Source organism: Chenopodium quinoa, unplaced genomic scaffold (genome assembly GCF_001683475.1).
Source record: "Chenopodium quinoa cultivar QQ74 unplaced genomic scaffold, ASM168347v1, whole genome shotgun sequence".
NCBI lineage: Eukaryota > Viridiplantae > Streptophyta > Magnoliopsida > Caryophyllales > Amaranthaceae > Chenopodium > Chenopodium quinoa.
Genome location: NW_018744603.1, coordinates 1,870,283 through 1,942,371, shown reverse-complemented (window position 1 = coordinate 1,942,371; position 72,089 = coordinate 1,870,283). Strand labels below are relative to the sequence as shown.

The 72,089-nt window shown below is 36.2% G+C and overlaps 4 protein-coding genes and 1 pseudogene across 8 annotated transcripts in view; 2 read left to right on the top strand and 3 right to left on the bottom strand.

Annotated features, from left to right (window-relative positions):
- LOC110699949 overlaps positions 1-1,155 on the top strand; it is a 7,559-nt gene extending 6,404 nt beyond the window's left edge. For all 5 annotated transcript variants that reach the window (XM_021877439.1, XM_021877438.1, XM_021877440.1 and 2 more), the window contains exon 6: positions 1-1,155. This exon is cut by the window's left edge. The gene's annotated coding sequence lies outside the window, so the exon portion shown is untranslated.
- A 35-nt stretch (positions 1,156-1,190) lies between these two features.
- Positions 1,191-3,791, bottom strand: LOC110699948 (annotated as a pseudogene).
- A 3,098-nt stretch (positions 3,792-6,889) lies between these two features.
- On the bottom strand, positions 6,890-11,208 carry LOC110699947 (auxin response factor 17-like). Its single transcript, XM_021877437.1, has 3 exons — positions 9,748-11,208; positions 8,152-8,828; positions 6,890-7,355 (listed from the first exon to the last, which is right to left on the bottom strand). The coding sequence occupies exons 1-2, from the start codon at positions 10,774-10,776 to the stop codon at positions 8,214-8,216; spliced, it is 1,644 nt and encodes a 547-aa protein (XP_021733129.1). The 5' UTR covers positions 10,777-11,208; the 3' UTR covers positions 6,890-7,355; positions 8,152-8,213.
- A 20,521-nt stretch (positions 11,209-31,729) lies between these two features.
- Positions 31,730-63,862, bottom strand: LOC110699993 (triadin-like). The gene is made up of 14 exons (XM_021877480.1): positions 63,654-63,862; positions 34,327-34,452; positions 33,985-34,059; positions 33,810-33,878; positions 33,664-33,720; positions 33,502-33,564; positions 33,309-33,401; positions 33,147-33,223; positions 32,986-33,069; positions 32,769-32,876; positions 32,539-32,658; positions 32,163-32,354; positions 32,011-32,076; positions 31,730-31,887 (listed from the first exon to the last, which is right to left on the bottom strand). The coding sequence occupies exons 1-14, from the start codon at positions 63,860-63,862 to the stop codon at positions 31,730-31,732; spliced, it is 1,497 nt and encodes a 498-aa protein (XP_021733172.1).
- Positions 63,863-65,227: 1,365 nt separating this feature from the next.
- Positions 65,228-66,798, top strand: LOC110699992 (tropomyosin alpha-1 chain-like). Its single transcript, XM_021877479.1, has 4 exons — positions 65,228-65,326; positions 65,419-65,655; positions 65,751-66,550; positions 66,609-66,798. The coding sequence occupies exons 1-4, from the start codon at positions 65,228-65,230 to the stop codon at positions 66,796-66,798; spliced, it is 1,326 nt and encodes a 441-aa protein (XP_021733171.1).
- Positions 66,799-72,089: the final 5,291 nt, after the last annotated feature.

The window sequence follows — 72,089 nt, the reverse complement described above, 5'->3', positions numbered from 1 at the left end:
GATACAAATTTATGCACCTGCTCTTTTTAGAGTCATTACCATGTTGGTTCCTTTTTCCTAAATTGCAATAGAGAAAAAAAAGCTTAAATTTAATTTATTGAATTACTGGCAAATGTTGATGGGTAATTCTGAAACTGTGAATTGACATCCAATGGTTTTGGACAAGTGATCAAATCAGGGTCCTACTCGAGTCTATCTGAAGATGTATTTGAATTCTTGCAGCTGTGAGCTTTGATTTTGTAGCCTTGATTAATCATGCCCATGTTGGTCATACTAGCTGCCCTAAATTTGTATTTTTCTGTCCCTCATTGTTATAATGCATTTTTGGGAGATTTATATTTTTTTAATCTTGATGTATTTGACTCGTTTATGTTATTTTGAAATTTTGATTGATAATTCATATTTAACTTTTGACCCCAAAGATTGGACCAAGTACGGATATATAATATGAAGTACTTTAAAAGCCTTTTTTTTATTTTTTATTTTTTTGGTTCTTTGTATAGGGATGTGGGTATAGAGATAAAGGAGGACTACATTACTTGTGTCTAGAATGTTAAGATCATATAGGTTCTTCATTTTCCTTTCAGTTATTCATAATGGGCTAGCAGCATCAATAGTTTCAGTTATAATTGTTTTCCAAGATGCTCTTTGTTGCTTGTGATGAAACTGAGATCATCCTAATGCGAAGGAACTTTTTTTATAGCGAGTTGTTACAAATTTCATCGTTAGATCATCATTTTGTTTTTTTTTTCCCCTCCCTTCCCCTTTTGTTCCTGTCCATGGGTCCATTCTCTTTGTCATTTATCATTAGCCTTGTTTAGATTAAGCTTTGTTTAACTTAAAGTAAAATATGTGCTTCTTGTCTTGCACAGAACAAAAATAAGGCTGGTTTGCTGCAATTTCAAATATTTTTTCATTGTATATTCAGTGCTGCACTTGGAAAGAAAAGGGACCAACAAAATTTTGCTCCCCCTCTTAAAGGTTTCAAATTTCAAGTTGTGATGTTTTTGTTTAGTGTCAAGTTTTAGCTTGTGACTTCTGCTTAAATGAGGTATCCTTAGCTCTCTTTTCGTATAAGAGTGTTGTTGTGCTGACCTCTCGGTGAGTTGGTGCTTTATTATAAAACCCTTTATTACTTTCCCCCCCCCCCCCCCCCCCCCCCCCCCCCAAAAAAAAAAAAAAAAAAATCAATAAAAGAAATCTGACAGGAATATGATGGCAAACATTAGGATCACCTGGAATCTGTTTGATTTTATTTTTAGAATTTCTTTTGCATATGTCATGCTTTGGCTGATTTTTGTCCATTGAAGTACCAATGTCTATCTTTTGATCATGTGCTTTGTTTGAAAATGTTCTAATTAATACAGTGTTTTTCTATCCATGTTGATGTGGCTTCTTTAGATTCTTTTCGAACTTCTCTCACCATATGTGAATGAGACAGAGACTTATCAGTTTATGTATCATTTTACAATAAGATCAAATAGCTGTTCTAATTGGAAATTTAGAAGCTTGTACTAGATACAGGCGACATCATGGTGTTCCATCCTCTGGGTTTACTTCGACTGACCTTGGTATGGGTGCGGAGTTTATCTAACAAATTCAATGGATCATTCAGAAGCCCAAAATGGGCGTCTGGATCACTAATTTGTGATAGCTTTACATATGAAAATCCTAAAGAAGGTAGGAGTTCATCTAGCCAATTGAAAAGTAGACTTTGAAAACATGGTTTATTGTTTGTTCATGAAATCTGCCAGTAACACAGTAGTAGTAAGAGTACTGTAGGAAGCTATGGTCTTTAGCACGTCGATTGCATCACAATTGGACAGATAGTAGAGAATTCCTTCAAGGATCCACACAGTTTTCTTCTCCGGCTCAAATCCAGAATTTTGAAGCTTTTTCAGCCAATCATGCCCTGTGATGTCAGCTTCCACTCTGGTTAGCATCTTAGCTTTCATTTCCATTTCTTGCTGGTCTTCTTTGGGTACCATTGCTTCCTGTAGAAGAGATGCCTTCACTTGCAGGATTTGGGGAAAATCTACTTCAAAGACGTGGCTATTCGTCAAGCAATCTAGCATTCTAGCCGATATATGCTCTTGTGTCCATACCTGCTAATAATTATTTAGAATCAATGAATTTTGACGTTGAAAGAATTCAAAGAAATCATAAAACTTTTTTATAGTATAATAGAACATTATATTGGATTCTTGCAGGTAGGATGTAGCTTCGTTGTGGGGAAATCGTACTACTGCATTGAAGGACCAATCTTCCTATGATTTGTATTTATCAGCTCCCAAACAACGAAGCCTTAAGTGATGTTTTCTTTGACAGGTTAATTGTGATAGGTATAGTATTGGAGGATATATTAATTATTTGACTCGTCAAATAATGCTCATTTGGTTCAAAGAGGGTTAAGTGTTTATAAAATGCTATCATTTGGCTTGTAATATCCTTATCATTGGGTCTTTACGTCTTTGTCTTCTATGAATTTCGAGAATAACTTTATCTGAGTTTTAGATAAGTTGATTGCCAATGGAGTAACTATTTCATTTGTATGATCTACCGTTCTACATGATCAAACGAATTTAGGTGGGCAGCAGCTATGGCTTAGATCTGTTGGGTTGGACCATCTTTGGAATTCGCCTATGCTCTTATTCCCCTCTTTCACCCACCACCCCTCCCCCGGTCCCCCTTTTAAGAAAAGGGAAGCTTGAAAGCAACAGAAGATATGGCTTTGATAGCATGCATCACATTTTCCATTACAATGGCGGAATTAATGCATGTAACCCTAGGCCAAACTATAGTTTTAAAATTTTGATTGTCTAGAATCTTTTTGAATTTTACAACTGTTAAGCCTGCTTATATTTATGACTTGGTGATCCATTAATTGGACTACATTTTCTTCCCAATGGAGTTTGCAAATGTGTCATATATCATTATTTTATGCAAAATAGTTTTATAGCAACTAACTGCAGGACATAGTAAATTGTTTCTGGTATTTTATTATCTACAATGAATATTTCCATGTATAAAGTTTGCACAAATGTGAATAAATCATACAAGTGATTGACCTGCACCAAGGAGAACAACCTGCAACACATCATTGTTGAAAAAACTAACTGCAGCTTCAAGTTTTGAATCAAACCAGAGGGTTCGAACTGCAAGGATCACGCCAGAGACTTCACGGGCTTGGTTGAGGCAGTCTTTCCGTATCTTCTCATAAAAGCTTGTAAGCTGACTCTCTCTTGCAAGAAGTTCTGCTAGCATGTCATTTGTCACATGCTTCCACTGTTCCACAAGGCCCTTCCAGCTGCAGTTTGGCATGCTATACGTTGTAGGGGATTCCAGTTACTCTCAATGGCTGCATGAAGTTTCTGAACACTATCGACGGAGAGCAAGCTCGGAAGCTTGAGCTCTGACCAGAATGGCGGGGCTTCGGGAAATCCATCGTTTTCAGTGGCCATGGTTCTAAACCACAGATGTTTTTTTTAAGATAACAGGAGAAATGTACTTACTGAAAACCATTTGTATTTTTATTCTTAAGGTTAGAGGTGGATGGGTGTACTTTGCTCATAGTAGGTGGGGATAAGATCAAAAGGGAACCACACACTAGTTTGAAATCTTATAAATCAATTTGGTTCATGTATATGGAACATTTTCAGCAGAGTCCACGAGTCCTTCAATTAATCACTTCTCCTAATAAAAACAGTCTTTTGCTTGAACAAGACATGTAATTTGGCGACAGTGCCTCGCAATTGTATTGCTCACAGATTGTGAAAGATGTTACACACGTTATTTCAGTAGATATCATTATTATTGCTACTTATTGCTTTAGCATTATAATACATGCAATAAGTCTGTGTTATGATTTTCATGATATACTATTTTTAACTTCTGCTTGGTATATTAACTAATCAGGTACATTATTATAAAACACATAACTATACTTTTATAGTATACATGTATTCCAGGAAAATCTGGAAGATTTATAGCCAATACGGGATATGCTTCACGCAAAGTCATTCTTAGTCAAGGTTGGACCTACAGGAGAACTTTCAAGGAACAATTTGCTGATATGGACCTTGATAGGTGTTGAAGTGAAAGATGGATCAACACAGATTAATATGCAGGTTCATCATCTGGAAATTCTACTCAGCAAGAGATACGCAGTTCATCTGATAAGATGAAGGGAATTCAGCAAGAAGAATCTGTTTAGACATAATCCCAGGGTAAACAACCTTATGCTCATAATGTCTGATCCAAGAGCAGGTTTCAGCCAAGATCCTAAAATACTATATGATGCGATGATTGCTGAACATGCTAGCTTATGAAGAAATAGATAAATAGTACAATCTAAGTCAATCAGAGAGATCCTGAACAAGCTGTTCAAAGCAATAACTTTGACTCTCACACACAAACCAATGCTAATAACAAAGAACAAGCCACTCAGTTTATAGCTAGAACCAGAACCAGCACCAACACCTGAACAACATGCTGCTAGAAATAAGTTTCGAACATCCCTATTCCAAGACACTGATGTTGAGAAAGATTCTGACAAGACAAATTCATCCACCAGCTTCTCTGATTAACCATAAATCCTATCACCTTGAACCATGTAAATATGATACACATTTTGCTGCTGAATATATTTTGTTGTTAAATTGTGCACTGCCTGATTGTTTTCCAATAATTCATATCTTGGTATAAGTTGGTATCACAGATATTATATCACCTAAAGGAAATCAGTCTTTTTTTTTTTCTTTTTTTTGCTGAATTTTATTGATTATTTTTGTATTTATTTGATGTAGAGTTCGATTAAGTTTGTACCTTTTTAAAAATATATTTAATTGAGAATACCCATATGATTTATAGGATTAGAGTCCATGCTTTATAAATCTATCATAACAATAGGAAACATCTTTCTTGGAAACATCTTATAACTAGCTTCTTGGCATTTATCTTTCCCTAACTCTATCCCTAGGTACATAAAAAACGAGCTAATGCTCTATTTAGTGTTTCTATAATTCTTATAAACAACTTACTAATATACCTCCTAATAGTAGTATGGTTCTTGTGAAGTGGTTCTAAGATTATACGCTAAGATCTACTAGATGCATTCTTAGGGTCGAGAGGGAGAGAGATAGAGTGGAGAAGGGGTTATTAGCCACTTCGACCATAATAGCTCACAAATATCAAATAAAATGTGCAACTATACAAATCCTAAACATCAAACTAAAACAACACTAGGTATCACTTAAACTTGCACACCAATACAACTATATAAGTGCTTACAATTGTTATTCAACCATTATTACATATTATGCTCAACAAAGATAACCGCGATTAGACCTTTTCGAATTTTGAGATTGATTAGGCCAAATTGGGGGTAGGGGGGGGGGGGGGTCCTCTCACAACTAGTTTAACTAAATACTCCCTTTGTTTTTTTATAAGCAAGAGATGAGATTGTATGGAGTTTTTATAAAATAAGATGTTAAGTAAGAGATTTCCAAAAATGAAACTCTAGCTTAAAAAACAAAAAACGGACGAAAATAGTAACTCTAGCTTATAAAAAACGGATGTAACAATTTATTTGCCTAATTTGAAACTGTAACCAAAAGACCAAAACCAATTATCAGACATTATTATAAACTAAGCATGAATTCAAAACATATTATACTCTACTATGATCATATACAAGTAGATCACAATATTTTTGAAGGAAAAGGAGCAATTTATTGATCAAGTATTATTATCAAGTTCGGCCAATGTTAAAAGACCTTGAGGAAATGAACCCATACAAACTCGTTCGTTACAATCATTAGTATCCCCACCTTGCTACGTTGTGAGCTACTACATTCCCTGCCCTTTATACATGAGAAAAACTACAAACATTAAAAGGCTTAGCTAACAAGCGCACATCATCATAAATAACCCAGCCTACTCGCAATCTGGCAGCCAAACCGAGCAGCAGCTACCTCTGCTGTTTAACATCCCACCACATAGGAATTTTACGGACTGCAGCCCATAGCACACGACCCTCACTGTCCCCACTGCAACAATACCACCAGCAGAAGAAGAATTGACATGGGCATCAAAATTAATTTTTACAATACTAGCGGGGGGCAGACCACGCAGCAGCACTAGGAGACATCATAGAGCACTTAGAAGAGAGAACCTTAGCTGCATATAGCTTATAGTTGTGTATTAGCTTTGCGAAGCTTGCAGCCATAACACTAATGGTCAGTGTAATTCCTTCAAAAATGCTCTTATTCCTGCAGAACCATATTGACCACACTATTGCCAGCAGCATACAGAGCTCTTCTTTGCTGATCATGTCCACCATCCACAACAACCTATCAGCAAACAAAGCATGAATTGGAGAATCGAAAATAAGTGTAGCATGGTCATATGAATCCCAGACCTGCCTGATTGCAGCACAATAAAAAAAGAATATGTGTTATCGACTCCACCTCAATCCCACATGCTGTGTACTAGTTACAAGCAGCAATATAGCGTCTATGCAGTTCCTGTTTCACACCGAGACTCCCCTTGCAAGCCCTCTACATAAAGTCGCTCAACTTCAGAGGGCCACCCAATCCCCACATCAACTTCCACAGCTTTCGCTCAGTAGCATTTTGATTCGGATTACTCACATAATCCACACCCATTTTACCAAGCCAGTGAGCGGACTTGATGCTAAAAACCCTGACCTGAATATTATTAACTCTAGAAAAGAGTCATTATTTATATTCATAAACATATGATAATTTGACATAATTGAACCATCTGATTTATTTACCACCTTCCCCTCTGGTAACTACTTTCCGTTTATAACCTGAGATTCATGTAGATAAAAGCTCCACTCGTTACCATTCTTAACAATCACGACAACAAGATTGTTTTGAATTGATACTATCAAACATATGTAAGTAAAAGATCATGCTGATACCGAAGCCATGAAAAGCATCAATTGGAAGCCTACGACAACAATCACTAAATAAAAAGGTAAGTAAACACGGCAGCTACCAACTGTTGAGACATACAAAGGAAAGAAAATCCACAGAAAAAAAGTAAGGCAACTTGGGAAGCATGGTTTATCAAGAAAATCCACAAAAACACTGATGGTTTTTCTCCATTCTAATTGTGGAATAAATTTACATATTTGTCCAAACATAAAAGCACACCATTGCAAAGCAAATTATTCAAACGTAATCTGATAAAATCTCGAAGCTAAACTTTACATTTTCAATATAAACCAGACGAAAGGAAAAAAAAAACCACCATCAGCAACCTACTTATGTCCAATACTAAATTAGAAGCTGCATGGTGTGCGTGCCTCTGTTCAACGAACCACATACCTGAAATTGAGGGAGAAAAGGAGACAATGTCACTTCCTGGAGATTTTGCAATGGTCTTTAATGTAAAACTAGTGCATAATTTCTCCATAGAAAGATAATAATTGGATTCCACTTTGCTTTGCTACATGAGAAACATTTAACTACAAGCGAATTCCCACACATCATACCCTTTTAAAAAAGAAATGGGAAATGTCACAAAAGTGTAAAAATTATTAAGCTATTGATGAGCGGTGAGCCAATATCTTATACTCCGTATCGTACTCTGCAGTGAAGTAGTATCTAATATTGTCTAATCACTTACACTTATAATCCTATATCTGAGTATTTGTGCATGTGTGATAGGGACAGTCTGTGCTACTCCAACTCATAATTCTCTCTCTTTATGATATAATATACCAGTAATAAAATTATGAATTTGTCAAACCGAAAAAGAATTTACATCAAAGACCAGTAATCAGCCTCCAAGTATATCTCATACGTGATATTATAAGCTCGTGAAACATGGACATGTGTGGAGAAAGAAGGGCAGAGGAGTTGTATGTATGTGTTTGAGGGTGCACTACACAAAATTACGGAAGAATCTAAAAGCAAACTGCATGGTTTGATTCCTTTCCCGACAAGATTATCTCCCAGGGATTATAGTATGGAAAGTCCTAAGGAGAAATAATTACTAACAAAATCTCCCTTCATCAACAGAAGATATGACAAAAGGCATATATTCAAGAAACTTATGTGCATTTCAGAAGGCAACTAGCATATGTAAAAACTTCTAACCATACATTATACAGACACATACCTGTACAGCCTCCCCTATCACCAACACATTGCAAATCACCATTCACAAAGCAGATGGTTTCATCACAGGGGAAAAGTTCCCCTGAATTCAGCATGAGTACAGCTTATGTCATCCGTATTTGCAGGAGGTTGTTCTATATGAATGATCTTTCCAAACAGCTGAAATGAAGTGACACCTTTTCCAGTACTCATTGCACCAAAGAACTGCACACTGTTGAGGCTGTCAAGTGAACGTGTCTCAGAGGATGAACTGGCAATATTCAGGTCAGTGGATACACCTTCCACTTTCTGTGTCGGTGACATATTACTGTCCAAATTATCATCAGTGTGCCCCTGGTGAGAATCGTCATTCATGATCATAGGTGAATTAGATGGATAAATACTAGGAAATTGCCTGGCTCCCTGCATGCCTGCGGGAAAAATGTTGTAATTCATATGGGAAGGAATCAACTGGTCCATCACCAGTGAACCAAATCCGAGTTGAGGAGTAAAGTAGATATCTCCCTTCCCATCAGCTAGTAGAGCAGAGTTCTGCACACCCTTGAGCCTTTTGGCAGGGGTATCAAATGCAGCACGAATAGTAGGTGGTAGTGGTGGTGGTGTTGGAGCAATACACTCCACTTGCCATGGACTAAGCATCCTTACTTCTTCCAACTTTTCTGGCTCATCCCAAGTAACCTAGAAAGAATATTACAGCATCACAGAGTATTTTTTATTTTTTCACATCCCAAATAACTTGATAATTTGATTGAAGGCCACATACATTGCATCTACTGGTAAGCTACAAATAACTTTCTTGAATTAAATGCTTTTACCAGATAAACATGGATAAAGGCATGATCACAAGGCATGCAAGGATCGCCCCCAAGCAGAAACATCAATATCTTGCATGAGCTCGTTGCACATAAAACAAGCAACTTTAACAACAATATTAAGAGTGTCATAATAGTTCATACAATGATGTCTTGGTTGAATGCACTGATGCCTAGTGAATGCAAGACTTCTCTAATAGTCCGAATTTTTTTGTTCATTAAAAAAAAAGCATTAAAAAAACTTTGAGAGCATCCATTTAGCATTATCACAACACAAATTAACTGTTAGATCAAGAGCTAATCATACACTTGCTTCATAACACTATATAATTTATAGGAATTTGAAGTCATTTTTTAATAACCTTTGAGACACCACCCCCCCCCCCCCCCCCCCGCGTCCTCTTCCAAACCACATTTCTCTTTATCATTAGAAATTGGATTAGGAGAAGACACATAAAGAAGAAAAAGGAAAATCCTTGAATTAATATTGATGCTATATCTCAACCTTTCCGCTCACAAACATCTATAGAATTCCTATTTCCAATCCTAGAATCAAGTAATCAACTGTATTTCATGTGGACTAATTATTTGATAGTAAAACATACTAACAAATAACATATACGAAGTACATTATTCCCAATCCTACAATCAACTACATTTCATGTGGACTAATTATTTGACTACCAACATATAAGCATAAACATTTAATTATTTGATAGTATTACATAGCAACATATATAAACATAAAAAGATAGATAAATAAGGTAATTAAGCAATGGCAATACCTGAAGCATCCGCCACACAGAACCAGGCCAAGGCCCGTCATTAGGACTAGGAACCACGGAAGTAACCGTCCCAATAAACCACGTCACGCTCGGCCCTCCATCTCCGGCATTCTGTGGAAATCTAACCCGGGTTCCAGAAGTCCAATTCACTCTACAAGCCTGCTCTACCTTGTGAGCTTCCACCACAAACTCAGGCAACCCAGCCCTGGGATAATAAACGACCTCTAATGGCAAACCTTTGATCGCCTTCTCCGTCTCCTCCACCACCACCTCAGCTGCGACCCTCCCCCTCTGACTCCTCGAAAACACGCCCGGTCTTGGGGGTTTGGGCACATACCCCTTAGGCAGTCTCGACAGCGGCGTAAAATGCCTTCGAATGCCAACAGACAGGTCCCCTGTAACCTTATTCCTGGCAAAAATAACAGAATCATTACGAGTAAGATACTTGCTATTCACAAACGTGGTCCAACCAGAAGTGAACAAGTGTCTCCTAGGCGTCCCCCTGTAAATATGCCTAAACTCCCACTTAACTCCATGAACATCACTGATTTCGAGTGTTTGCACCGGCGGATCATCCTCGAAATTCAAAGTTGGAAAAATCGATACAGCACAATTCTTCGGAACAGAGAACCCACCACCATTGTTGGCATCCGAAGTGGTTATACACTTGACGAACGAATCAACCACATTATCATCATCATTATCTCGATCACGATTACCATTATAATTACCCATGACATGAATGTCTGTCAATGGCATAAGCCGATACTTGACGAAAACTTCGTCAGTAACAGGATCACCCCAATAAGTAACATCAACAACACGACAAGCCACATAAGGTCTGGAGGTCACCATTGATGAGAATGAAGCAGGAGTTGAAGCTTGTTCTAAGAAGCCTTGAGGAAAGAAGTATACATCAGAATGCTTCTGTGCGACATCAACCACCATTCCTGCAAAAGCTTTGAATCTATGGTAGTCCAACTCCGTCTCCTTCTCCTGTTGCTTCCGCGGCACTTTCTGCTTCGCCATTCAATTTCACAGAAACCAACAATGGCACCCAATAACAAATCAATTGAAATTTCTTTGTTTCAGAGTTTATTTCAATTTTTGTAATTGGGTTTTTTTTAGGGAAGACTGTATTTATAATCTCTCAGTGTAAAAATAAAAATAAAAATAAAAAAAATCTGATTGTGACAGTAGTCTGTTAGAGTGTTAGGACTATTAGGAGTGTTTTAAGGAACGGATGAATATGGACAGAGAAAATCTACCCCATGTCAGGATAATTACAGAGGTTAAAAATAATTTAACCACGACAATTACAGCGCGTGTTCTGTAATACAAGTTATTCATTCTTTATTTGCTTAAAAAAATAAATAAATAAATAAAAAATAAAAAATTGGTCTTTATCACTTTAACAAATGGTGCGGTTTCCCAAAACCTAATGTTAAGTCTTAACAAAACAACACAGAAAATGATATACACGCTCTAATCAAACTGCATTTAGCTTTAAACTAATTGTTATGTTTTGTTAAACATGATGAAATGCTTTTTCTAAACCCTAGGTATTGGGAAGGCCCTTCCTAGAAGGTAAATCCCTATCTAGAGTGTTTGTTTTGTACATTTGTACTTTATATTATTCTTTGTTCAATAAATTATTATTATTATTTTAAAAAAAAACACTTCTAATGAGGTTGCAACAAAATATTTATAGTTCTTAAGATCCTATTTAATTTATGTGTAAGAATCTCTTCAATTCATCATAAGTTCCTTATGTCCATCATATCATAAGTAAAAAATGCAGTTTGATTAGAGCGTGTATACCATTTTCTGTGTTGTTTTGTTAAGACTTAAGACATTAGGTTTTGGGAAACCGCACCATTTGTTAAAGTGATAAAGACCATTTTTTTTTTTTGGAAGCAAATAAAGACTGAATAACTTGTATTCTTATGACAATTTTGTGCACCGGTTTAAATTGAAAATTGAACAGTTACAAAAAAAATCAAGGAAATAAAAAGATATGATCTCTTTTTTTTTTTTTGATAAACAAGATATGATTGATTTTAATTTAATGTAAATTATTTTGTAAAAAAAAATGTAAATTATGAAAATTTTATTTTACTAGGGTGGCTAATGCGCATGATGTGCGCGTAATAACTAATTATGTCCGAAAGTTTTTTTCGATTTGACATTCTTTTATACTCCCTCGGTTTCTAAATAGTTGCTCCCCTCTCCTTTTTCGGCCGTTTTTAAATACTTGCTCCATTTCCATATTTAGGAAGCTTTTATAATATTTAATTTATTTCTCTCACCCAATTGATCCAACATAAATTATATTTTATTAATTTCATATTCTCTATCCTCCCATTCTCTCCATTACTTTTACTTTATACAATTTTTTATTCTTCCACTTACCCCACTACCTCCATATTTTATTACTTTCTCCAATTTCTCCTAAAACTCCGCGCATGGAGAAATGAAGCAAGTATTTAAAAACGGAGGGAGTAGTTACTTTAGTTGTTAGCATTGTTAGGGTCTGTTCACATTTACTGAACTGAGCTGAATTGAATTGAACTGATTGGAGCTGAACTGAACTGAAGAATTGATTGGAGCTGAACTTAACTAAATTGATTAGAGCTGAATTGAATTGAACTGAAATTAAGTAAATATGAACAGACCCTTAATTAGGGAAAATAGGTAAACAAGCTAAGTACTTTTAGAGGTAATGTCCACAAGATATTCTTAAGAGTTAAAATGGATAATTAATATTAATGAGGAAAAATATATAAATAAACATTGTAGGGATATAATTGTCTCAACACTCTTCATAAAATAAAGTGTGGTCATACTTTTTAAAAAGAGTAAATACGTAAATAAACATTTTTACGAGTATAATAGTCTCACCACTATTCATAAGGGTTTGCTCATACTTTTTAAAAGGTAGGGATTCATCTTATTACTAGTTTTGTGCTCCATACGATACCCGTTGGTTGTTTATTAGAATTTAACATAAAACTTTCTATCTAAAATATACATGTTATTTGAAATTATTTACTCATGGATTAATAATCACTTGACCATCATACTTGTAAAGTAAAGATAAGGGTGGTTTTAGGAAAGAGTTTGGGCTATATGGTAGTTCTTGATCAAAGTGAAGCAAGTAGCATGGTCAGAGTAATTAGAAGAAATCAGTTTTGAATTGCACCTGTTTTCATATTGTTGGATGAAATTTGTAGGATAAATTGAAATTTTATGTCTTTAATTTAGGTAAGATGGGAGAAGTGTTTCGGATATTGTAGGGAATATTTTAAGCATCCGACACTTGAGCCCCACTGTGATCATACACTTAAGTATGGTGGCGTCAAAAGGGAAGGAAGCTAGAATAAAACAGTCGCCAACAAGTTTTAGGAACTTGTAAATCGTTCACATGGTGAAGGTTACACCCCTTCACGATCCATGAGATCGCTAAGTTCATAGTGGTCTGGAACCATGACTGGATATTCGGGGATGAGTGTACAAATCCAACCTAAAAGAGATTGAACCTGCCCTAAAAAAAGGTCTCTACTTTATTCTTCTTATATTCATGTGCGCTTTCTGACTAACATACAATCAATAGGTTAAGCCTAAACCTGTTTAATCTATGTTGGTTGAATATAAATTCACAAATAAATCTATTATTGGCGATCACTTGAATTATAATCATATTAACCTAAACAAGATTATTAATTATCTTATTAAGCGTGATTACAAGTACAAATTTCCTTTAATACTGCAAAAGAGGGCGTGATCAAGCAATAACAATAATAATAATATCAAGCAACATAATAACAACACATCATCATCATCAAAATATTCTCAATCTCATGAAAGCATAATAATATCATTAGCAAGATCCTAGGCATGATACCAACAAGATTAATAACAAATCCTAACATGTCACTAACCAAATCAAATCTTCATCCCTATCATGATATTAATATGATATTAGAAATAGGAAGCATCCTCAACATGATACTAGAAAGTAATAAATAACATCCTAACATGATGCTAGGAATTAAAATAATCTAAGCATGTTTTCTATATCTAAAGAATAATTAAATTACTTACTTCGATGTCTCGTATCTCTTTCTGATAACAAAATACACTCGTTAGTACCTTCAAGGAAAATATTAAATCAAACAATTAAATTAAATAATTAAAATAAGGATTTGGGACCAAACCCTCAGAAATTATCAACCTTAGCTTTCACGTCTAGGGCGAAGGCAACTTCGAACTTGGCTAGGTGTATCTAGAACTTGTGAATGCGGAATTTTGTAAAGAGGGAGAAGAATAAGCTATTGCTTGAGAGAATTAATGATGATTGTTAATGATTGAAAACGGGGAATTACGACCCTATTTATAAAGAAAATAGTCCGGAAATGATAGAATAGAATTAGAATTTGAATCGGAATAAAATTGGCTCCTGTTGCGAACGACAGACGCGAAACGGCAAAGATCACGCATGGCGACAGGTTTTTCGTTTGGGGCTGGCTAAAAGATAAAACGCGCTTTTGTACGGAATCCTTTTCTTAATATGATTAAGTAATTAAACTCCGTGTTTATCAATTTTAAATCGGATTTTATCATAATAAAACTCTAGTTTTATTTCAAATCAAATAATTCATTATTTTCTAAAAAGATAATTATCAATCCTAACGCTATTAGAACTTAAAATAATATTATATGTAGACTCCTAATTATTGATTTTTTTGTGTATTGTGAACTTCTGTAGGTTGCATTGGCCCCTCATGGTGATTTGTTTTTCCAATAACACAATCTTTCACCTTGATTTAGCTCGATCAACAAAGAAGTTGCTCGTGTACGAAGGCTATACTACAAAAGTAAATATAGCTACTGTAACACCCCCAAATCTCCCTCTACGTAAATGAATTTTTTTCTATGGAGGCGGATGCACCATGTTTGGTGCATCCGGTTTTCTTTTTAAAAAGGGCGAAATAAACATTTAGTTGTTTAGTAAAGAAAATATAGTTGTTTTATAAAGAACATATAGCTATTTTATAAAGAACATCTAGTTTTATATGTTTTTTTGTAAATCTAAAGAACATTTGTAATATTAATAAAGAACATGATAATATTAAAGAATATTATTCATATAGTAAATGTACATTTGGTATAAATGACCATGTATGCATATAAAAAAGTACATTTTATTGTATTATAATGTACACTATATTATATTCTAATGAAGATATATGTTATAATGTTGGTTACATGTTTAATGTACATTGTATTATTTGCATCATGTAAGTATATGAAAAAAGAACATTTTACTGTATTTTAATGTACATTGCATTATTTGAATCTACAACTTTTTTTAAAATTGTCTATTTGCTTGTTTTTTTCTTAAAAAATGGATTAATCGGAAGATCTTCTTCAAGAACTTCATTTTATTTCTCATTGCAACAACAAAATAACATCAAAATCGCAATTAATTCCCAATAAAATCAAATATTACAATTTTCAATCAAATTTATAAAAAAAAACACTCAAACTCAAAATAAACAAGTATGAATGTCAAATAAACAAGTATGAATGTCGAATTTGGTCTTACCTTTCGTTTTTATTTGTCATCTTGAACAATTTTGGACTCAAAATTTCAAATTTCTTGAAATTTTGCTTGAGGTTTGAGGAATTTAAATGGGTTTGAAGTTTTGTTTGGAGAGAGAAAGTGAACTTTTGGTAAAAAAAAATATTGAAATGATTTGTAATTAATGTATGGTAAAAAAATAATTATAGTACTATTTATCTATTTCATTATACAAAAAAAAAAAATAATTATATTATTATACAAAAATAATATACAAAATTGTTGCACAAAAATCTGAGGTACATAGATTAAAAAAAAAAAATCTGATGTACATTATAAATGAACACTATGTTCTTTTATGTATATGTCCATGTACATTATAATTGAACACTATGTTCTTTTATATTCCCATGTACATTAGTATATACCTGCATGTTCATTCCGCCTTTTTGTACTTTGGAGCGGATGCACTATGCGGATCGTGCATCCGCCTCCACGAACCAAGCTTTACTACGTAAATTCTATATTTATATATATACAAATACCGTAGAGATAGACTTGGGCGTACTACCGCCACGTGAAAACGTAAGGCTTAAATACTCAAGTTGCAGCGGAAAATAACTAACTTTTATTAATAAAATGAATAACCATAATAACTGTTTTAATTTACTTCAATTAAAAAAAAAAAAAAACTTGCCCAGTCATAAAATTAACTTTAACTCCTAACTATGTGATCCCATCCAAACTCTAGCATGCGCACGAACAACTCCATACCTGAAATCAAGACTGCTTACCAGTAATGGTAAACAGGGCGAACCAAAACAAAAAGGAAAAACAGATTAGCACAAACACTAAGTACGTATAAGTGCAAGGCATGCAAATACTTTTATTAGGCAAACATGCTTTTGAAATAACCATTTAACTTGTTACAAGTCACTTTCAAAATTAGACTTTCTAAAATTAAACCTTCTAAGAGTAGTAATGTTCATCAATAAAAGCTTTTCAAACCAATAGATTTCCAATTTATAAACTTCTAATTTTAAAATATAATTCCAAACCAATTTTCCTCATCTAAGTATGAACACCCCCAAGCAAATCATACTATACTCGAGGAAAGACCAAATAATACAAAGCTCATGGTCTTACTTAACCAGTCCCGGGTAGAGGGACAATTAAAATATCAAATACTCAGGCTCATAATGAGCTGCAAATTAATTAAATCAAATGATTTATCAATTAACAACTTTTATTAAATCAATCAACACTTTTAGAGATCAAAACTTTAAATCATAAAATCATATATTTTAACTCATCATGAAAATCATTAACTTAAATATTCATACGTAACATTTATTCAAACAATCATTAAAACAAACAATTTTCAAAATACGCATTCAAAATTGTATCAAGGACCTTGATCACAAGAATAATTAAGGTACGACCACTAAACTTGACCACGATCGAGCAGGGACTCCTCCTACACAATTAAAATAACCTTAATTAATATAAGGTTAACAAAACTAATACAAAATTATAAAAACCATTCTATTGTGCATGAATTACCTAAATATTAACCTTTATTAAACAAATTATTTTAGTATCAAAATAATGCTATTAGTATCAAAGTGGTAACGTTAGTGTAAAAAAAAATAATTCTTTAGCTTCTTAAAGGAATAAAATTAGTATGATAATATAAGTAATAATAATCAAAGTATAGTAATCAAGACCTGTGGCAAAAAGGAGGGTGAAGGAAAGAACGTGACACTACACCTCCTTGGTAGCAAGTCATGGCAAAGGGTTGGCAGCAGAGTGGCGACAGTTGGTTGGTCGTTGGTGGCAGAAGAGGTAATGTATGGTCGGCAGAAATGGTGGTGCGGTTGCGGTGTTTAATTAATTGAGCAAACAAGAAAGGAATAGAGGAGGGCGTAAGATTGAGAGTAGAAAGAGTAAAGAGTTTTTTTTTTTTTTTTTTGGTGTATGATATGATTACTAGGAAACATGATAAGTTTTGGTGTTTGTTAAAGTACTTGAACCAAATAAAGACTAGATTAGTAGTTGGGAATAAAAGATAAGTAATTTTTTTTTAAAAAAAAGATCATTTGATTGGAGGATTGGAAGATAGGAATAAGATGATGAAGAGGGTTTAATGGCTAAGTAAAGAAAAAGATAGAAACTAAATCACATAGTAATTAATTTTTTTTTTCCCAATTTCTTTGACCAGCTACGGATTTTTATAAAAACTGATTTTTTTTTTTTAAATACAAAATTCATAAATGTAGGGAATATTTCAAGCATTACCCAAAACTTGAACCCCACTGTGATCATACACTAAAGTACGGTGGCGTCCAAAGGGAAGGAATCTAGAGCAAAAGAGTCGCCAACAAGTTTTAGGAACTTGTAAATCGTTCACGAGGTGAAGGTTACACCCCTTAGCTTAACGATCCAGGAGATCGTCAACTCCAATAGGTCTGGAACCATGACTGGTAGTTCGGGGATGAAGGTAAAAATCCAACCTAAAAGAGATTGAATCTGCCCTAATAATAGGCCTCTACTTTATTCTGATCGTATTCATGTGCGCTTTCTGACTAACATGCAATCAATAGAATTAACCCTAAACCTGTTTATCTATGTTGGTTGAATATAATGCACAAATAAACTATTATTGGCGATCACTTGAATTATAATCAAATTAACCCTAAATAAGATTATTAATTATCTTATTAAGCGTGATTACAAGTACCAATTCCCTTTAAACATGCATAAAAGGTGTGATAAAGCAATAACAATAAATATATCAAGCAACATATATAATATTAATCATAACAATTATTATAACAATTATAAAAATAATCATAATAATAATTATAATCAATAATCATCATCATCATGTTAAAGCATAATAACAAGATCCTAGGCATGATACTAACAAGATTAATAACAAACCCTAGCATGTCACTAAACAATAAAAATCAAAGCTTTAACCATAACATGATACTAACATGCTATTAGGAAAGAAAATAAAAGGCATCGCAGGAAACATCAAAATAATCATACTTGATTTAAGGAACTTATTCTTTACCCTAAACATCATACTAAGAAGATCAAAACGCCCTAACATGATGCTAGGAATCATAATAACAACCTAAGCATGATTTCTATATCATAATATCAATAAATCAATTAAAGCACTTACTTGGATGCCTCATACCTCTTTCTAATAACAGAATACACACATTAGTAACTTCAAGGTTAATAATAATCAAAACAATTAAATTAAATAATTGAAATAGAGATCTGGGACCAAGCCCTCAGAAATTAAAACCTTTCACGTCTAGGGCGAAGACAACTTCGAACTTGGCTAGGTGTGTCTAGTGCTAATGTATGAGGAATTGTGTTTGTAAAATGGTTGGTTTAGAAAAAAGAGAAATTAATCAAGAAATTCTTGATGAGAAATGGTGATTGAAAAAGGGGAGATATGACCTCTATTTATAGAGAAAAAAAAGAGTCGAAGAATAAGAAAAGAATCCGAATTCGAATCGAAATAAAACTCGATGGACAGCAGTTTTTGCGGATTTTGTTTTTATCATATCTTTTGATCTAGAAGTCCAAATAAGGCATATGATATATCGTTGGAAAGCTATTGAAGTCTAATTTCCAACCCAATATGAATCAGATTAAAATATTTTGTAGATAAAAAGATATGGCCGAAATAGTGGGACGGTGTCAGTTTTGTATAGAGTTTCATATCTCATTCATATCTTTTTCGTTATAACTCGGATTTAATATTATAATATATCATTGGAAAGATAATTTCAAGATCTATCCAACCATATAAAATTTGGATAAAGATTATGAGGAACAAAAATAATATATGACTGTCTTTGAACATCTTTAAATTCGAATAGAATTAGGATTTAAGAAAAGGAAAATTTTAAAAATGGAAGGTTTTTATTTAACTCAAATTCTTTAATCAACTATCTTTTCAAAAAGGATAATTAAGATCTTTTAAAAACTTATGGAAGCTTCTTATTAATCCTAATTATTTTAGGAATAGGATTAAACCTTTGGACCCTCCACATGATCATTGGGTCGTAGGTAAAATCCGGTTTGGGCCTAGTTTAGCATTTTGGCCATAACTTCCTCATTATTCATCGGAATTGGGCTTATAATATATCGTTGGAAAGGTCTTTTCAAGCCTACAATTTTTACACTAGTCCCCTGTGTAGCTTCCTGTACCTGCACCCCCCTCCCCACGACGTCGTTTTGCTGTGTTTTGTCATTTTGGTGATTCCTTTTTTTTTCCTTTTTTTTTCCTGCCATTTTTGGGTACTTTTTTAATTTTCCTTTTTTTTTTATTTCTTTTCTTTTTTACTCAAGCTATGTATATATATCATTTTAAACATTTATTTTCTCTCTCTTCAATTGATTTTGTTCTTATTTTTTCTTTCCCTTCATTTTGATTTCATCTAATATCTGCGTTTTTTGTGATGGATGATTCTTCTACTGCTGATTTTGATCGAGATTGTGAAGCTGTTCTTCCATCTGGTGTTCCATTGGTTGATTCATTTGTTCATCAATGTGAGCTATTATGATCCTAATTTTATTATTTTTTTATTTTTTTTTTGTGTTTATGTTATGCTCTGTTTTATTACTTTATTTTTTTATAATTTCTGGATTTGTTTGTATTTTGATGCTCTTTAATTCTGTAATTGATGAATGTTTCCTGTAATTTTGATTTCGTAATTGATTTTGATTTCGTAATTGATTTTGATTTTGTAATTGATTTTGATATCGTAATTTATAATTTCTGCATGTTCATTGTGATTTTGATTATTCGTCAAGGAATTCTGATTTGTTTGTATTTTGATGTTCAGTATTTCGCTAATTATTTTGATTTGTTTATCGATTTGATTTTCTGCATGTTAAGAATCGGAGTACATTTTAGTACATTTTGTTTTGCTACATCTTAATTTAAATTGTTTTTATGTTGTAATGTGTTTTAATTTGTTTTGTTTAATTTGTTAAACATTTTAAAGTTTTTTGATCAAATGTATTATGCTAAATAATCATTTTTATATTATCATATGTTTTATTGTTTGTTACTGAGTTACTGATATATTTTTAATATTGTTCATTTTAAATTGATAAATGATCATTTGTGTACATGATCATTTTTAATTATATTAGATTATAAATTTATTTATAGTTGATTATTTGTTGTTTTGTTATTGTACATTTTATGCTTTGATGTTGATCATAATTTTATTTCACATATTTATGTAGTGGGAAAAAAGGATGGTATTGTATATCAAGAGGCAGAGAAGTCTGAATTATTGTATAAAGAATTTAAATCTAAAGACGAAGCTTATGAAATGTATAATGAGTACCCTTTTAGGAAGGGTTTTGGAGTTCGAGTTGGGAAGTGTAAGTGGAGAAGAGATGGCTCATTATTGAAGAAACGATTTCTTTGTGCTAATGAGGGTTATAAGGATGATAAGTATAGGAATTGTTGGGAAGTGTAACTGGTTGTAATGCCTTTATACAATTTTTTGTTGATCATGATTGTGTTTGGACATGTTCAAGACAGGAAATGGTTCATAATCATGATAAGATTCCTGTTGAAAAGAGGCATTTAATAAGGTCTCAAAGGAGTGTTAATGATGAACAAGTTTGATTTATTTCTACATTGAAAATGAGTGGAGTAAAAGTTGCTGATTCTTTGAGGGCTTTAAAAAAGGAGGTTGGTGGGTCTCCTAACCTTATTTTTACGGCTTCGGATGTGTATAATGCATTATCATGTGATAAAGCTGCCAAACTTGATGGATGTGAAAGCAATCAGTTGATTAAGTATTTTGCAAAGAGACATGTAGATGAGGCAGATTTTTATTATGATTTTGAGCATGATGATAGTGGTGCCTTGGTTAGTTTTTTTTGGCGTGATGGAAGAGTGCTCAGAGATTATCATTACTTTGGAGATTTATTGGTCTTTGATACAACATATAAAACTAATAAATATGGAATGATTTGTGCTCCTTTTCTAGAGATGAACCATCATGGTAAAAATGTGATGTTTGGTATGGGTTTTATTCTTAATGAGCGCACTGCTTCTTTTGATTGGTTATTTGATACATTTCTTTATTCAATGGGAAATAAAAGTCTCATTACTATTATGACTGATCAAGCACAAGCCATTGCTGCGGGTATAAGAAACATATTCCCTTCAACTGTCCATCATCGATTATGTGTATGGCATCTTGAGCAAATTCAAAGAAGCATATTGCAGCATTGAGAGCTTTGGATGGTTTTACAGATTTGTTCAGCTATTTATTGAAATATTGTGAAACCCTTGCTGAGTTTGAGTATTTCTGGAAAAGGTAATATTTTTATATTTTATTCTTTCTGTCTATTTGATAATTCTTAAAATATGATCATTTTATTATTCATATATGTACATTACTTGTTTAAATTTGATCATTTGTCATTCTTTTATTATTTGGAATCTGTACATTTTTATGGTTATTTAAATTTTGTGTTTAAATACGAACATTTATATTTATTGAAATGATAAATGTTCATTTCTGCTTCACAGAATGTTGGTGAAATATAATTGTGCAAATGATGATTGGTTGTGTGATTTGTACAAAATAAAGGAGATGTGGTGTCCAGCTTATTCTAAGAAGTTTTGGTCTGGTGGTATTCTATCTTCTCAACGTAGTGAAACTACTAATAAGTCAGTTTCTCATAGACTTAATAAGACACAAGGTCTATGTGACTTTTACCATGTTTTTCTAGATGTTGTTTCTGAGTGGAGAAGCAAAGAAAGTGGTATAGATTACAATAATTTGAGGGGAAATAGACATTTAGCTTTTACTAACATTGGGATCTTAGTTCATGCAAGAACTATATATACTATGTGCTTTTTGAAGAGCAGTTCATCAAAGGTACTGCATATGATCATCGAGATTCTGGTTTGTATTTTCCTGAATATTCGTATCATCTTTGGCATCTTGGGAAGGACATTGTTAAACATGAAGTTGTTTTTAATAAAGAAACACATGTAATCTTTTGCACTTTCATGTTCTTTAGTGAAATTGGTTTGCTTTGCTCTCATTCTCTACGAGTATATCATTTTCATTGTGTTCGCAAAATTCCACAAGAGTACATAATGAAACGCTGGACAAAGGCTGCTATGTGTAGTCATGGTATTGAAGAACCAACTTTGAGAACTAATGTTGTGGCTACAAGTGTGTGGAGGTCACAAACACTAAGGAAATTTGTCAAGTTGGTAACAAGTTGTCAAAATTCATTGAATGCAAGGGCAGAGGTTGATTGTTATTTTAACCTTTTAAAGGAAAAGGTTGAGAGTGTTTCTGGTGCTATAGATTTTAGTGAGCCTGCCGAAGGTATTGAAATTGTTGATCATGAAGTCAAGAATCCACCAAAATCAAGGCCTGCTGGTGAGAGGAATTTTAGGCCAAAGAGTGCCTTAGAGAAAGCATGCAACAAAGCAAAGGGTAATTGGAGGAAGAGAAAGACAATTTATACTCCTTATATACGAGCTAAAGGTCAAGCTGTTGTTCAGGTATTTATCATCATTTATGTGTTATTTTCAGTGTTCATTTAATTCATTACATACAATATTATCTACAGGAATGAACATTTATATAACTTTATTTGATTATATATCAAACATAATATTATTTTTTTTTGCTAGGAATTTAATGAGAATGGATTTGCAATTAGTTATGCCAATTCTGTAAATGATCCTACTGACTTGATTGTTCTTGAAAACCCATTACATCAGGTTAATTTATTTATTTTCTTTATTTTATGATTATTATTATAATTATTTTATAAAAATTAATTTATAATAATAAATTGTAGGTTGTAGATATTCCTTCTAGCTCAAAGGATTCTGATTAAAGTGTTCTAAATGAGGTTGATCAGGTATGTACAAAATTTTTAATAGTTGCATTTTGTACTTTCCATTTTATATGTACATTTTTAACATTTTTAAAATTTGTTTTTTTAAAGGCTACTGGTGAAAGCTCTCTTCAATCCAATATATCTATTGATCCAGATATTTCTGCTATTGCTGAGGTAATATTATCTTATTTGTTCATTTTGTTTTTAGAAATTGAACATTTAATTGTCTCATAATGTTTAATTTTCTTGTGTAGGAAAAGGATTCACATATATCTACAAATGTTCAAAAAAGGGTTCATTTTGGTTTTGTGAATGATAATGCTGCTGGTAGAGCTCCAAGAGTTCCAATACGTTCTTCTGTTCTTCCTTCTATGCAAAATAATGTTCAAGCAAATGCTAGTGGACATACATCTACAAATGTTTCGAAAAGGGTGCGTGTTGGTTCTTTGAATGATCATTACGCTGTTAGGGCTCCAACAATTCCAATACATTCTACTGTTCTTCCTTCTACTCAAAAGAATGTTCAAGCTGGTGCTACTTCTTCAAGGGCTAATAATGAGAGTGCTTCTAATGTTACAAGAAATGATGATGTTGGTTCTGGACAGTTTTCTACCAAGTATGATAGATTTTTAGCTTTTTTTGATACTAATGTAGCTAAGAGATTAGCTAATAGTGGTAAATAAGAGAGCTCATCAGTATTTCATACTTGTTTTAAGAATTATATTGTAAGATTATATATCTTTTTTACACCATTATTGATATTATAATGCGTTTCTACCAAATATTATCAACAGTTCCATTTTTTTTATATATATTTTGAAAATATGTTCTTTTTATTATTTATATATGTACATTATGTGTTCATATTTGATCATTTAGCATAGTATTATACATGATTTTATCAACACATGCAACTTTTTAATATATATGATCATTTTGTATTTGTACATTTAATGGTCATATAAATGATCATATTTTAATATGGACATTTATGCTTAAATAAATGAACATTTAATATGTAATTTTTTTATACATGAAATTGATTAAAAAGAAATATCCAAATACAAACTTTGTAAAATAATAATGCTGCTGTGTAAATGAAATTGTATAAATATGAAATATTGTTTATACATGAAATTGTCTATATATGAAATATTACTATATTACTATGTATAAATATGACTATATATGAAATATGACTATATTACTACTCTTTTTCCAACTTTCTTGTTTTTCTTCTGTTTATCCTAGACTCAGTGTTCTCTTCAAAAAGCATCAGTTTAAAAGTGTATTGCATCCTCAGTTTCCTTATTTGTTCCAGCTGTAAATGAAAATGAATTATAAGTTAAGAACAATTCTATGTTACATTAATGAACATTATATGTTACATAATTGAACATTTGATATACTTACATTATTTGCTTTCAGATCACAAATCCATTCTTCACTAGGATCAGCAGTGAATGTCTCCATATGCTTCATGATGTAGACTCCATAGTTTGTGTAATATGCATTGCTGCGCCATTTCATTTTTTCCAATACAATTTGATGATCCTCAATAGAACTTGCATCTTCATACCCAATGTGTTTCATGTATGCAGCTAATCCTTTTAGCTGTTTTGAACATTTATCAATGAATAAGTTTATATCTATTTATCAGAAAATGAACATTTAAATTATATATAATAAACTATTTAATTATCAAAATGCTATAAAATTTTAACTTACAATCATTTTTGGTTGGTCCAGATACTTTTGAGATACTGACACATGTTGTGGTAGCTTTCTATTGTCAATGATATGGATGGTATCCTTCATATGATTGATGCACAACACGAAAAAATGATTGGCAGTTGCTACTGGAAAAAATATCTGAACAAATAATAAATTGTAGTGAACATTTAATTTATTATAATTGAACATAATATATTAAATGTATTTATGTTACCTGTTTGTATCCAACAATGCTTTTGATTTTGTAAATCTGCAACTCATTGTTTATTCTTACTATGAATTCTTTAAATCTTTTTTCCATTGTTGACCCTTCTCTGCAGACTTCATTTGTGCACATAATTTGCTGCAATTTAAAAAGTAAACATTAATTTATAAAACATTTGTTGAGTAATAAATATAAAAAATAATTGGTATAAACTTACATGTGGCATTGTTGAGAAATATATCTTGTTTTTTGTGCTCTTATGATTTAGAATTATTGCCCATGAATCTATGACACAATTCATAACTTGTACATCATCTCCAAGGGTTTTCATTTCTACTCTATTTATGAGATTGATTCCATCATGATATAAAAGAGCACTGTAAATGAACATTAAGCAATGTATAAATGAGTAATTTCCCAAAAAAGTTATAAAAAATTAATGTATTATGAATAAGTTACCTTTGATCTTCTCCACTATAAGCAAAGTCACAGACAAGATGATTCATTCTTTTCTCATCCTTAAAAAGATCTTTGTATTTGACCATATATGGAAATCTAAAAGCCAGAGGAAGAGTTTGTGGTTGACGCTGTGGCCTCTTTGATGAACTGAACATATAATGAATTTAATATGATCATATATGCATATACAAATGAACATTTAAATCAATCAGAATTTAAAGGATTGTAATTTATACCTCTCATCTTTGTTCTTGGCAAATTCTTTGCTCTTCTCTGGTTGTTTTTTATTTAACTTCTCTTCAATTTTTTTTCCATATTTTCTTCCCTGAACAAAAAGAAATTTATATATGAACATATTGATTCACACAAATGTTCATTTATTTATTGAGGAAGATATATGATATATTTACCTTTGGTCAGTCTTTGATGAGGAAGATGTACCTTTCTTCTTGTTCTTCATTGTCAGAATTTTCTTCTCTATCTCCATTGTTAGAATTTTCTTTTGTTTTCTGAAAAATCAAATCAAGTTAGTAACATAATGTCATGATTTAATTTTAGCATCCAAATATCAATAAAAATCATTTAAAATTACTTTATATTACATAAAATTTAATTAATATTACAATAACACATCATAATTCTTAAATTGCATAAACCTTAATTGTTCTTGATTTAATAAAACATTCTTCAGAGTTACATAAACCTTAATTGTTTTCTGATTGAACAAAATAAACTACATTATTAGTACTAATACATAGAGCATCACTACTAATACAAGGGTTTTTATTTTTTTACCCCTGCTCTTGTCCACTCTCCTTGTTCTTCATAACTTCACTAGCTACTGGAATGTCTTCTCCATTTTTTTCTTGAATAGGCTCATTTTCAACATTTACAGGAGCAGAAGATTGCTTATCAATACTTTTCGGATTTGCTATTCCTGCATTTTTTAAAAATTAACATTATTAAATATAAATATGAACATTATTAAATATAAATATGAACATTATTAAATATACATATGAAAATTATTAAATATAATAATCAACATATTATTTACCTGTAGGAGAAGATGTTCCACTAGGCTTTTCAACTGCTACAGAAGCAGAGGCTTCAGTGCTAATAACACCAATTGTTGTAGATGTTGGATGACTTGGATCTGATTTTGTATTTCATTAAATTTGTTAGTTAAACAAATTATAAGACTTATTCAATATAACATATAAACCCTTATAATTCGCTCTTACCAATTTGTGGAGATGGAGGAGTAAGTCCTAAGCTGAATGGTTTTTTGATATTGTACTCATTCTTCTTCTGTTTTCCTTTTTTGTTTTTCTCCAATTCTGCTGTTTTAAAAAACTCCCTTTCAATTTCTGCAATGGCATTCAAGAAATCTTCTGAGCCAAAGATCTCCTCATCTTGGCTTAAGATTGATGGCTCCCGTGCCATTTTCCCCATAACCTCATCAACTTTTTTTACCAAGTCATTCTCAGAAATTATTTCCTTTTCTTTCAATAGTATGCTTGATAGTTTTCACAGGGAACGACCAGTTTCAATCACCACATCCTTAAATTCATTCATGAAAATCTAGATCATAAAGAAATAATTATTATTAAAACAGTACATTTCATATTATAGAAATGAGTATTTATGTATTTGAAAGTGTTCATTTTACACACCTGGGGACTGATTTCAGCTTTCTCAACAATTCTAGGAAATATTTTCCCTTTACCAAGTCCCAATTCCAATTCATTTTTTATCCTTTCAAGAACCATGTCCCGTTTCCATACAGAAATGATTGGGATTGTTCTTTGTGGATTTTTATCCAATCTCTGAAATCTATCAAAATAGAACAGCTACAAAAGAAATAATAATGAACAATTATCAGATTATATATGATTATCAAACTTATTTGAACATTTATCAATCATCAAATGAACATTAGTATATATGATCAATTATTGAAATATATTTGAACAAATATGAAAACAGATTTGAACAATTATCAAAACACATGCTTATTATTATTCATACCATCAGAAATTGTAGGGGGCCTTTGTAGAACCCCTTCCGTGTCTGTTTTCTCCAATCAACATGATTCTTTATTAGTGAATCATAAACATATTGGTACCAATTCAAGTTTTTGATTCTTTCTTTGTTCATTGTCGAATAGAGAAACTTGTAATGGCACCGATTGCTTTGTATGCACTTTATCAATGCATTCAATGCCACCACCAAAAAGTTTGTAATGAAATCTTCATCATCAGGTCTGTTTTTCTCAAACTTTTTGTCGATGTATTTTGCCACAATTTGGCTTACAGAAGGAATTTTTCCATTCCATTTTCCTCTCCACTTCTTCATAAAACTTTCAAACTCCTCACTTGCTTTTTCTGATTTTGCTTCAACAATGAGAATTTCCCCCATTGGTAGTCCATACACTATCCTAACATCCTCTACATCCACTTCAATCGATTGATTTTTAGGAAGTTCAAAAGTTTGACTATTTTCTTCAAAACTGTTCAGAATCCAATAACAGAAAGTTTGATCCAACTGAGGTAACTGGATTTGAAGTAGGGGTCCTAATCCAATCTCCTCTATCTCTGATTTCTGTGTTTCAGTCATTTGTTTTATCCACTACATCAACTTCACATGCCCCCCTCTGGTTGATGCTTTCTCTTCCTCAAACTCCTCTTGTGGAATTTCCTATACTTCCTCCCTCTCAACTATTTCTGTTTTCAGTTTTTTCTTACCCCTACTACCCTCACCTTCTGGTTTATATACAACCAACTTCTGCTCCCCCTCTTCAGCCTTTGCCTTCACTAGCTTTGTATACAAATTCTTCTTCTCCTTCTTTGCCTTTTTCTTTTTTGGCTTTTCTTCAACCTCCTCCTCCTCCTCCTCCTCCTGCTCAAATTCTTCATCATCTTCACTAACAGGCTCTTTGTAGACACCCATTTGTGTCTCCCCAAAACCAAACCCAGTGATGAGTACCTTTCACGTCGAATCATAATCGAATGAAACGAAAGTGTGGAAAGGTCTAGTGTTGCGGAAAGTTTTATTTTCTTTTCTCTTCTTTCTGTTTTTGAAAACTTTATTTTAAGAAAACAGCAAATCCAGTTTGGTTGGTCCATGATATGGGTCCAATAGTGGTGTAGTTGGATGGGGTTTGAAAAGACCTTTCCAACGATATATTATAAGCCCAATTCCGATGAATATTGAGGAAGTTATGGCCAATTTACCAAACTGGGTCCGGTTTGAGCTTTATGTACGGCCCAATGATCTAGGGGAGGGCCTAATATGATTTATCATTCCTAATGCAATTAGGAATGGTTTTAGTCTTCTAGAATCTTCTAGAAGGTTCTTTTCATTCCTAATTCGATTAGCATTGATAAGTTGACTTTGTTGACTTTTCAGAGTTTTAATCAAGATCAAATAGCATTTTCGAAGAAATTATATTATTTTATCCTCCAGTACGGTAAACTTATCGAATTTTCGAAAACGCGTTGGAATCAGGCTTGGCGCCTAACCCCAGGCCTGGCGCTAGCCACTGGCGCCTGGCGCTAGTGTTGGTGCATGGCGCCAGCTAGCTAGGGTTGGCACCAGCCCTGTTTTCTGAGCGTCAGACTCTGTTTTGTTAATTTATCTTTTTTGGCTGATTTTCTCTATAAATATCGTATTAAAAACTCCGTTTTAATCCACCATTCATCACCATCAATCATCTACATTCATTCACCATTCATCACCATCAATCATCTACATTCATCCACCATTCATCATCATTCATCATCTACATCTATCATTCAAAATTCTCCTCATTCACAAGTTTTAATTAGCATTCTCTAATTCATTCATCTTCAATTCTTTCTTACTTTGTTTTCATACAAAATTCCGCATTCACAAGATCTAGAAACACCTAGCCATATTCGAAGTTGCCTTCGCCCTAGACGTGAAAGGTTTTAATTTCTGAGGGTTTGGTCCCAAATCTCTATTTCAATTATTTAATTTAATTGTTTTGATTTATTATTTTCCTTGAAGTTACTAATGTGTGTATTTTGTTATTAGAAAGAGGTACGAGGCATCGAAGTAAGTACTTTAATTGTTTTAATTGATATTATGATGTAGAAATCATGTTTACATTGTTATTATGATATTCCTAATATCATGTCTAGGGTAATTTTAATATTAATTATGATTGTTGCGATGCTTCCTATGTTCTTCCTAATATTTATGATTGTTAGTATCATGTTAGGGTTAAAGATTTGATTTTTAATGCTTAGTGACATGCTAGGGTTTGTTATTAATCTTGTTAGTATCATGCCTAGGATCTTGATATTTTTATTATGCTTTAATATTAACATGAATATGATTATGTTTATAATTGTTATAATTTATGATGATTATGAATATTATTATTATTTTGATGATGATTATTTTATTTATAATTATTATTCATGATCATAATTAATTTATCATGTTGCTTGATATTTTATTGCTTGATCACGCCTTTATGCATGTTTAAAGGGAATCTATACTTGTAATCACGCTTAATAAGATATTAATAATCTTGTTAGGGTTAATATGATTATAATTCCAGTGATCGCCAATAATAGATTTATTTGTGCATTAAATTCAACCAACATAGATTAAACAGGTTTGGAAAAATGGAAATTAAAAATCCAACCTTTGCACTTTTTCCTCCTAAAAATCCAACTTTCATTTTATTCCACAAAAATCCAACCTTTATACCCCCCTGAATCTAAAGGTCCATTACCTGTTGATGACCGGTTTTTTAAGTTAGATGCCACGTGTCAACTATTAATAGGTCGATTATAATTTTAATTATTAAAAAAAATTAATTAAAAAAAAATTTAGAAACCCAGCCCACCCTCCTTCCCAGCCCACCCTATCCCCACCGGCCACCGGAATACCCACCCTCTTCCTCTAAATTATCTGGCAGCCCCAAAAATTTCCGGCAGCCACCTCTTCCCCCCCCCCCATCTGACCAACCTCCATGATTATTTTTTCAATTTTCTCCATCCTCCATTAAATTCGGCCACCATTCCTCACCACCTCCCTTTTCGACCATCCTCCCCTTACCCTCCCTTTCCGTCCACAACCTAGCTCGCACCACCGCCCAACTCTATTTCCACCCTCAAAACCGCACCTGCTCCAACCCTCCAACCCACAAATACGCCAGCCACCAAGAAATAAACCCAGCCAACAACTCCGATCCAAACCCAAACCCCCCACAAACCGCCCAGCCACCAATTAAAACCGCCCAGCCACGAAAATACCTGCCCACAAATTAAAACAACCTTTGGGCTTTGAAACAGACCGTACCACCCAAAAATCATCGCCGAAAAACATCGCAGTATCACGAATTAGGATGCGGTAGTACGTAGAGGAAAGAGGAAATCACTTGGGGTTGGATATCAGAGCGGCAAGAGGGTGGCAATTGGGGTTTCGGGGCGGCAGGTGGGTGGGTCTTGTGGTTTCAGGGGGGCAGCAGGTGGGTGGGTTGGTTATTTCCGTTTTTGTGGAGAGAGGAGAGAGAAAGAGGAGTGAGAAGGGAAAGTGAGAAAATTAAAAAAAAAAAATTAACCTGTTAATCAGGTTAAAGGTCAAATGGATCTGTTGGAGAAGGGGGGGTATGAAGGTTGGATTTTTGTGGAATAAAATGAAGGTTGGATTTTTAGGAAGAAAAAGTGCAAAGGTTGGATTTTTAATTTCCATTTTTCCAACAGGTTTAGGGTTAATCCTATTGATTGCATGTTAATTAGAAAGCGCACATGAATACGATCAGAATAAAGTAGAGGCCTATTATTAGGGCAGGTTCAATCTCTTTTAGGTTGGATTTGTACCATCATCCCCGAACCCTTAATTGGTTCTAGACCTTATGGAGTTGACGATCTCTTGGATCGTTAAGGGGTGTAATATTCACCTCGTGAACGGTTTACAAGTTCCTAAAAAACTTGTTGGCGACTCTTTTGCTCTATCTTCTTCCCTTTTGGACGCCACCGTACTTTAGTGTATGATCACAGTGGGGTTCAAGCTAGTGGGATTTTAAAGGCTTGAAATTATTCCCTACACTCTTGTTCACCTTTGTAGACAGATTCTTCACTGTCATCACCACTGTCAGTGGAACTTTCATCAGAAGGATCCTGAGATGGTTCATCAGATGGTACTTCTTGTATTTTTTTCCTCTTCCCAACATTTTTCTTGGCAGGGCTGACCACTGAAAATTGAACATCTCATATAATTATTAAATGTATTGTAATTGAACAAAAATGAATAATTATTTCATTATATATGATCATTTTATGTATTGAAATTGAACATTTATAATAACATTATATACCTGCTTTTCTTTTTCCAGCAACCTTTGAACTCTCCTTCATTTCTTCTGTAGATCTCTTCTTCCCACCTACATAAATTATAAAATTTTGTATATTACATACAAATCTTTGATTTTATAATATTTAATAACATTTTATAGAATTGAACATTTACCTTTCGTTTTAAGAGGTGCTGCAACATATTCAGCAGGGGCACCTGCCATTTTCTTGATTGGAGTAGGTTCTGCAGCTTTTGCACCAGATTTCTTTTGCATAGGAGAAGACCTTGGAGACACTCTTCTATTCAGAACCTCCTTCTGGCCTTGCTTATCAGTTGCCTCCTTCTGGCCTTGCTTATCAGGTTCATCTAATAAAACATTTGTTGTTTTTTAAAATTTTATGTTAGTAAGTTAAAAATGTGCTATTTAAAATTAAATACAATAGTATTAATTTTACCTTGGCTTCTTGTAACTCTTCCACTTGGCACTATAGGGCTTTTATTTTTGTTTTTTCTTGCAACCATTTTGTATCTTGCATTCTTTTTTGTTGACTGTTCACTCTGTTGAGATAAGTGAGCTGCTCCTCACTTAATTTTGTCAATTCATTATTCATATCTGAATCTATCAGATTAGTCTCATCCTCAATTTCAACATAATCAGATGCCATTTGTGCTGCAAATAAAATGATCAAACATAAAACATTAAATAAACATTTATATAAATAGAATGACAAATGTTTATTATATACAATATAAATGAACATTTTATATAAATAATATTACCCTTCTTATTTCCAGTAGTATCTTTCATCTCTGTTGGTTTTGGAAAATCATATTCCACAGTTTTCTTTTCAGGACTTTTCTCCTTTTCATGTCCTTTTTCCTCTTGTCCTTTTAACAAAATTGAAATTGATCAAACTTTTTAAACAATACAATAAGTAATTATACATATAAAAAATGTACATATTATGTAATAAATATGTGCATTTTATTTTCTTACCTTTCAACTCTTTCTTTTCAGGGCTTTTTTCTTTATCATGAATTTTCTTTGGTACAAGCCCTTTTGCCTTATGTTTTTCTTCACCTACAAAATAAATATGATTAATATTATTGATATATATAAACATTAGATAGAAGTGTTTTATAGAGGTGAACATTTACCTTTCTTAAATTTCTTGATCAACTCTTCCTTCTTTTTGAAATTTTTCATGATTAACATTGTGGATTCTTTGTATTTCCTGTAATTGTGAGATATTATAGTAAAATATTCATATACATACATTATTTATTTAAATTAATTCAGTTCTTCAAATTTAAACATACTTTGGGTTTTCTTCTATGTCTAAATGTATTTGTTGCATCTTCTCCTTTAAAGTTATAATTTTTGGCTTCTTTTGATCATCATTTTTGGCTTTTCTGATAATTCATTAAAAACATGTTTGAATTTATAACTTTGACTAATTAAATATAAAATGAACATAAAGTCTATATAAAATGAACATTTAATATTCCTTACTTTGGCTTAGCAGTATCCTTTTCTGTATTGCTTTTCCCCTCTGATTCAATTTCTTTTACCTTGCTGAAATCAAAATTAAGTAATACTTTTAATAAAAAAGCACATAAATGGTACACAAAATAGACATTGTATCTATAATAAAATGAACATTGTTATTAATACCTTTGATCAACATCATCTTTTTCTTTTTCAGATGTACTTGTATCCACATTCTTGTCACTGAATATTGTATATATTTATTAGTTCTAATTTGGTAAAAAAAACAAATGAACAAATATTGTATGTAAAATGAACATTGTTATTAATACCTTTGATCAACATCATCTTTTTCTTTTTCAGATGTAGTTGTATCCTCTTTTTGCTCCACATTCTTGTCACTGAATATTGTATATATTTATTAATTCTAATTTGGTAAAAAAACAAATGAATATATATTGTATGTAAAATGAACATTTCTGAATACAAAAGTGAGCATTAGCATACCATTGATCCCTACTCTCTTGTGCAGATTGATTTCCAATCTCAGTTTGAGTAGCAGAGACATTCTCACTTTGTTCACTAAAAAAATTAGGATTATTTTATATAATATGATATTCAAGTATGAAATAATTTATATTATGAAGAAGAGAACTAGTTATTTTGGTATAAAATTTTTATACCTTATTTGTTGATTTGTCTTTGGTGGTCTTGATTTTGACATAAAAAATTTCACTCGAACCTTTTTTTTTTCACTAAAATTTTAAAAATTACCTAATAAGTTTGATATATATACACAATGTACAATTATTGCATATAAAAACAACTACTTCATACATATAAACTTACTTGTTTAAATTGTATCTTTGACAGCTACTACCAATTTCATTTTGTTCTATAGCCTTCTTTAGAGTTAATGGTTCAGATTTTCCATCTCTAAATTGAAGCAAGTGTATCACTCTAAATGGTACATCACTACAATATAAATTAATTACAGGGTATTAGTTTGAATGCATACAACTGAAATGATTGTTATCATATTACTAAATGTGCATGGAGTTTCAATGATATGTGCATTTGTTAGTTAAGCCACAATGAATACTCAAAGAACAAATATAACTATATAAATCATAACTATCTCTATAAATGAACATTATGAGTATCAAATATGATCATATACAATGATATAACTAAGATCATGATAACATTATAAATGATCAAATTCAAATAGCATATTAAACAATCATAAAAGCATATGATCGGATACAAATAGCATATTAAAAATGAACATAATGTATTTTGTAAATGATTATATACCTTGGAATTGGAGACATGTTTAAATCTGTACCACTTGACTTGTCAATATCTTTTAAAAGTTCAGGATCTACAATTGGAGTCTTTTCGCGGTTTTTTTTTCAATTTTTCTACTCTTGACTGAAGAGGTACATCATCATCATCTCTGTTTTTTTTAATAAAAACATCCTTATCACTAGACTTTTCAGAATTTCGCTATGTTCTATAATCAAATGACATGAAAGGTATTCATCACTGGGTTTGGTTTTGGGGAGACACATTTGGGTGTCTACAGAAGCCCCCACTTTGACTGAGTTTGGAGAAACGCAAGTTTCGAAAACAAAAGTCAAAGTATCGATAGGGACGGAGAATAATTCAGAATATTCTGCGATCCTAAATCACTCTTGTAACGCCGATACCTGCAAACTAGCGTTAGTTAAACAGATAAGAGAGTTAAGAAACGCATATCTTGCACCGCCGAGCACACGTCTCTGGAAGTAACCGATTTGATGCTGTATTGTTGTTGTGACAACTTTCCATAATCTAGGGAACGCCATCTTGCTGTTTGTTTTGACGATCTTCCGCAATCTAGGGAACGCCGTCGATCAATGCTGCTACATCTCGAGCCTCTTTCTTGAATCATAGTGACAACCTTTCCAATCATAGCAAAAGTCGTCGAAGACCGCCTCATCACGATCCGCCCTTCTCAAATCTTGGTGACAACCTCCACAATCTTAGGGAATGCCATCGAAGACCGCCTATCTCGTGCTATCTTCTCAAATCTTGGTGACAACCTCCACAATCTTAGCGAATGCCGTCGAAGACCACCCATCTCGTGCTATCTTCTCAAATCTTGGTGACAACCTCCACAATCTTAGCGAATGCCGTCGAAGACCGCCCATCTCGTGCTATCTTTTCAAATATTTGGTGACAACTTCCACAATTTTAGCGAATGCCGTCGAAGACCGCCCATTTCGTGCTATATTCTCAAATCTTGGGTGACAACTTCCACAATCTTAGTGAACACTGTCAAAAATAACTTTACTTGAAGTCATCCTCAGTTGTTGTGATAATATTCAGAAGAAAATCACCAAAGACCAACGCTTGTCGATCTTTAAAGCTCGCTTGAACTTTGCTTTAGCCGGTGCTGCCTACTTCTACCCTCGATCAAATTTTGGCGCCGTTGCCGGGGACTAAGGCGTTTATTAGTTTGTGTTGATTAGATTAGCTAGGTTCTTGTACATTATTTGATTTTTATTTGCTTTTATTTGTTCTTTGTATAAAAATGGCATGCTTATCTTTTCCTCAATTTGATGGTGAACCCTTCTATGCTTACTTTGAAAGACTAGATGGTTTTCTTAGTCACCATGGGTGTTCTCTTAGTGATGCTTGTGGTATAGCTTATTGGGGCATGAATGAGTATACTAGGGGAATGGTTGAGGACATGAATAATGGTAGATTTTGTCATTTGTCTATGCATGATGCGTGGGATTTCTTCACATGGTTTGCTAGGGATTCTTTAGATAGAGAATCTCATGTTTCTTATTTTGATTCTCAATGTCAAGATTCTTTTAATTTTTGCATGAATTATCTTGATACTTCTTATGTGCCTTGTGATGATCCTAGTATGCAAATTGACACCTTTCCCCCTTATGCTCATTTTGATGAAGTTTGTGTTAATTTTGATGATGTGCAATTTGACTTTGATCATGAACCTCAACCCAATAACATTGATGCCCAAATTCTCTCTCAAATGCAATATCTCACCCAACAACTCCAAGAGCTTCAAGAGGAACAAAAATTGAGAGAAGTGAGGCTTGCCCAAGTGATGAGTGCTATGTTTAATTTAGATGGACGTGAGGCACCTCACTTGGAGTGTGAGAGTGTTGTTGAGGATGATGTAGGGCAAGGGTGTGAAGGTAGGGGAGACTTTCTTATGATGAGAGGATTTTTGAGGATTTTGATCCTTTCCCTTCCCCATTTGAGCTTGATTGCCATCCTTCCCCTTATTCACCCCCTTTGAGAGCTTCCTTGGTGAGGATGTGAGTGAGCCATCTTCATGTTTGAATGAGGGAGTTCATGAGGATGATAATGGTGAGTTTGAGAAATCAAGAGAGATTGAGAGTCCCTTAAGTGATGGTGGAGGAGTTGTGAATGAAGAAAATGTCAATTTTGAGGATTCAAACCCCCTTCCCCATCTTGATGAGTCCACCTTGCATGTTGGTGACCCTTCTATCCATGAGTCTTTGGACTCATTTGAGGTTATGGCTAGTATGTTCATTGAAGGTTTAACAAATCATTATAGCCTCTTGAGAGAGTTCATTGGCAATGCTTCATGGGAAAGGGATGAGTTTGAGAGAAACCTTTATCCTTTCATGCATGGTTTAGAGACTTTAGGCTTTGAGGATCTTGAGGGAGTTGTTGTTCATCGTTGTGATAGAGAGGAGGATAAGGTTGTTTCTATTGGAGAGTTTTTGTTTGAGGGAGATGTGAGTCATGAGTGTTCTTTTGAGGATTCTATGATTGATTTTCATGCCCTCATTGGTGATGTGAGGCCATGTGAGACCTTTGTTTCTCCTCCCCTTCCCCATGTCCCTTTCTCAAGGAAATTTGACCACATCTCCTACTATCCCATGTTCCTCCCTTCTTTTGTCAAAGAGCCTATTGAGGACCTTCTCTTGTTTGATGAGACTCTCCCTTTTCATCCTCCTATTATTGAGGAAATGGGTGATTGTGCCACCCAAAAAGATTTTGAGGAGGTTTTGCCTTTTTATTCTTTTCCTTATTTTTCTTCTTCTTTCTCTTCTTATTTTCTTGATTTTTCTTATTTCTTTTGGCATCTTCCTCCTCACTTACGTGCAATAATCTTGTTGCACGTCCTCCTCCCTTCATTTGCCTACTTGTTATCATATGAAATGTGTAATAGTGCATTTGATAAGCTCTTGCGTTCGTTGCAATATTATTTACTAGAGCGGTCTCGCTTGGACGTTAAACAAGCCTTTCTCGGGAATTAACCCAAGGTTTTTATTGCTTTCATTTTCTCTTCTTTTTAGATTAGATTTTCTCTCATGGAAATGTTTGTGTGCCTTTTGCTAGGTACATGACTTGGTGTACTCTTATGCATTGGTTTGGATCAAGAAACAAGGAATTTTGACTCCTATTTTTGCTAGCATATGGAAATCGAGATTCAATTCAAGAGGAAATCGGCTTTGAAAGGTTAAATTGGGTCATTTGCGGGTATTTACACCCACCTATATCCGGTAATATCTTTCTTAGCTCTTTCTCTAATGGTTGGTGACTCGTTGGACGTGTGTTGGTTTGTTGGACTGATTTCTTTCTTTTCCCCTCCCATGGATTATTTGGTTTTTGTTTGAGTATACTGTCTCATTCAAGCTTGGGGGAGGGTATTCTATCATGTTTGGTGGGATGTTGATTCATTTACTCCATGCACTTGAGTATATGCATTTCCATATCTTTTCTTATATTTTGAAAAGTCCAAAAAGATTTTTGTTTACTTTCAAGGTAATTTTGGCAAAATGTGTTTTGTTTGTTCTTATTTTGGACATTCTATTTTGGGAATTGCATTCTTGAATGTTTTTCTTCCTAAGTGGTAAATGTGTGCACGGTTTGAACGAAGTAACGCTCCCCCCAAGCTTGAACGAAGCATTGTCCTTAATGCTTAAACTAGGGAAGAAAACGAAACCAAACTAAAAGCTTTTTGTGTTTTTTGTTTCTTTTTCAATTTTTTGTTTCTTTTTCTTTTCTTTTTATTACCTTTCCTTGGTTTTTATTTAGAGTTGTAGGTTAAACTCTTAGGACACCCTCACGAGAGCACACTCGTCCTCTAGGGCGATCTAGGGGTTTAAAGGGCTTGTCTTTAGTTGCTAAAATTGACCGTGATTCCTACGAAAGTGAGTTAGTGTACATTCTTGTCTCCTTTAGTGTCTTAGATTTGCTTGAATAATTCATTCTCCTTCTCTCGTGTTTCATGTTAATTTGCTCGAGGACGAGCAAAAGGTTAGCTTGGGGGAGTTTGATAAGTGACTTTTATGTCACTTTTAGGGTGTTTATTGAGTCGTTTTCCGGCTTATTTTCCAATAATTTAACCCTTTTTTATCCTTTATTTCTATTATTTGCTTATTTCTAAGTTTTTGCTTTTTTTTTTTGTTGATTTGAGTAGATAAATTAGTTTGTTTGTTTAATCTTGTTTTTATTCTTATTTTACCTTGTTTTCCATGTCTTTCTTCATTATGTTAGCTTAGGTCTTGTTTTAGGGAATTGGATGAAGGTTATATTAATGAATTGAATGATTGATTGTGATTAGTATGAAATTGACTTCGATTAGGAACATCAACACATTTAACTCACTCTCGCACAATTAAGCATGTTAATTATCCTACTAAACTAATTCACTCTCGTGCAACTAGCCTAGCAAAGGTATGGAAGAATTTAGGGCTCTCTACCAACTCACTCTCGCACAATTGATTGAAAACACAATTAAAAGCATAGAATCGATTAGCTAGAAAGATTCTAATCCATAAAAGCATCATCCATACACAATAATCAAGAAACAATTTCATACTAATCACAATCAATCATTCAATTCATTAATATAACCTTCATCCAATTCCCTAGAAAAAGACCTAAGCTAACATAATGAAGAAAGACATGGAAAACAAGGTAAAATAAGAATAAAAACAAGATTAAACAAACAAACTAATTAATCTACTCAAATCAACAAACAAAAAGCAAAAACTTAGAATTAAGCAAAGAAATAAAGATGAGAGAAAGTTAGAAAATGCTCATTGAATAAATGAGAAGAAGTTCCACAAAGTTGCTTCTTCAACCTCTCAAAAACTCCATGGAAATCCAAGCTTTCTCTCTCTACACTACTCCTAAACTAACCCTAAGAGAGAGAAAAAATAAAATTAGGCTAAACTAATCTAATCTATCTAAAATAAAAGTGTTCATTGAAATTTATGGGAAAATAACCCTAAAGAGGGTATTTATAATACAAGTTAAAATAATATAAAAGAAATTAAAAAGAAATAAAACTAAACTAAAACAATTAAAATAACTAAACTAAAAAAAAAAAACAAAACTAAAATTAAAATAAAATAATAGAAAATGAAATGGAAAAATAAACTCAAAAACCCCCAAAATTCCCACCCAAAACCCACGAAAACAATCAGACTACCCCCTTCCGTGGTTGCTTTGAACTTTCATCACCATCACGCATCATCTTCACCCTTCATCGAAAATCATCATCACATCGCAGCCGTCCGATTTTCATTAAAAGTCACGCGCGAAGCTCGTGAAATGGTTCGGTCGAACCATGGGTTGGTGCGGCCGAACTACGGGGTTGGTTCGGTCGAACCATGGGTGTGTTCGACCACACCTCTTCAAATTACAAAACCTCAAAATTTTCTGACTCGAATTTCGATCGAACTCCTTTGGTTTGCTCGAACCATGATAATTCATAATTTGCTCTGTTTTTGCTCTATTTCTTGCGCAAATTGGTATGATGGTGGCCGTAATTTGTTGCTGTGTTGGCCGATTTTGGTGTAGCAGAGATTGCAGGGTGATGGAGGAGTGGAGGAGCTGCGGTTGATTGCGGATTTGAGGCGTATTGCGTGATGATGCAGGTGCTGCTGCTTTGGTTGGTGTAGCCGTTGCGGCTGCTAGGTGTGGAGGTCTGGTTGGTGGTTAATTGGTGGCTGACGGAGGTGGTTCTTGGTGGTGTATTGGTTGTTGGATATGCGTGGGTAAGTTGGTCGATGTGGGATGGTAACGGGGCTGATTGGAGTTGCGTGGTGGATCAGGGGAGTTGTTAGGTGGGTGCGTGGCTGGAGATTGGTGTGATTGGAGGTGGTTTGGTGGTGATTGGTGCAGTGGGTTGCGAAGAGATGTTGCTGCCATTGCTGTTATTGTTGTTGTTGTTGTGGCCGGTGGTGTGTGGTGGTAAGGGAGTTGTGTGGGTGCAGAGGAACAGCAGGGGAGAAGCTGTGTGGGGGAGGTTAAGGAATGGTGTGGTGTATGATAAGCTGGCAGCAGCAAGAGGTTAGGGGCAGTAGCTTGTAAGAATTTTTTTGAACTTGATTGACTCGGGTCCCGAACTTCCAATGCAAACCATTTGACTTTGAAATCCGTGCTTCAACCCGAAAACATACCTACACAACCAAAAAAACCAAGAGAAATAAGGACAAAAACTAAAATAATAAAATAAAATGAAGTAAAATAAAATAAAATACGAAACTAATATAAATAAGAAAACGAGATAAAAAAGAGAAATTATTAAAAATAAAAACTAAGAACTTAAACTACAAACATTAAAAGTAAGAAAAATAAAATAAAACACGAAAATAAACTAAAAACTATTAAAAATTACAAAAATACTCAAAATAAAGATAAAAGGCGAGAATTAGCAAATAATAGAAATAAAGGATAAAAAAGGGTTAAATTATTGGAAAATAAGCCGGAAAACGACTCAATAAACACCCTAAAAGTGACATAAAAGTCACTTATCAGCCGGTGAGTCGGCGCTTCTGCTGCTTGTAAACCAGTATGTCGGTGTCTTGGATTGTGAACCTGTATGTCAGTGCTTCTGAACCACTATGTCGGTGTTTTGAACTGTATGAACCATTATGTTGGTGCCTTTGCGACGAGCCAATGTTCAGGCGCTTTAAGCTAAGTGAGACGATCTTTCGTCAGGTCGATCACTTATTTGCAGTTGTAATCAAATCGACTACTCAATCATGTCAAATTGCTTATAGGGGCTAACTGGCGTACCAAGGAACCCAAAATTGTTGTACGAGGTCGAAGTAACTGTCTTGAGAGGCTTCGAGCTCTATCGCTGCTGAAATATCTCTGGCGCCAAGAATTGGCTCTGTCGCCAGACGCTGGGATCTAGCGCCAAGCACTGAACTCTGTTGCCAGACGCCAGATGTTGTTGCCAGACGACAACCTTGTCGTCTGGTGCTGGAGTCGGGTCTTCCCTATTCTGCTCTTGCTGCCACTGTTGCTTGGTTTTGCTCCGAACTTTGAGCTTGGTCGTTTCCTTTCAACCAAATCCGCTCAAATCTTTTGTAAATTAAAGCTCTTCATCTCTAATTTACTGATCTATGTAACTCCTCTTATCTTGGAGGAATCTCCTATGTCATATTCGCGGTTTCTTTCGAAAAAATCTTGAAATGTCCTCGCTTGCCGGGATGCACCTGCATTTATACCTTTGACTATAGGACTTTTCCAATCTCTTTAACTATTTTAGGGTTGACCTAAGGCTTAGTGTTGCTTGACTCATTGACTTGTCGTGACTCAAGGTACAAACTCGACTCACTGTGATTGACTGACTCAAGGTTGACTCGACTCAAAGCGTTTGACACATGTGTTAGACTCAAATCAAGGTGATATGACACGACATGACTCGACGTGTACATGACTCGTGTGTGCATCGTAATGTGATCGTGGGACTCGAAAATGCAAAAAAGCAAATATTTTCCGTCATTTTTGTGGAGGGTACTGACTCTCCCCCGAAAAAGAAAGACGTGAAAAAGAATCGAAGCTTTTAATGGTGAATGTTGAATGAGCTTAATCCGTTAACGTTGTCTCTCACAGTACAAGGCACTACAAGAATCAGGTCAAATAGCGACGGATTGGTTCCGACGGACCTGAAAATCTGTCGGAAAAATTGATATTTTCGACGGATTTATTTTTCGTCGGATATTTCCGACAAATTAAAAAATTCCATCGGAAATCCGTCGGAAATTTACAACAGAAAATAAATCCGTCGGAATAATTGGACGTTCCGACGGAATATTCCGTCGACAAAGGTCAATTCCGGCGGAAAAATATTCCGTCGGAAATTTCCAACGGAAATATCCGTCGGAATTATAATTAAAAAAAAAAGTATTTAAACCTCTAACTCTAATCCCCTTTCATCCGCCCCTTTTTCCCTCTCTTTCTCTCTCTTGCTGGTCCTCCTCATCTCCCTCCTTCTTTCCTTCCTTCTCTTTCTCTCTCCTACTGGTCCTCCTCATCTCCCTCCTTCTTTCCTTCCTTCTATTTCTCTCTCCTCCTATTCCTCCTTCTTCTTGATCGGTCCGCCCCTTCTCTCCTTCTTTTTTTTTATTTCTTCTTCTATTTCTTCTCTCCTCTTCATTTTCATGTCCTTTTTCTTCTATCACCACCAACAACAACATCACTACCATCACCACCAACAACAACCAACATCGCCGCCATCAGCGCCACCAACAACACCACAACCACCGTGCAACAACAACGGCAACGCCCAACAACATGAATTGCAATGCCACCGCGCAATAATCGTGAATTAGATCTAGTTTTAATTTAGGTTACGTTGTAGATCTAGTTAATTTTTTATGTCATTGTAATGTTAATTTATCAATTTTATAGATAATTGTATAATTATATGTTTCCTTTAATTTTTGTTGTTTAATTGTCGTTTTTTTTTTTAATTTTCTTATGAAATTCTTGTTAAATATGTAGATCTAGTGGTTTTGATTTATCTATGTGGTATTTTTCGATTTTATTGTCTTTATTTTCATAATTTTGGGTTGATTATCGATTATTGAGGTAAATTTTTGGTTTTTTTTGCAAAGTTTGGTGTTTTGGGGTTATTGTGTGCGTATGGTGGTGTCGGTGTGAGTGTGGTGGTGTGTAGTGGGGTGGTGCCGGTGCGAGTGTGGTGGTGTGCAATGGGGTGGTGTCGGTGCGAGTGTGGTGGTGTCGGTGTGAGTGTGGTGGTGTGCAGTGGGGTGGTGTCGGTGTGAGTGTGATGGTGAGCGGTGGGGTCTGGTTGGGTGGGCTGGTGGTATGGGGTGGTAGCTGGTGGTGGGGGCTGGTGGTGCGGGATTTTTTTTTAAAGAAATTTTCGACGGAATCTCCGTCGGGAAATTCCGACAAAATCTGATTCCATCGAAAATTTCCGACGGACTTTTCCGTACCAGAAAAACCTCTTTTGACGCTAAATTCCGTCGGAAAAGTGTTTTCGACGGAAATTCCGTCGGAAAAGTGTTTCCGACGGAAATTCTGTCGGAAAATGTCGATTTTCCTACGAATACTTTTCCGACGACACTTTCCGACGGAATTCCATCGGAAATACGGTTTCCGACGGAAAAATTCCGTCGGAATTAAGCTGTTTTCTATTAGTGAGGATTGTAACATCTTAAACTATCCTAGTTGACTCGATAATGAAAGTATTTAGGTAACTTAGGCGCGGAGGCTAAGTACTTCATACTTTGTGATGTAATGATGATTGATTGATGAGCGATGTTGATATGACAAGACATGCTTCAACGTTGTGTTAAGATTTCATGACAAAGGGTTCCTAAGGGAAGTATATTTGGTCAGGTATCTGTGCAGTGTGTGAAAGTGACACTAAAGTTAGGCCGCAAAGGCTAAGTGTGTGGAAAGTTATTTTTTTTTAAAAGAGTCAAATGGTGGTGACTCTTTTGGCTAGGTAAGTTAATGATGTAAGGATCAAGCCCCCAAGTCTAGCTCTAAGTGAATAGGGATGAGCATTGGAGATCCCTTGATATGACCATGATGTGTGAATGTGAATGTGAATATGAATGCATGTTTATTACGGCCGCACCTCGATGTGAGGTTGCCTACGTATCCGTTAGGAATCAGGCCGAACGTAGCTCTAGCCGAACCTCACACAAGTGTGTGTATACCTCAAAAAGGTCTTTTTAAGGGTTGTAACGTGGTTAGGCTAAAGGTTAAAGAAGAAGGGGATAAAGGCTCAAGACCCTAGATAAGCCCCCAAGGTGTGCAACCTTGCTTTTGAAACTTTATATTTTTATGCTTGAGGGTTTTAACTCTTTTTTTAGCTCTCTTTTCTTTTTTTGTTTTTGCATTTTTTTTATAAGTGTGGGCAATCCCGATCATGCGGTCTATCACTCACTTGGTATTCATGTTTCTCAGGCACGGTACCGAGCACTCGATAAGAGACGCAATTCGGGACGTGTTCTTATTAAAGACATTTTCATGTCAAAGACATTGGAACACTTGCCCTTTTGTACACTTTTATTTATTTTTTGCCATTTAATCTTTTGAAGTCAGTCAAGCTTTTTATGAAATTGCATAAGTTGCACACTGTCCCATCCCAAGGTTAGGTAGATATGGGTTGAAAATGAAGGGTCTATCGTTAGACGAGGCTCAAAGTGGTTTATCAAGAAAAGATTGTATATTTGAAGGTGAAAGGCAATATGATGTGGCTACAAGGGGTGCCTCAAATCATTGGTACACCTTGTGCTTAGTTTGACAATTATGATATATATATATATATATATATATATATATATATATATATATATATATATATATATATATATATATATATATATATATATATTGCAATGCAATGATCCTATGTAAGGAAATAAATGCTCATTTTATTTAAAAAGTGAAGGGTAAAAATTAAACTCTAAGAAATAAATTCAAGGAGGATGAAGGGTGCCTATGCTAGACTTATTGGGGAAAGGGTTTGAAAAAAAAAAGAAGAAAGCATGAAATCTTGGTGAGAAGCTTGCCTTGTGCATTTGTTTCATCATTACCCTCATTTTTTTTTGTTTGTCAATCACATGACTAAAACTCGATTCAACATGCATGGATGGAAGAAGGTAGGAAGAATGAAATTGTGATATGGAGAAAGCATGTAGATGGGGAGATATGAAAAAATTAGAAATAGAATGTTCCCCCAACTCAAATGACGGAAAAAACCGACTCATGAATGAACCTAAGACATGGTCATGGTATGAAAAGAGTATGTACAAAGTGTGTGCTAATACTAGTGAGTTTAGTGACATGTTAAGACTTGTGTCACGACCATGTGGCTAGACTATGTGATTAGACTCAAGCAAAGACTAAGTTAAGACTTCACGTATGTGCATTAAACTGGATAGGCTGTGGTATTTTAGTCATAACTTTTTATCTGTGACTTTGATTGGGATTAAACCAACGCCAATTTAAAGATAAAACTCGGGGCTACAGATCCATAGGTTGTACGACTCGTATTTCTTCTTAGAACTCCGTCTATGACCAAAACAAATTGACGTTTGTGCAGTATACGGGAATAAAAATCCGGGTTGACTTAAATGGACTATGACTCGATTTTAGACATATTTATTAGATCAAATTAATTAATTAATTAATTAAGCAAAGTCCTTTAGTCATTAATTAGTTTATTAAGACTTATTTACAAACACAAGTCAAACCAAACGGTTAGCTTAGTCACATAATAAGTATGCACAAGTAAGAGATGCACAAGTAGTCACAACATGATGCAATGAGTTTGCAACCTAACCATGGCTCTAGTTCTCTAAAGTTCGGGATATGGGTTAGTCAAAGAGGGTCCATGGTTAATTGTCCGGATGCACCGCGCGGAAGTCTTACCGTGAAGGGTTGGCGCGAGTGGACGGGACACCGCGAGTTAAGAAAAACTCGCTTCCATGGTTTGGTGATGAATTCAACATTCTCGGATGTACCCTTTGTTGAACAGAGCGTTCAATCAGGTAGATGGAGCATGAATTCACAGAGGGTTATGTCCATATATAGAACAGATATGGGTTTCAGAAAAGTGAGAAAAACTCAATCAGGAAGTAGGATCGAGCAAACAGTGCTAAAAACTGGTCGAAATTAGAACGCATATTTTTGGCTCGGTATTGGAAGAACTTGGAGCCAGCAAACAGAGGCCGGCGCCACAATTTGGCTTTGGCGCCTGGCGACAGGCGCCAGAGTCAAATCAGTGGCGCTAAACTCTATTTTCTGACGCTAGTTCCTACATGCCTCAGCAGCTTTCTGTGCTCGATAAAATTTTCTAGTTTCGCGCAGCATTATTTCGATTCTAGTTGTGAAAGATATTCATCAAATTTCCTACGTGTAAAAATCCTATGTTTTAACTCATTACGGATGGTCTTTCCAATGAGATATTTTTTATGCATATGACAATAATGTTAATCAAAATCACGCACATGAAATACTTAGAACTTTTTGAGTCTCATCCACTCATTCTAAATCATTGCCGAAATAAATTTCAGGAATTAAAATAGAAATCCTCCCCAGTGGAGTCGCCAAAAAATATAGGGAATATTTCAAGCATTACCCAAAACTTGAACCCCACTGTGATCATACACTAAGGTACGGTGGCGTCTAAAGGGAAGGAAGCTAGAGCAAAAGAGTCGCCAACAAGTTTTAGGAACTTGTAAACCGTTCACGAGGTGAAGGTTACATCCCTTAGCTTAACGATCCAGGAGATCGTCAACTCCAATAGGTCTGGAACCATGACTGGTAGTTCAGGGATGAAGGTACAAATCCAACCTAAACGAGATTGAACCTGCTCTAATAATAGGCCTCTACTTTATTCTGATCGTATTCATGTGTGCTTTCTGACTAACATGCAATCAATAGAATTAACCCTAAACCTGTTGATCTATGTTGGTTGAATATAATGCACAAATAAACTATTATTGGCGATCACTTGAATTATAATCAAATTAACCCTAAATAAGATTATTAATTATCTTATTAAGCGTGATTACAAGTACCAATTCCCTTTAAACATGCATAAAAGGTGTGATAAAGCAATAACAATAAATATATCAAGCAACATAATAATAATCATAACAATTATTATAACAATTATAAAAATAATCATAATAGAAATTATAATCAATAATCATCATCATCATGTTAAAGCATAATAGCAAGATCCTAGGCATGATACTAACAAGATTAATAACAAACCCTAACATGTCACTAAACAATAAAAATCAAAGCTTTAACCCGAACATGATAATAACATGCTATTAGGAAAGAAAATAAAAGGCATCGCAGGAAACATCAAAATAATCATACTTGATTTAAGGAACTTATTCTTTACCCTAAATATCATACTAAGAAGATCAAAACGCCCTAACATGACGCTAGGAATCATAATAACAACCTAAGCATGATTTCTATATCATAATATCAATAAATCAATTAAAGCACTTACTTGGATGCCTCGTACCTCTTTCTAATAACAGAATACACACATTAGTAACTTCAAGGAAAATAATAATAAAAAAATTAAATTAAATAATTGAAATATAGATTTGGGACCAAGCCCTCAGAAATTAAAACCTTTCCCGTCTAGGGCGAAGGCAACTTCGAACTTTGCTAGGTGTGTCTAGTGCTAATGTATGAGGAATTGTGTTTGTAAAAGGGTTGGTTTAGAAAAGAGAGAAATTAATGAGAAATGGTGATTGAAAAAGGGGAGATATGACCTCTATTTATAGAGAAAAAAAAGAGTCGAAGAATAAGAAAAGAATCCGAATTCGAATCGAAATAAAACTAGATGGACAACAGTTTTTACGGATTTGTTTTTATCATATCTTTTGATCTAGAAGTCCAAATAAGGCATATGATATGTCGTTGGAAATTTCTTGAAGTCTAATTTCCAACCCAATATGAATCAGATTAAAATATTTTGTAGATAAAAAGATATGGCCGAAATAGTGGGACGGTGTCAGTTTTGGATAGAGTTTCATATCTCATTCATATCTTTTTCATTATAGCTCGGATTTAATATTATAATATATCATTGGAAAGATAATTTCAAGATCTATCCAACCATATAAAATTTGGATAAATATTATGAGACACGAAAATAATATTTGATTGTCTTTGAACATCTTTAAATTCGAATAGAATTAGGATTTAAGAAAAGGAAAGTTTTAAAAAAGGAAAGTTTTTATTTAACTCAAATTCTTTAATCTTATCTTTTCAAAAAGGATAATTAAGATCTTTTAAAAACTTATGGAAGCTTCTAATTAATTCTAATTATTATAGGAATAGGATTAAACCTTTGGACCCTCCACATGATCATTGGGTCGTAGGTAAAATCCGGTTTGGGCCCAGTTTAGTATTTTGGTCATAACTTCCTCATTATTCATCGGATTTGGGCTTATAATATATCGTTGGAAAGGTCTTTTCAAACCCCATCAACTACACCATTATTGGACCCATATCATGGATCAAACTAAACTGAAATGCACATTTTTCAAAAAATAGGGTAAGAAAAGAAATATTTTCAAAAACTGAAAGAAGAGATATTTTAATAAAAGCATTCTCATCACTAGACTTTTCACACTTTCGCTATGTTCAATAATCAAATGACATGAAAGGTATTCATCACTGGTTTTGGTTTTGGGGAGACACATTTGGGTGTCTACAATAAATAATAAATAAAATAATTGAATTTGATAATTAAATCAAGTTATTATATAATATATAGATAATATCAAAACAAAGATTAGTTTTAAATCATGAGATAATAATTAAGCTAAGGTTGTTAAGTATTATTAAGGTAAAATCCAGAAAAATAATTAATTTAAAAAAATGGCATACAACATGAATTAATAAAGTATGGACCAACCAAGATCATAATTTATTTAATTATTTCAAATAATTAAAGAAATTACTAAAATAATTAAGAAAATATTTCCAAAAATTAGGGGTATTACAGCTACCTAGTGTTGATTATCATTACCTAACTAATTTAGTAGTCAGGCTAATGAAATTTGAATTTACTTTCCTATAGTGTTATGAAGAAGCTTCATTGTCATGCTCCTCAGGGTCCTACATGAAAATCACTGATGGTAATTAATGCCACACGATTTTGTGATTATCTTAATAAACATTGCGTAAATTATTGCTAATTTTCCATGCATGTTTGATTCATGTGATTTGTTCCTATGCTAGTGTGTAAAACAAGATAATAAAGTTGATTATGGCCTATACGTGATGAGATTCATGCTTGACATAGTGACTCATTGTATGGACACTATACAGCTTGATGAGGTACGTCCTAAAACTTTGTAAAATTCTCTTTAGATGTGATTTCAAGCCTTATACACCTAAAACTATGAAACATTGACATGTGATGAGAAAGAATGAGTGTAATCGTTAACAAATGTCGTAAATGGGCAGAGTAGTAGTCATATAGGCCTTATTTGGGTCATTTAGCATAAAAATGCGTCCTAAAACTTAGTAAAATGCTCTCTTGATGTGATTTCAAGGCTTATCCACCTAAAAATAAGTATTTTTGACATGCTATGATAAAGAAATAGTTCATTTATTAAGAAATGTAGAAAATGGAAAAAGTAGAAGTCATATAGGCCTTATTTGGGACTTTTAGGATGAAAATGCATCCTAAAACTTAGTAAAATGTTCATTTTATGTGATTTCAAGCCTTAGCCACATAAGACTAGATAATATTGACATGTTATGAGAAAGAAATAGTTTATTTGAAAAGAAATGTAGAAAATGGGCAAAGTAGAAGTCATACATGCCTTATTTGGGCCATTTAGGATGAAAATGCATCCTAAAACTTAGTAAAATGTTTTTTTGATGTGATTTCAAGGCTTATCCACATAAACTACGCATTATTGAAATGTTATGAGAAATAAATAGTTCATTTGTTAAGAAATGTAGAAAATGGGCAATGTAGAAGTCATATAGGCCTTATTTGGGCCATTTAGGATGAAAATGCATCCTAAAATTTAGTAAAATGCTGTTTTTATATGATTTCAAGCCTTAGCCACCTAATACTAGGTATTATTGACATGCCATGAGAAAGAATGAGTGCATTTGATAAGAAGTGTTGAAATTGGGCAAGTAGAAGTCATATAGGCCGTATTTGGGCCATTTTGGATGGAAATGCATCCTAAAACATAGTAAAATGATCTTTTTATGTGATTTCAAGCCTTAGCCACCACGCACTAAGTATTATTGACATTTTATGAGAATGAACTAGTGCATTTGATAAGAAATGTAGAAATTGGGCAAAGTAGAAGTCATACATGCCTTATTTTTGGCCATTTTGACCTAAGTGAAATTGTAAATGCATGACTTTGATTATTACTTGCTTGTTTATACTTAAAATTAATAGAAACATTCTATATATTTGAGCCACGTATAATAAATCAAGTTTGGTATTTAATTTAAAAAAAAAATTGTTTATACATGTTTAACCTAAGTAATTAATTCTAACATAATTTCTATGTATTCCAAGTTTTGCAAGGTACAAAAGAAAGGTCCGTTGACAAGCAAGTAACTTAATGAAGTTCGAGACATGTTGGCGTCTTTCATCACCTTTAATTTGTAAATGTCACTTTTATTTGAATTTATATTTTATTAACTTTTAACTACATTATTAAGTAATTAGTATTGTTTGTATATATGTATATGACACTTTTTTTTTATTGTATCTGGGATTATTAATATCTATATATGTATAGTGGTTTTTAGTTCAATTTAGAAATTATTCTTATAATTATTATTAATTATAACTAATTATAGTTAATTATAATTATTAATAATCATTATATAATTATTATTGCTAATATCAATTATAATGGCAGAATTAATATTTGGTGTACAAGGTTTTATTATTATTATTAGTGCAAGAAAAAAAATATACAAGCAATGGCACCGGTACCGGTTAACCGGTGCCAATGTGTGTTATTGCCACCGGTTTTGAACCGGTGGCTTTTTATAGATGTATTGGCATCCCTCAAATGCTTAACGGTTCAAAACCAGTGGCATTGAGGGGTTTTGAACCGGGGCCAATCTGCTTTCTTCTACTAGTGTACTAAATATATTATGAATCGAATTATGGAGATAATTAAGTTCATTCTTTTGGGTCATTTTTATTTCATAACTAAAGGTGCTAATTACGACTACAATACACTAAGACTACAAATATACTGTTATAAAATTTCTTTATTGGCTAGCTCTTCATCTCTTCCCATACATGTTAGAGTGTTTATTGTTTAATTATCCTTAGTTAAGAAAATCAATCTGGTTATTGGAATAAATTATGTTGGCAAATGGTTTTTATAGCTCAATTTATAATATGATCCACTTACACTATTGTTTTATATATACAATATATGAGGATAATTAAATAATTAGGCACTGCTCACTTCACCTTGAAAAAATAATAGGTTTTTTTCACCAAATACCTTGAGTAATTCTCTTATTCACAATACTCATGGAACTTTTCAAATACACCATATACCCCCGAGTTTAACAAAATGCCCCAAATACCCAAATGACTAAAGGATGTCAACTCCGTTAGTCATTAAGGGTTAATTGTACCACATTGTATCTGCTAATTGATTCTCTTTTCAGATTAATTAAATTTTAAAATAATTATTCAATAATAAGTGAAAAATAAAAACCAACCCTAGCTTAGCCACCCTATATGCCCCCGCCACCGCCACCTCCCTTGAACCCTATGCTGGTGCCGACGCTGACGCAAATCCCCCTGAACCCCTACACCGGCGCTCGGTGCCAGCCTGACCTAACCCCTTGAAATCGCCCTTCCCCTTCCCCCAAATTACCATCCCCGTAACCTTAAACCCCTCCCTCCCTTAAAGAAACCTCCCCGTCTGCCCCGAACGCCCCTCCCCCGTACCGGCGGACCCAATTTGCTCCTCCCCCTACCATCTCCGCCCTATCCCCCAAAACCACCACCTCAAAACCCTAAAACACCTTAAAATTAAAAGCTAGGGTTTTAATTTGGGGTTTTAGAGTTTCGATTTTCCGGGGTAGTGATGCCGTAGGGCGGTCGCCGGCGTGGGGAGGTCTAGCACTAGCGGGAGGGAGTGAGGCCGTGGGCGGTTTCCTGCATGGGGTTTAGGCTGTTTTTTTTTCTAATTTTTGATTTTTTAATTTTTTAATAATTAATAAATATAGATTAAAAAAAACAGCCAATCAACAATGCCACGTGGTACAATTAACCCTTAATAATTAACAGAGTTGATGTCCGTTAGTCATTTGGGTTCATAGCATTTTTGTTAAACTCGGGGTGTAGGGAATTTTTAACTCCGCCCTACTATGGTTCGTGTTTTTAAGCATTGCGATAGTAAAAAAGAATCTAGAGAAAAAGAGTGACCAACAAATTTTAGGAACTTGTAAACCGTTCACGGGTGTGAAGGTTACACCCCATTCACATTGCTAACTCCATAGTGGTTCAAAAATATGCCTGGGTGTTCGGGGATGATAGTATGTACCCAACTTAAAAGAGATTGATATGATTTTACTCCATTCTTTAGATATTCATGCGAGCTTTTTGATAAACATACATACATCAAATAAACCCTGAACCTGTATTATTTATAATGGTTTATTGAAACTGCACAATCAAATCTATTATTGGTGATCACTTGAATTAAAATCATATATATATTAAGTCTAAATCAAAATAAAAATCATCATCAAAACATCGTCAAAATATCATTAGTAGTAAGATCCTAGGCATGATACTAAACAAATTATTAACAAATCCTACCATGTCACTAGTAACAAAATTAAAGTGTTATCCTAAACATGATACTAGCAATCAAAATCAACATTCTAAATATGATATTAGAAATTAAAATAACATCCTAAACATTATTTCTACTCCAAAATTGAAATAATATTAAAAGGGAAATTGAATTACTCACTTTGATGCCTCAACCTTCTTTTTATTAAAACACTACATGCGTTAGAAAGTTAAATCAATAAACAAAAATAATTAATTAAGAATTGAAGTATATATTTGAGACCAAACCCCCTAAACTATCAATCTTCCACGTCGTGGTCGAAGACAACGTCTAGTATGACTTGGAGTATTTGAATCTTGCGAAGGAGGTATTGTGGATGATTTTGGGGAGTACCAAGGATGTGTTTAGGCTAAGGCTAAGAACATAGGTGTTTGATAAGGACTAAGTGGTTGTAGCTTATTGATGTTTATTGTCCATAATCTGAAATGGGGAAAATGACCTCTATTTATAAGATAAAAAGAGAGCTGAATGAACGATAAAAAAAAGATAAGAATTCTGATTGAAAAAAAAATTGCTTTTGTCTCGGGGAAACAAAATTACCACACCGCGTTGGACACTATCGCCTCACGACAGGCTTATCGTGGTGCGATATTCCAGACATGGCACGATGATTTTGCAAGGATAAAAACCACATACGGAGTTTGGTTCCTAATGGGTATTCTATGCAAAATATATTCGGACGTATTTGAATTTGGATTGAACAAAGATTATCAAAAGGTGGAGTTTTATTCAATTTCAAATTCTTTAATCTTTCTAAATTTAGAACCTTCTAGAATATTTTAAAAGAATCCTAATTGATTTAGGATTAGAATTATGATCTAATGGGGCCTAAATAAAATATTTGGACTCCATATAATCATTTGTACAGACTAAGGGTGGGCTTAGAATCGGTTTGAGCTCGGTTTAGTATTTAAGTAATAACTTATTCGTTTTAAGTCAGATTATTTAGGCTTATAATATATTATTGGAAAACGTTTTTCAAACCCCATCCAACTAAACAGTAATTGGACTAAGAATATGGACCAAAATAAACTGGTTTTGACGTTTTTATGAGTTGGACACGAAATGAATGATTTTGGGTTTATAACACTTTGGGTAAGGTTAGAAATATGGTCAAGGTCTAAGAGAACTTTGCAAAACTCTTCAACTCTTTACTGAACTCGTAAATCAAAACGTGAAAGATACTTATCGCTGGGTTTGGTTTTTGTGGAGATACAATCAGGTGTCTACACGGAGGTATATGGTATAGTTGAAAAGCTTCATGGGTATATTGTGAATAAGCGAATTACTCACGAGGTATGTTTGATGAAAAAACCAAAAATTACATTCATTAAAATTTATTTCAGTTTAGTAAAAATAAGTTAAGTTCAGCAAAAATGAGCTATGCCCGGTTTATATGGCATATTGACAAAGTTTGTTAATATAATGGCACATTCGCAATTATGAGGACTTACTTAAATATTTTATTGTTATTTTCGCATTTCGGTGACGTGGCAACTAACTGGACGTTTCCTAACGTTTTTGAAACTCCGTTTGTTCTTCATTCTGGAAAACACCAAATTTCATACAAGCCATTCATCTCTCCTCTCTCCTCTGACTCTCACTGTACTCTTCTCCTAGCGTTCATATCTTCGTCGTATCGGAAGCTGTCATTTAATAATTGCTGGTAATTGAGTTAATTTAAACATCTGATACCAAGTGGCTTGTAAACCAATTTGTCTATGCAAAATGAAGAAGCTATTTTTCAGTCATTAACAACTTGGTCACAATATTAGTTGAACAACAGTTCATAGCAAATCGATTGCCGGTGAACAACACTGTTTCGGGTGAAAACAATGGGACCTTGCCGAAGGTCCTGAGATGTGGCTGAAGACTGACTCGGTCCAAGTGATGCTGGGCCGAGGGTTTCCTGCACAGCAAACACACGTAAACTGGCCTCGGGGGTTGTGCCGAGGAAGGCCCCTCCGATGCCGAAGTCAAACAGTGTTTAGAGAGAGTAGGCGTCGTTTGAAGTGCGCCTACATTAAGCATGTGTGAATATGCTTGACACTCTTAGGAAGTGGTAATTGACGTATACGATTAGGGACAAGGAAAGTAGGGAGCCGCCAACAAGTTTTTAAGGAACTTGTAAACCGTTCACGGATCATAAAAGGCAACCACGATTAAGGGACAACGATAGGCAACAACGATTGACCCATGAAGGTTACACCCCATTCATAATCCATGAGATTACTAACTCCATATGGTTCGGAACCACGAAAGGAGGATCGGGGATGATGGTACAAAGTGAGTCATGGAGTCACATTTGCCCGTATCGGCCTCTACTCGATTCTTATAGTGAAAAGTTATTCCTGCGATCTCAAAGGCATACAAATTGAATTTTAATGCAACACATAATTCTAAAACATTGTGATCACTTGATTAAACAACAAGATTAAAAAGGATCCTAAACCGATTGTCCAAATTATCTTATTAGGCGTGATTTTCAATTACATATTCCCTTTAAACATGAAATATAGTGATCAATGTATATGATAGAATAAACATTAATATTGTAAGAAATTTAACAATAAATTATTAGTCAAATCAAATATAAAATAACCTAATCATGATACTAGAAATATAAAAATAAAATAAGTAATTAAATTAATTAATTACTCACATTCCGCGCGTTCCTTTAAATTGCTACATCATGAATAAACTGTTAGTAACTTCAATAAAAATATAAAGCAAATGGAAATTAAATGAAATAAATGAAAAGTAGAGTTGATTTGGTCCAAACCCTCAGTTATTTGTACCTTTCACGCCTTGGTTTTAGGACGAAACCTCGGGTTAAGTATAGACTTCTTGGAGTGCTTAGGGGAATTATTATGGAAGAATAAGGAGGCTAGAAATTAGGTTAAAGAGGGAGAAGAGAATGATTTTTGGTGTAAAGTGAGAGAGAATGATTATTGGTGCCCCGAACTGCAGAAAGGGGGGTCCTATTTATAGGGAAAATGAGCAGAGGGAAAACACGGAACCCTAAAAAGATAAAAACCCTAAAAAATAACACCGCGACACGGCAGAGAACATCGTGACACGGTGCCAGGCACCGTTAGACGGGGGAAGGCACCGTTAGACGGGGGAAAATCCCGTGATGCGGTGGAAACTAGAGTGACGCGGGAAATATTTGACCTACGGGAAGTGAAAGTGCGTGAAGGATTTACGCGGAAAAGACACGAGAAAATTCCGTGACACGGCACACGTACCGTGACACTGCTGTATCCACCGTGGCACAGTACAGTACACCGTGTCACGGTATGGGAAAACGCGGAAATTACATTGTAAAAGCACCGTGATACGGTGGGAATCGTGTCACGGAAGCAGGTACCATCAGATGAGGGAAGGCACCGTCAGACGGGGTAAACTCTCGTGACACGGTGCTTTTGCACTGTGCGCGGTGATTCCAGTTTTTTTACCCGTTTTTAAAATCATCATAACTTTTGATCCGTAACTTGGAATAATATATCATTGGAAATATTATCAAGTCTACATTCTAATCCAATTAGAATCAAGTAAAAATAATTTTTAGATTTTAAGATATGGCCGTTTTAGTGGAAGGGTGTTGGTTTTAGGCCGAGTTTAGTGTTTTGCTCATATCTTTTTCATTATAGCTCGGAATTGGGCTTATGATATATGGTTGGAAAGATTATTTAAAGGCCTATCAAAATAATAATAATTGGATCAAAATTGTATAGCCTTAAAATCAGTTTCTCTCAGTTTTGCGATGTGGACACGAAAAGTGGAATGAAAATAGGTTATGGTTTAGGGAAATGAGCTAGAAATTGGATTGGTTCATGAAATATATTGGATAGAACATTGATTTAATCACTCCAAATATTAAATAATCAACCCGACCAATAACGGAGGTGAAAGGTGTTCATCAACAGGTTTGGTTTTGGGGAGACATTTTTAGGTGTCTACAGAAGCCCCCACTTTGACTGAGTTTTTAGAAACGTCAGATTCGAAAATGATAGCCAACGTAGTCGATAGGGACGGAGAATGATTTAAGACGTTCTGCGATCCTAAATCACTTTGTATATGTCGATACCTGCAGAAAAATGTTAGTTCTACAGATAAAAGAGTAAAGGGATAGAATGCTTATCTAACACCAGTGTATCGGTGGCAAATGAGCTTGGTAGCTTCCTATGCTTGAAGGAATCCACCGAATGATGTTCTTTTGAAATACTTTCCATGCCTGAGGAAAGTCGACTGACGAGTTTGGTAGCTTTCTATGCTTGAAGAAATCTACCAGATGATACTTTCCATGCTTGAGGAAAGCCGACATATGAATTTGGCGGTTTTTTATGCTTGAAGAAATCCACCGGATAATACTTTCTATGCTTGAGGAAAGTTGACAGATGATGAGATTGCAAGTCTCTGTGTATCGAGAACCTTGCGCCGTGAAATGATGGTGGTTCGATTGTCCCCGAACGTGGGTTGTAGTTGGTTCGCTTGTCCCCGAACGTGGGCTGTAGATGGTTCGCTTGTCCCCGAACGTGGGCTGTAGATGGTCCGCTTGTCCCCGAACGTGGGCTGTAGATGGTCCGCTTGTCATCGGACGTGGGCTGGTTGTAAATGGTCCGCTTTTCCCCGGACGTGGGCTGTAAATGGTCCGCTTGCCCCCGGACGTGGGCTGTAGATGGTCCGCTTGTCCCCGGACGTGGGATGTAGATGGTCCGCTTGTCCCCGGACGTGGGCTGTAATTGAGACCTGCAAAATAAAATCTGCCATGGGACTCGTATAGACTATGATTGACTTGACCAACTGACTTGACACGACATGACATAACATGAGTATGACTTGTGATTGTGTGTGTATAGTTTGAGTGTGTGTGTGTAGACACAAGAAACCGGAAATGCAAAAGCAAAAAATTTCCATCATTTTTGTCATGAGACGAGTGAAGGGTGCCGACTTTCTCTCGAAAAAGAAAGACGTGAAAAATGAAATTTTATTTTCGAACTTCCCTCGATAAAAATTTTTAAAAAGTTTTTGAACTTCCCCAAAATAAAATAACGAAAAAGGGAAGAAGTTTTGAACTTCCTCCTTCAGCAAGACAAAATGAATCGTATGGATTAAATTGTTTGTTCTGAAAATAATGTATGCATGATGCATGTTCTTAGGCCAAGAGGCTAAGGACAATTACATCATGTGGCACGATAGATGAATGAACTTAAGTCATGGAGCTAAGCATCATATATGGTGTAAAGAAGCGATCTTAAATGTCACTTAGGTTTGGAAGCTAAGCACGTATATAGATGAAGTGATTATGAATGTTGCTTAGGTCAAGGAGCTAAGAACGATATGCTTTGTATTATGACATATCATTGATATATAAATGTTTCTCAGCACATTATGCGATGCATGAAACAATAAATATTGCTCATGTCACAAAGCTAAGCAAGTATACAATGTTTCTTCTAATGAATGTCGTCTTTAAAGATGATGAAGCATGCACAGTGTTGAAACAAGATTTCATGATAAAGGGTTCCTAAGGGAAAGATGATATGGATATGTACGTGTGAAAGAAGTGTGTGAAAGTGATACTAAGGTGAGGCTACAAAGGTTATGGTGATGGAAAGAGATGTGAGAAGAGTCAAAGATGATGACTCTTTAGGCTGGGTAGGCTAAATGATGTGGTTTCAAGCCCCCAAGTCTAGCTCTAAATTGGTAGGGGTAAGCATTGGATATTCTTTAACTCGATCATGCATGGATATAGATATGAATGCGGCCGCACCTCAATGTGAGGTTGCCTACATATTCGTTAGGAATTAGGCCAATGTAGCTCTAGCCGAACTATGCAGAAGTGTATGTACACCTCAAAGAGGTCTTTCAAGGGTTGTAATGTGGTTAAGTTGACGGTTTAAAGAAGAAAAGGGTACAAGGCTCAAGACCCGTGAGAATCCCCAAGATGTGTAATTGTGTATTAGACTTTGCAAGTTTTATTTTTCATATATTTTTTTTTTGTTTTCAATTTTGCAAGTTTATTTTCATTTTTTCTTCTTTTTTTTTTATTGCTTTTTTTTTTCATTCTTTGAATCAATGTAGGAAATCTCAGATCATGCGGTCCATCACTCACTTAGCATTCATGTTTCTCAGGCACGGTACCAAGCACTCGATGAGAGACGTAATTTGAGACGTGTTCATATCAAAGATATTGGAACACTTGCCCGTAGACATTGTTTTATTGTTGCTTTGCTTCCTTTTTTTCTTTTACTTGCTATTTGAACGTTATACAATTACACATCTTCCAATCCCAGGGTTAAGTAAATGTGGGTTGAAGAAATGAAGGCCAAACGTTAGACGAGGCTCAAAATGGTTGATGAAGAAATGGAATGTGATTGAACGGTTAATAGGGAATGACAGGGTTGCAAAGGTGCCTCAAGTCATTGGTGTACCTTGGGTTTAGTTCGGTAATTGATTTTTTTTTTTTTTTTTTTTTTTTTTTTTTTTTTTTTTTTTTTGAGAATGAATGAATGAATGAAAAATTCTATGATCGGGATGTAAAGGAAATTTGCTCATTTTATTAATGGAAAAAGTGAACGAAACACATGAAACATATAAAAATTCAAAATGGAAAACCTATGCTAGACATGAATGGGGGAATGGAGATGAATGATAAAGAAGAAATCATGAAATCTTGCACGAAGGATATGCTGTGCGCCTTGTGTTCATTACTTCTTGCCGCCTGGAGGGATAGGAAGTTTGTTTGCATCCACCAAGTCTTGAATGACGTCCTTCAAAGTCCAACATTGCTCTGGAAATGGCCCAATAGGTGTGATCAAATCTTGACCGTAAAGGCGATCAAAGGCCGCATCATAAGTCATTCCTAAAGGAGTGTAAGTTCTTTTCTTCTTGGGCAATGGAGCATCAAGAGCTAACACTTCATTGATATCAACTTGGCTTATATTGTTGGTAGTATTTTCGTGCTTAGAAGACGAAGAAGAAGGATGGTCGTTCTTCTTGTTTTTCCAAGTGTTATTATTGTTACTACTAGCAGTCTTTATTAGCTCATCCTCGATATTGATGCCATTGTCGTATACAGCTTTGAAAGTGTTCAGTGGAAGAAATATGAGATGTTCCCTATATTTACGAGTCAGAATTTGACTAAAGAGACGAACCATCTCTCTTTTTTGGGAGGATCTACCAAGAATGAAGCTGTTTCCCTCAACCTGTTCAGGTAAGCGGTGAAGCCTTCATTCTCTTTCTGTTTGAGAATGGAGAGTTCACGTTCAGAAGTTTTAGTTTGAATGTTACACTTGTAACGATTCATGAAACTGTCGGTGACATCTTGCCAAGTCGCAGTATTGGTTTAGTTTGAATGTTACACTTGTAACGAGGATCAAAATGGTTGATGAAGATATGAAATGAGATTACTAACTCCATATGGTTCGGAACCACAAAAGGAGGATCGGGGATGATGGTACGAAGTGAGTCATGGAGTCACATTCGCCCGTATTGACCTCTACTCGATTCTTATAGTGAAAAGTGATTCCTGCGATCTCAAAGGCATACAAACAAAGATTCAATTCGCTCCAACTATTATTAAGCTAAATTGGTTGAATATTAATGCAACATATAATTCTAAAATATCGTGATCACTTGATTTAATAACAAGATTAAAAAGGATCCTAAACCGATTGTCCAAATTATCTTATTAGGAGTGATTTTCAATTACATATTCCCTTTAAACATGCAATATAGTGATCAATAAATATAATAGAATAAACATTAATATTGGAAGCAATTTAACAATAAATTGTTAGTCAAATTAAATATAAAATAACCTAATCATGATACTAGCAATATAAAAATAAAATAAGTAATTAAATTAATTAATTACTCACATTCCGCGTGTTCCTTTAAATTGCTACATCATGAATAAACTGTTAGTAACTTCAATAAAAATGTAAAGCAAATGGAAATTAAATTAAATAAAGGTAGAGTTGATTTGGTCCAAACCCTCAGTTAATTATACCTTTCACGCCTTGGTTTAAGGACGGAACCTCGGGTTAAGTATAGACTTCTTGGAGTGTTTAGGGGAATTATTATGGAAGAATAAGGAGGCTAGAAATTAGGTTAAAGAGGGAGAAGAGAATGATTTTTGGTGTAAGGTGAGAGAGAATGATTATTGGTGCCCCGAACTGCAGAAAGGGGTGTCCTATTTATAGGGAAAATGAGCAAAGGGAACACACGGAACCCTAAAAAGATAAAAACCCTAAAAAATAACACCGCGACACGGCAGAGAACACCGTGAGATGGTGCCAGGCACCGTCAAACGGGGGATAATCCCGTGACGCGGTGGAAACTGGAGTGACGCGGGAAATATTTGATCTACGGGAAGTGAAAGTGCGTGAAGGATTTACGCGGAAAAGACACGAGAAAATTCCGTGACACAACAAACGTACCGTGATACGGAAGTGTCCACTATGGCACAGTACAGTACACCGTGTCACAGTATGGGAAAACGCGGAAATTTCACGGAAAAAGCACCGTGACACGGTGGGAAATACCGTGTCACGGCAGTAGGTACCGTGTCACGACAACAGGTACCGTGCCACGGTGGAATTTGACGCGAAAGAGCTTCAAAAATGGCATTGTGACACGATGTACAGTACCGTGTCACGGCACCAGGCACCGTCAGACAGGGGAAGGCACCGTTAGACGGGGCAAACTCCCGTGACACGGTGCTTTTGCACTGTGCGCGGTTTTTCCAGTTTTTTACCCGTTTTTAAAATCATCATAACTTTTGATCCGTAATTGGAATAAGGAATATAATATATAATTGGAAATATTATCAAGTCTACTTTCTAATCCAATTGGAAGCAGGTAAAATTAATTTTAAGATTTTAAATATGGCCGTTTTAGTGGAAGGGTGTCGGTTTTAGGCCGAGTTTAGTGTTTTGCTCATATCTTTTTTGTTATAGCTCGGAATTGAGCTTATGATATATGGTTGGAAAGCTTATTTAAAGGCCTATCCAAAAAAATAATAATTGAATCAAAATTTTATAGCCATAAAATCAGTTTCTCTTAGTTTTGCGATGTGGACACGATAAGTGGAAAATAGGTTATGGTTTAGGGAAATGAGCTAGAAATTGGATTGGTTCATGAAATATATTGGATAGAACATGGATTTAAGCACTCCAAAGATTAAATAATCAAGCCGACCAATAATGGCGGTGAAAGGTGTTCATCAACGGGTTTGGTTTTCGGGGAGACATTTTTAGGTGTCTACAGATAGAGAAAGTTATGCAAGAGTATTAATTGCTTAAGGCTTGAATGTGTATGAATGATAAATTATGTAATTGAAGGCTTTTATACCTTAGCATAACAAGGAGGAGACATGGGCTTAGAGTCACATGGGATGACCATAATAACTTGGGCCGTTGACTTGAGCTTGACTTGGCATGATTGGAGGCTTGGGCCTTGACCTTGACTTGGATTGAATCATTTATGGACCAGGCCCAATTAGGCTTAATTGGACCCAAACAACTTGCCCCCTAGACCCAATTTAGAAGGATGACGGGTCGGGTTTGGATTTAATAAAAATGGAGGGAAGTAAATGATTTAATTAAATAAAAAAGATTTAAATTTTTAAACAGTCATTAACGAAATAACTGTAATTAGGATAATTAGTGGGGAAGTTGGACGGATAATGGGCGGTTATTTAAAGGGGAGTGTGTTTAACGGTTACTTAGTGAGGTATTTAAGAGAAATTAAGCTCACTGACCCTTGAACTTCCCAATTCTAGAAATATAAGGCCGATTTTGCACTCTGTTTCCTCACTTCTTCAAAAATTCACACTCAAACTCCCTCAAGAACCCTCAATTCCTCTTCAAAACTTCGCTTGAGACCCCGAAATTAAGGCTTGAAGTCAACATTCGTTGCTCCGACTAGATAAACCGGCGAATTTCGCTTCGGACTAAGGTAAATTTCTTCGAATTCCCTTCTATTTTCTTGAATTTTGAAAGAATTCCCCTTTTTTCGACTTTTCTCTCGAAAATTCGACAATGGTTAGAGGAAGAGGACGCCAACCCCGATGATCAGGTCAAGCTCGGGATTCGAGGGACCGTCCCGATACTTAGAATGGGGAAAGAGTTAGGGCTGACCCGGAAGAGGGTATCCCGGCCGCCCCTCTGAATGCAGCGGCTCCCCAAGAAGAGGCCGAGGCTGGTGGCGCTGAGTAGGAGGAGGTTCTGCCTGCCGCGCCTTGGAATCTGCTCCCTGGGCATGTTGAATGGCAGAATGACGAAGCCATTGCAGCCATGATGAGAAATGCGCCCTATACTTAGTGGGTCAGGAACGCCGAGGCCTACTATTTCGCCGAACAGATAGAGTTGCACTATGACATCTTTGAGGCAGATAGGTACTGGTGTCGAATGCCTGCGCCTACTGATAGGATTCATCGTCCACCCCTTGGATATGTGGGGGTGTACACTCAGCAGTTACAATATGGGCTTCGGTTCCCTCTGAATCCCTTCGTTAGGGATATTTTGATGAAGTACAGGATCTCCTTGTGCCAATTGACACCCGTCAGCATCCGAAGGGTGATGACATATCTCTGGGTCTGCCGGTTCTTTGCTGTTGACCCGAACCTGCACTGCTTCCGAAGACTGCATAAGCTTGTGCCGAACACCCAGAACCGATATGGTCAACATGGCTCTGCTGGTGGCGGATCGAAAGTCATGCACAATATCTGACTATGTGGCCGAACGATTCTTCGGACAAGGACTAGAGAGGTTAGTTGATCTGGATTAGGGCTCTAGTGGATCCGGAGCACCCTCACTTCTTCGGGGCTCCCCGCTATCTCTCTAGACCTGACCCAAATATGCAGGACTTGGGTCCTGAAGACCCTGATGCCACTAGCCACCCAAGCTACGAGCAGATTCACTTCTTCGGGAAGCAAGAAAATCCCAGGGGACTAGCTGAATGAAGTTCATCCCGACGAGATGGCTTCCAGACACCCACTATGCCTTCCAAGTGAAGATGCTGGTTGTCAGCCTCAGCCGGAAGTTCAGAGACGGTAAGTACCTTCGGCTGGGGTCGAGGACTTATGCTATTTGTTTCTTTTTCGTTTCATAGCTACTTCAGAATTTTTTAATGTCTGCTTCATTAAGCTAACTCCTTTATTCTGCCTTTTTTCAGAGCTGAACGAGGCCAATTCAAGGATCGACTACGGTCGGCTGGGAGTAAACGCTAAAAGGGTCATCTTAGACCGTGCTCCCGCACTCACTGATCCGAAGGACCGTCCGTTGCATCTACATTCGACGGGCCTTCAGATTGAGGCTGCTACAGATTATCTGAAGCAAAAGCCTTAGTTAGAAAAACGGGATCCTTTGAAGCGTTTGCTGCTGAAGAAGAGCAGGCCGCTCGGACAGCCAAAGAGGTTACTAGGGCAATCGAAGCCTTAGAGGGAGGTGAAGGAACCTCTGGTGCTGCCGAGCAGGGGACATCCGTAAACGAGCCTCAGCCGAGGACTTTGGTAAGCCCTTCAGCTTTTTACAAATTTACTTCGTTTGTTTTTTTTTGTGTGTGTGTGTTTTTTTTTTTACTCAAATCCTTTTTTCCCCCCACTTCTACAGTCTGAGGAAGAGGGCAGAAGGGGAGAGGGAAAAGCTCCTGTACGGCCCGAAGATCTCTCGGAGTCTGAAACCTCGGATTCTGAGGGCATGGACGAGCAACCCCTGGTCCAGAGGAAAAGGAGAAGAACGGGTCCGGCTGTAATGGGCTTAAATGAGTTTGAGATGAGGCCGATGCCTGGCCTCGTCATAAGAGAGCCTGCTAAAGGCAGAGGTAGAAGCAGAAGCAGGGTTCCCAGAGTTCCCCGGGTTCCCGCTCCTCCAACCAATCTTCCACCACTAACCCCTCCTCCACCTCCCGAAACTCATGAAATGGAGGTGGACCAATGAACTCCTGATCTGAAGGAGGTGGTTTAGGAGGCACCAAATGAGGAGAGCGCTGCAAAGCTTTCCCATGATGAGGAGGCTGCCACTAGGGTGGCGAATGAACCTGTTGCAGCTGAGATGGCTGACGAGGCCGAAACTACTGAAGGATTCACTGCTGAGATTCAAAGGGTGACGGACGCCCTGCTGAACCACCAGGACAATGAAGAGGAGGTTGAGGTAATCAACCTGGAAGGAGACCAGCTGGGCTCTAATGAAGAGACGAAGGACCAGACTGCTGAAGGTCCTTCCCCTTCACTTCCTCGTTCCAGAACTTTAGGTCTGAAGAGATGGGGTTCCATGCCCCCTTTATCTCCATCCCCTCTGGCGTCCGAGAGACTATTTGGGGAAGGCATCGAGAGGAGGCTGCGGCCTTCTTTGGTAACTTCTCTGGCTTGACCGAGGTGGATCGGGCACGAGAGTGGTCACTTAAGGCCACTGCTGGGATAGGAGAGCCCAGCAGAAGGGTCCCTGACCCTGCTGTAGACAACCAGCGACTTCTGTTGCAGGTAATTCTTTACTTTCGTTTCAGCTTCTCAATTCTAAAAATTCTTTATTCTTTCTCTTTTCCTTTTTTTTTCTTACTTATGCCTTGGGTCGACAGGTTGTGCACAATCAGACTCTTACAATAGAGTTGATTGACACGCTTCAGACGAAGCTCGAGATCGCGCGAGCTGAACTGGAGCTGGCCGAGCTGAAGGCTAAGGCTGCTGAAGAGAGGGCAGCAGAGGCCCAAAAATATGAACAGCAAGCTGCTGAGACTCTGAAGACTTTCTTTGAGGCCATGGAAAAGGAAGTCTTCCTTACCGTGCTCGAGGGGAAAAAACTGATCAACGAGTACGGGGTAGCTGACATCCCTTCTTTTCGAGCCATAATTGAGCGTCGGATAGCCGATGAAGCCCAAGCCCGTGCTGCCAGCGAAGTTCAAGAGCTTCAGCAGAGGGTAGCTGTTCTGGAGTCACATGCGAGAGAAACTGAGGCGGTTGTTCAGGCTCGGGATGCCCAAATTTCTGAGATTCAGCTCGCTGCCGAGGTCCAAGATCAGACGCTGCAAAGGGTCCAGGCTCAGCTGGACGCCAAGGAGGAAGAGCTGCGCCAAGCTCAAACCACTATTGGGTTGGTTCGGGGGCAGCTACAAACTCAAAATGAAGAAGCCTCCAGGGTTCAAATGCAATTGAACGATGCCCAAGAGCAGCTGAAAGCGCTGAAGGCGTCCTCCTCCCAAGTTTCCGCTGAACTTGAACAATCCAAGAAGAACTTGGAGGAGACTGATAAGAAACTGGCTGAAGTTGAGGCGCAGTTGGCTGTCAGGGTTTATACCAGGGAGGAGTATGCGATGGCATACACCAACGGGTATAAGGTGTCTAGAAAGTTGGCCCTCCATACTGCCCTAGACTTGGACTGGTACCAGTGTGAGCTCTGGGCTGAAGATGCTAACGACCCCCCACATGCTTTTTGCCAGCCAGGCTGAGCTAGACCTTGAGGCCCGTCTGGATGTTGAAGAGCTAGAAGAAGCCATTGAGGCAAAGGAGGCTGATAACCGAGAAAGAGAAGCTCAAACCCAAGTTCAGCCCGCTTCTTTAGCAGTCAAAACTGATGCCACTTTGGAGCCCAGCGGTGCTAGAAGGCCTGATCCTTTAACTAAAGCCTAGAGACTCGGGCAGTCGTCTTCAGTATCTTGCGGATCCACTTGCTCTTAAAATGACAAATGCCGCTTCTGAATGTTTTTTGCCTCTGTTTTTTTCTTCAGCTTGCCTTAATGTACAAACCTTATTTTTGCCTTTGTACGTATTCGGCAGCTGTAATTTTCCGCTTGTGGGCGGCTGCCGTATTTTTTTTTATGTTCTAAAACAGTTTAACTCTGTAGCTTGGTTCTAAGCTTTTTATTCATGTTATGAATTTGCCGCTTTCCTTCTCACTGCTTTGCCTTGAACTTGCGCATTAATCTGATGGTTTTTGAAAAATTAGCTAAGTAAAAAAAGGTCTTCAGTTTTAGAAGTTTTCAGCTATTGAACACTTATAGTGTCTGTTCCCCCCCCCCCCCCAGAATTCTGAAGGTTTTAGATTTCTGAGGTATTTGCTTGCCTTTTTGGTTTTAGACGAAGCTTTTCTGTAATTGATAAAATTCTAACTGTTATGCGATTACTCTTGGTTTTCTGTCTATCTTAATAATGGATATGTGAGACACAAGGCCAACTTAAGGCAATGTCTCAAACAACGACCTTCTGAGATACAAGGCTTAGTGAAAGCAATATCCCATATTCGTCCATGGACTCATTGCCTCAGAGAACAAGTCTTACTGAAGCGTGTGCCTCAGCTGAAAGACCAGTGTTCCTTAATAGGCGAGTTTGTCAGCAATCCAAAACCTAATGCCTTTAATGGCGAAGGCTTCAGATAGGGTTGAAGGAAAACTCTTAAAGAGTAGATAGTGTTCCAGGTGCGGATCTAAGGGTTCTGCTTGGTGAACTGGGTCCCGTCAACTACCTACACAAGGCAGCACATGTAAATTGCCCTCGGGGCTGGCTCGAGGAACCCCCCTCCGAAGCTTAAGTTAGAGAGTGTTTAGATAGAGAAAGTGTACTTAGAAAGATGTATAGAGTATAATGACTTGATTGTCTTACCCCCTTTCCGTTGTACTTTATCCTCTATTTATAGGTGTACCATCTCCTTCGTGGAGAGTTCAGCCTGGTCAGCCCTGCGGGCTAACTCTGTCGGGCTAGTGAGCCCTCCTTTAATTGCTTTCTCGGCAGTGAGTGCGCACCCTGGGGGCTGGGTGATAGTTCAGCGGGAGCTATCCTATACAACTAGCCCCTCAAGAGGTGGTATGAGGTCACTCATGCCGACTCTTTGCTTGTAGGAACATTCTTCTTAACTGAGCCCAGCTGGAAGGAATAGCTCAGCAGGAGCTATCCCCTACAACTAGACCCTCTAGAGTTGGCTGTTCTAAGCGTGTAGCCTTATCGGCCATGACTCAACGGGTCGTCTGGCTGAATTAACCTGCACACTCTTAGCCCCTCAAGTCTCTAGGGTGTTGATGCGCCCTAGAGACTTGGGAGGTCAGGTGCTGTTACTGTTGAGTTTGTTGCCGTATTTTTTGTATGGTGACGTTGGTTCTAGTCTTAAGAAATGACGATCTGGCAGGGAGGAATTTCAATCACTCCCGCTGAAGTTTGAGAAATGACAATCTTGCAGAGAGGATTTTCGATCACTCCCGCTGAAGTCTGAGAAATGACGATCTTACAGAGAGGATTTTCGATCACTACCGCTGAAGTCTGAGAAATGACGAGTTTGCAGAGAGGATTTTCGATCACTCCCGCTGAAGTTTGAGAAATGACGATCTTGCAGAGAGGATTTTCGATCACTCCCACTGAAGGATTTTTTTTTTGGCAGAAATCGTGTTTGCATGAGTGGGACACGTGTTGACGATCCGGGCTGTCAGTTTAATTTTACTGAAGTGACATGGCGGTTTGGCTTTGCCTTGTGTCTAACTGCCCATTTACTTCGTATTAATTTCACCTTCCTCTCTTTTCACTTATTTCTTTTACTCCTCTTACTTTTTCATCTTCCCTCTTCCTTAATCTGTCATTTCATAATTTTCTCTCTTTGCTCTTCCTCTTTCAAGCGTTCGTGATCCTCCATTGTTGTGGTAAGTTCTTGCTTCTTCGTCTTTGTTTTTGTCTTCATTTTCACTTTATTTGCCTTTTCCCTTCTTATTCTTGCTTCTTCACTGACTTGTTTCTTCTTTGTTCTTCTTAATTGCAGGATTGAACTTTCGTCTTGCTGGGCTTTTATTTTCACGATTATTGTTGTACTCTGTTGCTTCTGCAACTTTTTCTTTAAAGGTACTTTACTTTGTACCTTTTGTTGTTTGTACTTACCCTATTTTTGCTTCTTTTTGCTTTTTCTTCGCAAGATTGTGCCTTTTTATTCTTCTCAATTGTCGTTGTTCCCATTTCTTCTCTTTGTTGTTGTATTTGCGTTCTTGGCTTTTTTCTTCTTATTCCGTCATTGTTCCTAAACTGATTCTTTGATTTTCTGGTGCCCCATTGCTTTTTCTTTCCTTTGCGGGCCTGTATTTCTTTGTAGATTTCATAATGTCTGACGCTTCTGATATTCAAAACATGAGTGAGCCTCAAACAGCCACTGGATCGGATTCCTCTTCCCAATCTTATCTTTCAGGTGAGCGCCCTGTGCACACTTCTCCTATTTCTCCTTCTTCTTCTCCTACCCCTATACGAACTGTTATCCCTCCTGACTTTCCCCCCGCTGCGAGCAGAACGGGTACTGCTGCGACTCCTGCTGCTGCGTCTGGGTCGGGCAGTAGTCGTCCCGCTGAGGGTAGTGCATTTCGCCCTTTCCAGCGCAGGCCCCGCCCTGATTTCTTTGATCCTTATTGCGAGCGAGTACTCACGCTGGATGGGATTCCTTTATCCCATCTTTCTCGCTTGAGGCTGCGCGCAATGTGCCATAAAGTGTTAGCTGATGCTGTCAAAGCTTATCCCCCTGACGTGTTTCTTGTTAGCCCCATTCCCCATGTTCAGCCTTTAAACAGTTTTGCTTGGCTTGATGACATGGCTGACATGCATCGATTTGATCATTATGTAGTGCGAGGTGGGAATACTAGGACTCCATCACCGTCTCCTTCCCCAGCAGTTCAATCAAGCAGGATGACTAAGTCTCCTGGTGACCGCTCATATTACGACTGTCAGCCCATTTATGTTGTGGAGCCCGTAGAGGAGGGCAAAACTGAATTCTTTCTGGACGACAAGTGTTATGGGCCCAAGAACTGTGTGTTGGATTCCGATTGGCGCAAGGATGCTGAAAGGCTGGATCTGGCCATTGTTGGGTAGAAGTTCTATGGTTTTAGGGAGGGTTACAAGTTGGTTCTCCCCGCTGATGGTGCGAAGTTATCGGCTCCCCCTGCAGGTCATAATGCTGTGTTTGCCTCGCAGCTAGATTTGGGTTTGAGGTTTCCTTTGGGCCCCATCCTAGAGAAGTTGCTTCGTGCTTTCAATATTTGTATCTCTCTGGTGCACTCTGCTTCCCTTCACACCCTGATTTGCCTACTATGGTTTCTAAGGTTTCGAAGGTATCCTGAGTCCCTACACTTATTCAAGTCTCTCATGAGCCTGAAAAGGTCTGCTTCTGGGACTGAGTCGGGGTGGTACTATGTTGCTCCCAAGGAGAGTAGGGTCTTGTCCTACCGAAAACTTGGACGTTTTAGGGACTGGACTGGCAAGTTCTTCTGGGTGAGGGTGCCTTCCAACTTTGCTGCTCCGCGCAACTTCAGAGAGATTCGTACCAACATGGCCGGGGTCACAGTTTCTCCCTCTAAGCCTGCCCGTGAGACAGAAGCTTTTGAGGCTCTGTAGGGAGCAGGGACTGGTGACTCCAAGTTTCACAAGGTTTGGCTGCCCAACTCCATCCACATTGTGGGCAATGAACAGCTTTATGCCATGCGTTTGTGCCGTACGCATGAGTCTGTTAAGTTTTTCTGCCTTCTGCCTTTCCTTTTCCTTCCTCGTCTTATTTAACTTTTCTGCTGTTTTGTTTTTCAGGCTATGACAAGTTGGATAAGCGTATGCTCGGGGTGGCTGATAATTGGAAGGACCCTTTGACCGCCACTCTTGAGAATCCTCCTCAGCTTTTTGATACGCTGGAGGTGTTTGCGGGCTCTCTAAAGGGTGAGGTGCGCCTGGCTCCCTCCCGCTGAACTGCGGGCTGTTGTTGGCACAGCAACTACTGGTGAGCGCGCTGGGTCCAGCCGTGCTGAGCTTGAGCCTTCGTCCTCTACTGTTGGGAGTAGGCGTGAGACTCGCCCTGCTCCTCGAAAGGAGGCTTCAGATTCTGAGGCGTTAGTGGCGCCTGCTGCTTCTCCTGAGAAGCAGTCTGTCGCGGCTTCCGGCCAGGTGGCACCTCAGACCTCTGCTGCCAAAAGGCAACGTGACCAAGCTTCTGATGAACCAAAGGCTACTGCCGACGATTTTGCTGACAGTGTTCTCTAGTTTCCCTCTGAGGGGATTGAGACTACTGCTACGGGTGAAAAACCCATTTCTTCTGCTGAGCATGTTCTGCTCTTTCCTTCTTCTGTTGATGATACTACCGCTGCGAAGGACACTACTGTTCCTTCTGTTGCAGCTGCTGATTTTCAGCTCCCTAATGAGTCTATCATGGAGCTTCCTAGATTTCTGCCGCGTCCCTACGGGCTAAGAGGGCGGCTCCGAATCGCTTCGTGGGGTGGGCTCTCCCGAGCAGGGGGTTCTCACAAGCAAGGTCGTCCAGTGATTGACTTAGAGGACGATCCGGTGTGTTCTGCCCCCTGCCGGAGATGAGCCAGAGGCAAAAAAGGCTCGCACTTCACCTGGTCCAGACCCTCTTGCCTCCGCATCTGCCAACACTGGGCTTCCAGGTGGGAACGTTGGTGGGGAAGACACTCAGAACTCCAGTGAACTTAACCGTTGTGTTCACCAATTCTTGAGCGATGCCTTTGAGAATCCTTTATCTGTGACCTCACTTTCTACTGGAGGGACTTTCCGCCCCACTAGGGCTATTGAGTTTGTTGTGGTTCCTATTGATGTTCATCTCCGCCCCATACTCTGTCCTGCTGGAGCTGAGAACGCTCCCTTTCGGCCTTTAATGAATGTGACGGTTGACGAATCTTTGTTTGTGGACGACCCTCAGAAGGGTGGTACCTTAGGGTACCGTTTGACTCAGGGGGTTTGTCTTCCTGCGGATTCTACGCGTAGCTCAGTCAGCCTCCCAGCTGCTACGGCCTGCCATGACCTGCAGAAGGTTAGTTTATGCTTTCGGACTTTCTTTTTCTCGTTTCAGCCTTTCTTTTCTTCTCTTCTTATTCTGTTGCTACTACTTTATTTTACTTTTATTTTATTTTGTTAACTTCTTTTGTTAACTCTTGCTTTGGCTCACCCTTCTCTTCCTCTGC

Bases quoted from the DNA above. Each gene is read 5' to 3' on its own strand.
- LOC110699992 (XM_021877479.1), top strand. From the start codon at position 65,228: ATGGCTGACGAGGCCGAAACTACTGAAGGATTCACTGCTGAGATTCAA. The intron at 65,327-65,418 runs GTAATCAACCTG...TCCTCGTTCCAG, and splicing joins ACAATGAAGAGGAGGTTGAG to AACTTTAGGTCTGAAGAGAT. The intron at 65,656-65,750 runs GTAATTCTTTAC...TTGGGTCGACAG, and splicing joins ACCAGCGACTTCTGTTGCAG to GTTGTGCACAATCAGACTCT.
- LOC110699947 (XM_021877437.1), bottom strand. From the start codon at position 10,776: ATGGCGAAGCAGAAAGTGCCGCGGAAGCAACAGGAGAAGGAGACGGAG. The intron at 8,829-9,747 runs GTATTGCCATTG...TATTCTTTCTAG, and splicing joins CTGTGTGGCGGATGCTTCAG to GTTACTTGGGATGAGCCAGA.
- LOC110699993 (XM_021877480.1), bottom strand. From the start codon at position 63,862: ATGTTGACCATATCGGTTCTGGGTGTTCGGCACAAGCTTATGCAGTCT. The intron at 34,060-34,326 runs GTAAGTTTATAT...TAATTTTTTTAG, and splicing joins CAAAGATACAATTTAAACAA to TGAACAAAGTGAGAATGTCT. The intron at 33,070-33,146 runs GTAAATGTTCAC...TTTATTTTGTAG, and splicing joins GATCAAGAAATTTAAGAAAG to GTGAAGAAAAACATAAGGCA.